Below are 72,089 nucleotides of genomic sequence, written 5' to 3'. Positions count from 1 at the left end.
ATGCAAAGCACTTAGCCTTCACTGCAGAGTGCACTACTGAAGACATCTAAAGGCTAAGGGCTGTGCAGAAGATCTGAGAGAAATACCTGCTATGCACTCTGAACTTTTAGACGATCCCAAAAAGCTTAGAGTCAGTTAACAAGACAAAGAAGGAACTCTCAAGGTGCAGAAACCTTCCTAGTTAATAACAAAGCATAAAGTGATTTCTCACTTCTGCCCCCAAAATATTTGAAGCTAATAGTGGAATAAAGTTAAGTGAAAGTTGCAACAAAACCTAAATACAGTTTAACTTCATATTACATTGATTCATCCTCTCCCTAAACTAACAACCAAACAAAAGAAGAGGTATTCCTTTTTTTCTGGGGGTAAATATTATTTACTTCATGGTCTACTATTCTTTTGTATGTGCAATGTCAAGCATACAATAAAAATTACAAGACATAAGAAAATGGTACCTATTTTCAAGAGAAGAAATTGCCAGTAGAAAAGGAACCAGAGATAAACCAGTTGCTGGAGTTATTGGACAGGGACTTTAAAAAACTGGTAAGTATATTAAAGGGCTATTACCAAAAGAAAATCCTGTTAAATTATTTCTTTGCATAATTATCTTGTTTGGTCTTATGTTCTAAGTTAAGTATAGGAGAATTTCTTATTAATCTATGTATCCACAGAATAAACTGATTATTTTGACCTTGGTAATATTCAACAGGTCTATTGAATAAATAAAATAAATAATTATAACAATCTATTTTCATGTCTTGGGAAAAAATATGTATGCATACTTAATATTCATGATGATGGAAAAATAAACTAAAAGATGTACACACAGTATGGCTATTCCCAAGTATTCCATAAATGAAATAAGCAGTTTGAACTTAGTCTCATCACTGTAATAATGCATGAATCTGCTTCAGTTATTAAACATCTCAGTTCAAGAAATCTGTGAAAAAAATACATTAATAGCACTGATTTAATTTTTTAGGCTGAAAGAATACAATTGCTTCAGGCATTTGAGGGTTGCACTGCAGTACTGGCAAAGTCACAATGAGAAGGCCACTTATCACCTGAGAAGAGCTATAGATCACACTGTTTTGCCAAAGGATTAAAGTTATACCTACAGGTAAACTCCCTTGCTGTGAGGTATTACCTATAACCAATACCAAGATCATTAAATGTTCTGTAGTGACATAAGGAGGATTGAATAAATACTTTTAGTTTCAATTATAATTTTTCCCTTTTAATGGATAGTGATGGCCTTACAGGTATCTATTTATTTACCACCCATCCATCTATTCCAATATTTTTCAAATAATTTTTAATATTTTGAAATTTCTATAGTCATACCCCTTCACCAGTCATGGAAGGAAGTAGGATATTACATAAGGATGTTAGGTTAAAAAGGAAAAGGGAAAAGAGAGCTGGCATTTTTCTCCCTCTTCCTCAATGAGAATAGGGGAGGATAAGAGAAATAAAGTAGGATAAAAGGGTAGGTTTCAGAGTTCCCGTTTTTCCCCACTGCTCGTGATAAGCTGCACATGGATCCAATTATGTATGGGGAGGGCCCAAAAACAGTTCACTCACTGTCAGCATATCTGGGGAGGCTGAAGGCCTCTAGAAGTTTAGCAACAAGCTCATTGTTATGTCAATTATGGTATATTAGTACAACCTTGGCAGAAAAAATGATCTGGAAAAAGAGCCTATGCAATACCCTGATTCTTCATGTCCTACACAGGACATATTAACTATTTAGAGGTTACCATGTACCCAGTAAGGGAACATGAAGGGTCTAGGAGGGGTCACAGCTTCTAGTATATGAGGGAAATGTGGACTGAAACACAAGTTTGGGTTATAGCAGCCACCCAACACACAAAAAGCCAGAGTCTACCACCAGCCCCCACAGTGGAGACAGGATTCAGGGAATACCACCTTTTCCCCTACCACCCTAAACCATATATCTTGCATAGAAGCAGATTGTTAGGGGAGAAAATATGAATAGCCAAGCATTTGACAAAAGGAGGTAAGTCATTCATAGGATACTATTTCAACCAGAAAAAACAGTGACACTGTTAATTGTCTTATTTAGAGGTCTGCTTCCAACTTAACAGTCCATGGGGTTGGAGGTAAGAGAGGATAATTAGGTCTGTTACAGAAGCAAAAATATATTCTCTTTGCACATTTGGTTTTTAATGAGTATACATTACCTCCTCACTACTGAGAGGAAAATAGTCAGAAAGATCAATGGATTGATAGAGAACAGCTAGGCAGATACAGACAAATACATCAGTTATATGATTCTGGAGTAAGACAATTCTGAAACTATGGCAGATTCTCTTCTAAAAACATATGCAAACACTTGAAATTAATGAGTTAAAGGGGGATAGACCAGACATTCTCTACATTAGACTATGAAAAGGATAATATGTTCACAAGTTGTGCTGCTTCATCTTGTATTTTCTTCTGCTCACTAAAGAATGGAGGAATGTGTAAAACCAGTAAATAACACAAAATGTTCTTTTCCTTAAAAAATAATATATAAAAATATTGATGTGACCTCTGCCTGATTCTACACTCAGAGCCAAGGATGAAGTGTCTAATGCCACTACACACTAATGGAGGAACTAAAAGGTATAAAAACTCAGTTCAACTAAGAAATAGAAATCCATTTAGAGAAAAAACAAAACATGCTTTTTTCTAAATTAGGGACAAGACAAAAAGTTTGATTTATTTTACTTATTAAAGCAAAAGTCTTCTTTTATCCTAAGACCCTTCTCTAATATTTCATTTAAAAATTTCCAAGAAACAGGATTATTTTATTTTCAGTTTTTCTTATTGTTATTTTCTCTTCTCTTTTCCAGATCCATGTGTCAAATGCAATTAATGGTATACTCTTTAATTTAAAAAAACACTGCTGTCATTTCTATTGCATTGACAAATACATTTAAAAATTCTGGTTTCTTTGCTTGTTACTGTCCCATGTCCTTTTGTTTGCTGTGGACAATATTTCTCAGACTCAACAGTCCAGGGAAATGTGGAAAGTCCCTGGTCCATGAGGGCCACCATCATCATTGCTCCATTTGAAAACAGGCAGCTCATCTCTCACTGTGACAAGATTGGCCCACTGCTCAGGCCGCTAAGATGTGCACACAGTCCCTGCCCACTGAGGTCTTGCTGCCCCAGAGGCTGCATATTTGAGGGACCTTGGGTTCCTGCATCTCCCATAGAACTGAAAACCCACAGCTTCATAGAGATTCCAGTATATACTGTTAAGTGAAGAGAAAATGCAGAAGGGTGAATATAATATGGTAGCTTTTGTAAAATAAAGGAGATGAAAGAAAGAAAGAAAAAAAAGAGAGAGAGAGAAGAGAGAAGAGAAAGAGAAAAAGAAAGAAAGAAAAGAAAGAAAGAGAAGAAACGAAGGAAGGGAAGGGAAGGGAAGGGAAGGGAGGGAAGGGAAGGGAAGGGAAGGGAAGGGAAGGGAAGGGAAGGGAAGGGAAGGGAAGGGAGGGAGGGAGGGAGGGAGGGAGGGAGGGAGGAAGGAAGGAAGGAAGGAAGGAAGGAAGGAAGGAAGGGAGGGAGGGAGGGAGGGAGGGAGGGAGGGAGGGAGGGAAAGAATTCTGGCTTCCTGAATGTCATAGTGGTTTAGAGCGATGCTACTCAAAGTAGAGTCGGTAGACCACTGCTGGTCTTTGAATTATTTATTGCTGATCTGCAAATAAATAACATGGAAATTGAGCTTATGTGTTCAGAAATTTTTATAGTAACGGTGAAATTTCATATCTGTTGAATCTAAAAATAAGACATACCAGGTTGCACTTAATTTCTCTAGTAATTCATTTATATTGTACTTTATAAGTTTTTGGTCTGCAATAGTTTGGGGGGAGACAAATGAATACCTTCCCATAGTTAACATTTTAGAAGCAGTGGTTAAGGATGAGCTCTGGCAATAAACAGAGATTGTTTCCAGTCCCAGCTCTGCTAAATTCTAACTGTATGATGTTGGAAAAATTAAGTTTCAATTTCCTCATTTGTAAAATGAATAACTATTGTATATACTTGTCGTGTGGCTCGTGATCAGCAACATCAGGATTACCCAGGTGCTTGTTAGAAATGTAGATTCTCAGACCTACCCCAGACCTACTAAATCAGAATCTGCTTTTTTAACAAGATCTTCAGGTGATACATGTACAGAAATACAGTGCTTGAAATGAAGAAAATAACCAGGAACTCTTAGCTGTTGCTGATTTTATTCATCATAATAATATGTAAATATTATCCCTTGAAATAGGGGGTGACATTTGGGATTATGTAAAAGCAGAGACAGAAAACCCAAACAATTATATTTCCAATATTTTACAGGTACCTAAATAGTACAAAATTTAATGCAAATGCTACGGATCTTAGTAACAAAGAACACGTGCTTCTTATCCCTGAGGATCCCATGTGATAAAATATAAGCCAAGTACATCTAATAGAAATAACTAAGTATTATGACTTGTTGGTATAGCCATAAAGAAATTATTTCCAGAGAAAAACGCATAAACTGATGCAATGGTACTTCAAGGCAGTACTCTTGCACAAAGAGTCAAAAAAGACAAAGGGGGAAAATCCACTCTGTGCCTCACCAATAACACTTCTGTATGCTCAATCTACATCAAAAATAACCTTGAATGCTCAAGGGTTGAAGTGCCAACTCCAGCCAAATTCCTCACCCTTTAAAGTCACCCTGCTGTGACAAGGCAATAGAGGTCACATGCCATTTCAGTTGCAATAGCAAAGCTCAGTGGGAAGTACAGAATGAAATCGCTTGCTGCTTATCTCTAGATCCCTGTCTAGATTCCTGAGAAACCATTCTAAGGTAGCAAATAAAACATAGTAATGATTTTGCAGAATCAATCCATGAAGATTAAGACAGGAAAGAAAGGGGCACACTGACCTTTGCCATTTTTACAAAATAAAAGTGCATCCCAAAAATTTACACAAGGACTGTGCATCAACCTAATACTGTCAGTGATGCTCCGGAGGCCACAGCAGATACCTAATAGGACTGGTTTAATACCAAATACACATCTGATTGTTCATTTCTGTTACAGACACTTACAAGGATTGCCCAGAACAGAGAGACAAACACTGGTAAGTCACCATTTCACTTCCTGTACTTTTACTTTTTTAACTCCATACAGCTGACTTTTGTAAAAGCTGAACTTTTACAAAATGGAAACTTAAGTGTATAGGCATAAGGTGTTGTTTCTCATAACTTAAAATTCTGTTTCTATATTGCAAGGGAGAAAATCATCTGAAATATCAGAAGACTTGTGAACCTGATATACTATCCTTAGTACTAGAAACCAAATAAGAGTGCATGGATACACTTAATTCAGTAATTCGTTTCATATGCCATTCTTACACTTGGTAATACAGTGTCACTTTTTAAATGGTTCCATAGTTCAAAATCACATGATTAGTTTCTAAAGACTGTATTATCACTATTTCAGCCCAAAAAAGAGGTTGTGGAAACTTTATATTAAATGTCATGGTACTATCTAATTTTCTTTGTAAGAATCTTCCTAAAGTACATGTGAATAATTGTGTTAAATTATTCATCATGAAAGTTAATTTGACAGTTAATTATAATAAAGGAGAGGGTTTTCTGAATGTAATCCAGGGCTTTAATGCCTAAAGGATAAATTACACTGAAAGAACTTGTCCTTGACTGTGGCCTTACTGCTATATATTAACCCCAAAATTAACATTTCTTACTTCAAAGAGCTAAAAAGAATGATTATGTTTTTAGACAGCACAGTGTAGGCTGATTTTTCCTTTGGGGAGGAGCATGAAAGAGTGAAAGCTCAACATGTTTTGGACTGAATTCCTAACTTCACCTTTCATCAGCAGTGTAATTAGAACAAACTGTTTAATTCTCTGAGTTGCATGATTTTTTTTCCCCAGCTGTAAAATGTTGATTGAAATACACAATTTTTGGCTCTGTTTGTCATTAAAAGCAATGAAGAGCAGCTACATCTGCTCCTGAAACACAGAAGGCACCAAATAATTGTGAGCTCCCTTCCTTTCTTCTTCTATCATACTGGAAGGAGGGGAATATTTGTAATTCCTCTCAGGGCTCTCAATAGAAGTTTTTAAATCATTATTTTATAACCTTTCACATGCATTAAGTCTTTTAATTTTTCCAATAACCTTGTGATGGGAACAAAGAAGATTTTTTATAAATAAAGAAACAGGTTCAGGAAAGTTACATAAATTAACCAAGTTCATATAATTAGATGACATACTAGGATATAAACCCATGTTTGTCTGATTTGAAAACTATTTCCTACCCTCTATGTCACTAGTTCCCAGACCCAGGCCTACATATCAGAACTTAGTAGTACAAAAATGTTCTCTTAAAGGTAAAAAAAAAAAAATTAGGAAAATTACTATAATCAGGGAGTTTTCTAAAAGCAGTATATCTTCATATACTTAAATTCAAAGATTCATGCTTTTCAGGATACTTTTTTTAAGTAGTATGGAGGTAGATGGTAGATGTTCTGCATGTCTTTTTTAGCTAAACTAAAACACTGTCAAGCCCACACATTTCTAATTTTCTAAAAAAAATTCACTACACATGAAATGCAGAAGTCTAGAAATCATACACTATCCGCATGCTGCTTTCCTATTCTCACTGATAATAAAAATAGGAGATTGCACTGAAACGGTGAGACTTCCAAATGAATCTGGCCCCACAGAATGTAATATGATGATAATAGATTGCCATGGTGGTAGTTTTAGCAGAACGGTGCAGTTTGGCAATGTCAAATCATTCACTAGTAACAGGCTATGTGTTGATAGGACAGAAGAAACTCTGGTGACCATGGCTGACAGTTAGTAGCTGAGGCAGGCCCCTGTGGAAGCACACCTTGCAAGGGGCAGCAGCGTTCACGGTGACTTTCTGCAATAAAGAGCCACAGGGACTTCCGAGTGAACAGACACATTAGGGTTATCAGTGCACTGACACTACACTGCTCTGGTTTCCAGGATTCTTTTCTGTAGGTCGTTTTATTTTCCACAGCATAAAATTCTCTCTCATTCACTCCTGACCACACCCTTGAAGTATCTGGCTGGGAAAAATAATGATTAAACAGACTGAGATTTAGTAACCTAGTATCAATGCCTTTTTATGTACCCTATCCTCCCTTCTTCCCCAGAAACAAGGCTGGATTGTCCCGACATAATGCTCCCTAAACACCCTGTGCGTACAGCTCTCATTGTATATCCACCCTATGCAATTCTTTTTTCATGTTCTATATTATATGTGCCTACATGAGACCTGGTACACAACTGTACTCAGAAATTGAATGAATGGAGAATTAATTAATTAATTAACTAAGCCTCTACTAGTACAAGTTCATCTGATGCAACTTTATAGGCTTCCTTCTAGAGAGGTGAGGTCTAGTGATAAATGCCTTGAGAGTCCCTGCAGAGGGCAACCACAAGACATTTCGACAAAACTTCAGAGCCACTGAAATACCATCTGGATTTGAAATTCATATTCCAAATTTGGTCTATATTCATAAAACTCAAGAGATCTTATACATAATGGCATGGGTTTTCTAATTATATAATCTTGCAATTAAAAAATGAGAAGAATAAAGAAATATCTCATTTTACATACACTTACCAATAATACTTCACTAGGTTTCCTTGAAAACATGAAGAACCACGATGATCAAGCTTTTATTAAAATAGCACTAAATACATTCACAGTGCAGGATAAAGTGAATGCTGTTATTTTTGACAAATTTAAAAGCAAATCTAGAGATATCAGAGTAGTTGAGAGCTCATATGGGTTTAGTATCTACTTTCAACAGATTTTCTTTTTCCAAGAGAGAATTATAAATAGCAAATCCAGAAATGGTTAAAAGCAGGGAGCTTTGAAATAAAGTGGAAAGTAAAATGATATATCAAAATCCAGGGTGTAAGTTAATTCAAAGGGAGTTAAATTATGTAACCTATGCTCTTATGATTGCATGTAGTAGAAGTCCTTGGAACAATGAAATCAGCTGCAATATACCAAAAAGCAGAATTTTAAACTCTGACAACACAAATACTTCGAAAGTATGAAAAAATGTTCAGTATCAATGTTTAGGACACTGAGGTTTTCCCTGACTAAAAAAGACATTAGAAACACTTTTTCAGTGAGGCAATAAGTGCAATATGTTTCATGAAATATATGTTCATGGGAGCCATTATCCCTACTAAGTAAAATACACAAATGCCTCAGTGCTCCAGGCCCTTTTAATCACAATAATTTGAAATCATTAAGGAATTGCAGATAGAAGTGGCTGTAAGTTATTATAAAATTCATTGAATGTCTGATACCCTCTCATGCAGTAAGAAAATTCAATATATTGAGGACTTCCTAAGAAAACAGAGAAGGAAGTACATAAGTCTGGCTGAAAGGGTATAATGGCACTGGTGTGATGCCAGGAGACAGGCACAGTTAGAGACGGAGTCACAGAAAACATGGCGCTTACACTAAGACCTAAAGAATTATTGACAATTTTCCATGTAGGCAATGAGAACAAGAACGTTCTAGGCAGAGAGAATAGCAGAAACAATAGTGTGGTATATTATTTAGTATTCTTTTGTCCATAGGAGAAAAGAAACACAACCCAAATTGGCTTAAGTAAAAAACTTTTAAAAAGAGGTGTTGGCTCACAGACCATTCAGGGTCCAGACATGAAAAGAGAAACCATGTTAGGCCTTTCATACCGAAAACATTTACTACAGGGAATTGGTAACTCTGATGTTGAAAGCAAACGGGGATATTGAGTTAACCCAGATATTAGTAACTTCATGACAACTGGATCATCCCTAAAGCTGACAGAACAAAAACAAACCTAGGATCTCGAAGGAGGTGCTCCACCAGAACTGAAGCCCAGTCCTCTGTGGTGGTGCAGGGCAGCGGGAGTGAGAAACAAACTGGAATGAATATTGGTTAACAATCCTGAAACCGCTTTCTACGTACACTGATAGGAGCCATCACCGTCGGAGTGGAAATTCACAGGTAACAGGGAGAAAGGCTAGAATGATCAACATGATAATGGATTCGAGTTGGAGACATCAGTAAGACCCCATCATTACCATAACATAAAAACAAATGGTTATATACAGAAATAACTATAGAATGCGTTTATACCCAGGTTAGTACACACATATAATTATTTCTGTTCTCTGTCACCTGAGAGGGTCTAGCAGTAAGGGTACCCCATTAGCTACAATCTCCCCTAGCGCCCAGATTTGTTTCTTTTATCACTCTGCAAGAAAAAGAGCCAAGATTCCATGGTGAAATGGATGATTTTAAGACTGGGGTAAGAAATACACAACATGAGCCTGAAGCATCCTGTAATGTCAGAAAGTAAGGAGGTGCTCAGCAAAAACAAACCTAATTGATGGGAGTATGTCAAAAGGACAGAGGAGTTAACTGAGAAGGCTCCCAGTGGCCAACACCAGGACAACTTGAGCAAAAAAATAAAGTACAGGCAAACCTCAGAGATGCTAAAGTACAGGCATACCTCAGAGATGCTAAAGTACAGGCAAACCTCAGAGATGCTAAAGTACAGGCATACCTCAAGAGATACTGCAGATTCAGTCCCAAAGCACAACTATAAAGTGAATACTGCAATACAGCAAGTCAAATGAATTCTTTTATTTCCCAGCCCATATAAAAGTTACATTTACACTATATTACAGTCTACTAAGTGTGCAATATTATCCTCTTAATTTAAAAACACCCAACACTTGATGGCTAAAAAATGCTAACCATTGCTGAACTTTCATCAAGTCCTAATCTTTTTGCTTATAAAAGGTCCCGCCTCAATGTTCATGGCTGCTAACTGATCAGGGTGGTGGTTGCTCAAGGTTGGGGCAGCTGTGGCAGTTTCTTAAAATAAGACAACAATGAAGTTTGTTTCACTGCTTGACTCTCCTTTCATGAACATTTTCTTTGTAGCATATGATGCTGTTTGTTAGCACTTTACCAACATAGAACTTCTTTCAAAATTGGAGTCAGTCCTCTGATGCCCTGCCACTGCTTTATCAATGATGTTTATGTAACAGTCTAAATCCTTTGTTGTTTTTTCAACAATCTTCACAGCATCTTCACCAGAAGATGATTCCATCTCAAAACACTACTTTCTTCGCTGATCCAGAAGAAGCAACTTCATCTGTTATAGTTTTATCATGAAATCGCAGCAATTGTTCACTTCCCCAGACTCTTCTTCTAATTCTAGTTCTCCTATTTCTACCACATCTGTAGTTATTCCCTCCACTGAAATCTTGAACCCCTCAAAATCACCCATAAAAGTTGCAATCAACTTCTTCCAAGTTCCTGTTAATGTAGATATTTTGGCCTCTTTTCATGAATGACGAATATTGTTAATGGCATCTAGAATGGTGAATCCTTTCCTGAAGGTTTTCAATTTATTTTGCTCAGCTTCTCCAAAGGAATCACTAGCTATGGCAGCTACAGCCTTATGAAGTGTATTTCTTCAGTAAGACTTGAAAGTCAAAATTAGTTCTTGGTCCATGGGTTGCAACATGGATGTTGTGTTAACAGACATGAAAACAACATTAATCTCACTGTACATCTCCATCAGAGCTCCCGGGTGACAAGGTGCACTGTCAATGAACAAGGAATCTCTTGAAAGGAATCTTTTTTTCTAAGCAGTAGATCTCAACAGTAGGCTTAAAATATTCAGTAAATCATGCTGTTAACATGTGTGCTGTCATTCAGACTTTGTTGATCCATTTACAGAGCACAGGCAGAGGAGAGTTAGCATAATTCTTAAGAGCCCTGGGGTTTTTAAACTGGTAAATGAGAGTTTGCTTCAACTTAAAGTCACCAGCTGCATTATCCCCTAACAAGACAGTCACTGTTTTTTGAAGCTTTGAAGCCAGGCATTGACTTCTCCTTGCTAGCTATGAAAGACTTAGATGGCACTTTCTTCATCAGAAGGCTATTTTCATCCACAATGAAAATCTGTTGTTTAGTGTAGCCACCTTCGTTCATTATCTCAGGGAGATCTTCTGGATTAAGTTGCTGCAGCTTCTCCACCAACACTTGCTACCTCACCCTGAAAGTTGATGTTATGCAGATGGCTTTTCTTAAACCTCATGAACCAACATGTTAGCTTCCAGCTTTTCTTCCACAGCTGCCTCACTTCTCTCACCCTTCATAGAACCAAAGACAGTTGCAGTCTTGCTCTGAATTAGGCTTTGGCTTAAAGAAACGAATGTTCTGGCTGGTACGATATCCAACCACTAAAACTTTATCCGTATCAACACTAAGCTGTTTCACTTTCTTTTCATATGTGTGTTCACTGGAGTAACACGTTTAATTTCCTTCAAGAGTTTTTTCTTTGCATTCACATCTTGGCTGCTTGGCACAAAATGCCTAGCTTTCAGCCTGTGCTGGCTTTCAATATGTCTTCCTCAGTAAGCTTAATCATTCTAGCTTTTGACTTAAAATGAGAGACTTGCAACTTTTCCTTCCACATCAATACTTAGACGCCATTGTGGGGTTATTAACTGGCCTAATGTCAATATTGTTGTGTCTCCAGAAATAAGGAGAGAGACCAGAAAACAGCCAATCAGTGGAGCAGTCAAAACACACACAATATTTGCCAATTTAGTTTGCATCTCATACAGGTGATTCATGGCACCCCAAAACAATCACAATAGTAGCAGCAATGATCACTGATCACAGTATTCACATAATATATAAAATAATAATGAAGTTTGAAATATTACAAGAATTACGAAAATGTGACACACAGACACAAAGTGACCAAATGCTGTTGGAAAAATGGCACCAATAAATTGTTCAACATAGAGTTTCCCAACCTTCAATTGGGAAAAAATACACAGTATCTGCAAAGCTCAATTTAAATTAGCAGCACAGAGGTTATGAGAACCATGTTTTGAGAATACAGGACTAGTATGACCCTCAGTTTTCTGGTTTGGGGAACTGACTCTTTGGTAGTTACATTAACCAAGATTAAATAAAGAGGGAAAGGAAGAATGTTTAAAAGATGTAGGGTGACAATCATTCTACGATGGCTGGGACAATACCGTATTAGTTCTGAAAGTCCTCCATCCTAGGAAATCCCTTGGTCCTGGGCAAGACCAGGTGGCTTGTCACCCATAATTTAGAAAAGAAAAATGTATTTAGATAAGTAAGAACTGCTTGCTGAAAGTCTACAGATGGATGTCTAATAGGCAATTATCAATCTGGAAACTAAGACAAGACATATAAGCTAGAAGTACACGTTTAGAAGTCACTACTACATAAGTAGAAATTGAAGTAATGGAACTAGATGACACAGGTCAGGATAAATTGCATAAAATAGCAGTAAGAGTAAAGAGGAGGAAAAGAGGAGCAGGAAGACGACTATGGCAATTTTAATGAACATCAGTATTTAAGGAAATGAACAAAAGGAGTCTGCAAAGGAGAAGGCAGTTTCAGTGAAGACACTGAGGAGAGTGACAGGGTCATCAGTGTAAGCGATCACACCTGGCAAAAGGGGTGATACAGAACCCCACCTGCCGCAGACAGGCAGCCGTTGGCTCTGGTATTTAGGAGACCGTAAGTGAATTTATTTACGTGGAGCTTTACTTACAGTTCAACTTATATAGTGCTGTATTGTAATATTTGAAGAATTAGTAAGAAGAGAGAAAGTGAGGACAATAAAGACTGCAAATTTCCTAAGACTGTACATTAGCCCAGACTAGCAAGTTATAGGCTGAATTCAGAAATCTCTTCACAGCCCTGCAAAGTGTTTGTTCTTCTTTCGTTTCATTCATCAGTAGCATTTAGCATTTGAGACAGTTTAGCTACAATCCAGATATCCAGCTTTTCTTGGAAAATGAGAAGCTCTGGCATCTGGATTCTGCTGATGAGCACAAACTGACAATTTTCCATTGTCTCCCTCAGGCTTCACATCTTACTTCCTCCAGCAGCAGCCTGGTCCCTAGACATCTGAGAGTGAGATCCAGGTAAGTGAGATCCCCTTCTGAAAGGAAGGGGGAAAATATCTCTATAGAGGATGATTGGGTCCAGGGAAAGCTTTGACTTTATTGTCCATTTTAAAGAAAAGATTAGTTAGAGCCTATCTATATGCTAAATGGGAGAAGCAAGAGGATAATTATTGAAGCAAGGTCAAAATGTGAGAGGGATGTGATATAGAACAATGATGGACAAATCAGCCTTGGATAAGCAGAAGGATTCCTCCAGAGAACCTAGCTATGTATGTAACGAATCTATAATTTAAGAATATGACATTGTAGCCCTATTCAGATCACAAGTCGGCAATTAAGAAGACAATAAAAGCCCTAAAATTTTCAGTTACATCAAGAAACTCGTATTCACTTTTCTAAGAGGCCCTGAGCATAGCTCATGTTTTTGTGGTTCTGAAGAATTACACCCAACAGTCCTTCGCTGCTACAGTGTGCTCTCATACAAAGGAATGGCTCCTTTTATAGTACTGAAGGAAAATATATATGTTGAAGGATATGACATGAAAGTGAGATGAGCAACTTTGCAATCTCCTACTCATTTTCAAGAAATTCTCTTCAGTCATATCGAAACGCAGGTCAACCTAACGTAATCTTAACTGGCAATCTGCAAATGAATGATCTTAAAATTTGTCCATTTCTCTTGTGCATATGCTTCTGAAGTTTACCTAAAAAGATTTAGTGAAATTTGGGGCACAGCACACATTTGTTCTTACTCTCTTTCAAACAGATTCACAAAAGAGAATGCTCAACAGTCTTCTATGACCCACAGGCACAGCAGGTCACAGGGTCTGAGGAGAAATTTGAGATGAAACGAAGCCCATTGCTCTTCTATGCACCTTTTAAATTTTTCTCAGTTCATTTTAATTTAAACAGAATTTTGCTCCTGTGTTCTTTTCTCAACACAATAACATTTCTTTACAAAAGCTTTGATTCTTCTACAAAGATGAGAAGGCAAATGAGAAAGTTATTGAAACTGAGGAAGAATTACAATCCTTCCAAGCCTAGATACATTTTATAATTCCCCAGTCAGAAATCCTAACTTCTAACCTCAAATGTCATAACTTTCTAACCTTCTCAGAATCGATGCCATCCATATATTCATCCATTTCAATCTCATTAAGACTGACACAAAAAAGAATCCACTACTATTTATCTATTTCCTTTCTTCCTGTTTAAATATGCATCTCTGTATTAGTTTTGTTTTGCTGCTGTAAGAAATTACTACGAACTTAACTGGCTAAAAGCAACACCAATTTATTATCTTATCATTCTGAGGTTGGTACCCTAATGCAAGATCTCCCTGGCTGAAATCAAGGTGTTCGGAGGAGTCCTTCTAAAAACCCTAAAAGAAAATGGGTTTCTGTGTCTATTTTCTAGAGCCCCATATTCCTCGACTCATGGACCCCTCTGACCATCTTTGAAGCCAGCAGGTCCTTCTCAGCTGGCATCATGCTGACCTTGCTTTCTCATCCTAGATCCATTTCTGACGCTGACTCCTCTGCATCTCGCTCTTCCATTTTTAAGGAACCGTGTGATAACTACTTGTGAAAAGGTACTGAGTAGGATCCAAAAAGCTCGCATGCAAATCCTGGCTATACCATTAATTAGATCAAGATATTTTAAAATTTGTGAACCTCGACTTCTTTGCTTTAAAAACAAAGACAATAAACAGTTCACAACTTGACTACCTCACAGAATATTATGATAACCAAACAGACTGGTGACTTGAAATAGCAGGTAAAAGAAAAGTGACATAAACTTTAGAGAATATCAGCCTGCGTTAAAATTCAAGCTCTGTCATGTGTCCCTGAGCCCGTTTTTTAAGTTCTCCAAATAAGTTTCGCCATATATAAAATAAAGCTAACTTCTCACGGGCATTAGCAGAAATAAATAAAACATGTAAAGGTGCTTAGAATCATGCTGAAAGTTCACTGTAAGCACTCATTGTTAATTTTGATAAAGTGATTGAAATAATTTGATTACTGAGATTTCCATAGTTTAAATTCTAAGGGAAGTGATAAATATCTTTTTTTGAACTCTAGACAGTATGTGGTTACCACAATTTATTTTTTAAAGATCATAAATCTTTTGTTTTTGTCCCTTTCCTATTAGTAAAAGCACTTGGATTTTTTTATAGACCACTTTTTCTTTTATTTTAGTATCATTAATATACAGTTCCATGAGCAACATTGTGGTTACTAGATTGTCCCCATCATCAAGACCGCACCACATACCCCATAACAGTCACTGTCCATCAGCATAGTAAGATGCTGCAGAGTCACTACTTGTCTTCTCTATGTTATACTGCCTTCCCTGTGCACCCCCTACATTATGTGTGCTAATGGTAATGCCCCTTATTCACCTTATCCCTCCCTCCCCACCCATCCTCCCCAGTCCCTTCCCCTTTGGTAACTGTTAGTCCATTCTTGGGTTCTATGAGTCTGCTGCTGTTTTGTTCCTTCAGTTTTTGCTTTGTTCTTATGCTCCACATATGAGTGAAATCATTTGGTACTTGTCTTTCTCCGACTGGCTTATTTCACTGAGAAAAATATCCTCAAACTCCATCCATGTTATTGCAAATAGGACTGTTTTCTTCTTATGGCTGAATAATATTCATTGTGTATATGTATCCATTCATCTACTGATGGACACTTAGATTGCCTCCATTTCTTGGCTATTGTAAATAGTGCTGCAATAAATGTAGGAGTGCATATGTCTTTTTCAAACTGGGCTGCTGCAGCCTTAGGGTAAATTCCCAGGAGTGGAATTCCTGGGTCAAATGGTATTTCTATTTTTGTTTTTGAGTAACCCCCATACCTCTTTCCACAGTGGTTGAACTAATTTACATTGCCACCAGCAGTGTAGGAGGGGTCCTCTTTCTCCACACCCTCACCAACATTTGTTGTTGTTTGTCTTTTGGATGTTGGCCATCCTAACTGGTGTGAGGTAATATCTCATTGTGGTTTTAATTTGCATTTCTCTGATGATTAGCAATGGGGAGGATCTTTGCATGTGCCTGGTGGCCCTCTGAATTCCTTCTTTGGAGAACAGTCTGTTCATATCTTCTACCCATTTTTTAATTGGATTATTTGCTTTTTGTTTGTTGAGGTGTGTGAGCTCTTTGTATATTTTGGATGTCTACCCCTTATCGGATATGTCATCTATAAATATATTCTCTCATACTGTAGGATGCCTTTTTGTTCTACTGATGGTATCCTTTGCTGTACAGAAGTTCTTTAGTTTGAAATAATCTCACGTGTTCATTTTTGCTTTTGTTTCTCTTGCCCAGGGAGATACATTAATGAAGAAGTTGTTCATGTTTACATTGAAAGAGAGATTTGCCTATGTTTTCTTCTAAGAGTTTTATGGTTTCATGACTTCTTTCAGGTCTTTGATCCATTTCTAGTTTACTTTTGTGTATGGACTTAGACAGGAATCCAGTTTCATTCTCTTACATGTAGCTGTCCAGTTTTGCCAATACCAGCTCTTAAGAGGCTGTCATTTCTCCATTATATATCCATGGTTCCTTTATCATGTATTAATTGACCATATATGCTTGGGTTAATATCTGGACTCTCTATTCTGTTCCACTGGTCTATGGGTCTGTTCTTGTGCCAGTACCAAATTGTCTTGATTACTGTGGCTTTGTAGTAGAGCTTGAAATTGGGAAGCGAGATCCCCCCAGCTTTATTCTGCCTTTTCAGGATTGCTTTGGTTATTTGGGGTTTTTGTGGTTCCATATGAATTTTAGAATTATTTGTTCCGGTTCACCGAAGAATGCTGTTGGTATTTTGATAGGGATTGCTTTCAATCTGTAGATTGCTTTAGATGGGATAGCCATTTTGACAATATTAATTCTTCCTAGCCAAGAGCATGGGATGAGTTTCCATTTCTTAGTGTCCTCTTTAATTTCTCTTAAGAGCATCTTACAGTTTTCAGGTTATAGGACTTTCAATTCCTTGGTTAGATTTATTCCTAGGTATTTTATTCTTTTTGATGCAATTGTGAATGGAATTGTTTCCCTGATTTCTCTTTCTGTTAGTGTGTCATTAGTATATAGGAATGCCACAGGTTTCTGTGTATTAATTTTGTATCCCGCAACTTTGCTGAATTCAGATATTAGATCTAGTCATTTTGGAGTGAATTCTTTAGGTTTTTTTAATGTACAGTATTATGCAAGCTACAAACAGTGACAGTTTGACTTCTTCCTTACCTGTCTAGATGGCTTTTAATTCTTTATGTTGTCTGATTGCCATGACTAGGACCTCCAGAACTATGTTGAATAAAAGTGGGAAAAGTGGGCACCCTTGTCTTACTCCTGATCTTAGAGGAAAAGCTTTCACCTTCTTGCTGTTAAGTATGATGTTGGCTATGAGTTTGTCATATATGGCCCTTATTATGTTGAGGTACTTGCCCTCTATACCCATTTGGTTGACAGTTTTTATAAGGAATGGATGTTGAATTTTGTTGAATACTTTTTCATCATCTATGGTCATGATCATGTGGTTTTTGTCCTTCTTTTTGTTGATGTGGTGGATGATGTTGATGGATTTTCTAATGTTGTACCATACTTGAATCTCTGGGATGAATCCCACTTGATCATAGTGTATGATTCTCTTGATGTATTTTTTAATTCGGTTTCTAGCATTTTGCTGAGTATTTTTGAATCTATGTTCATCAGGGATATTGGTCTGCAGTCTTCTTCTTTTTTGCCTGGTTTTGGTATTACAGTGATGCTGCCTTCATAGAATGAGTCTGAAAGTACTAACTCTTCTTCTATTTTTTTTGAAAACTTTAAGGAAAATGTGTATTATGTCTTCTCTAAATGTCTGATAAAATTCCGTGGTGAATCCATCTGGTTTGGGGATTTTATTCTTGGGTAGTTTTTTGATTACTGATTCAATTTCATTGCTGGTAATTAGTCTATTTAGATTTTCTGTTTCTTCCTTGGTTAGTCTTGGAAGGTTGTATTTTTCTAGAAAGTTGTTCATTTCTTCTAGGTTATCCAGCTTGTTATCATATAGATTTTCATAGTATTCTCTAATAATTCCTTTTTCTTCTGTGGCGTCTGTCATCATTTTTCCTTTCTCATTGCTGATTCAGTTGATGTGTGTGGATTCTCTTTTTTGCTTAATAATTCCGGCTAGGGGTTTATCTATTTTGCTTATTTTCTCAAAGAACAAGCTCTTGGTTTCATTAATTTTTTCTGTTGTTTTATTCTTCTCAATTTCATTTATTTCTTCTCTGATCTTTATTATGTCCCTCCTTCTGCTGACTTTGGGCCTCATTTGTTCTTCTTTTTCCAGTTTCAATAAATGTGAATTTAGAATATTCATTTGGGATTGTTCCTCCTTCTTTAAATAGGCATGTTTTGCTATATACTTTCCTCTTAGAACTGCCTTTGCTGCATCCCACAGACATTGGGCATTGTGTTGTTGCTTTCATTTGTCTCCATACATTTCTTATCTCTGTTTCAATTTGGTCATTGATCCACTGCTTGTTTAGGAGCATGATGTTAAGCCTCCATGTGTTAGAGGTCCTTTTCATTTTCATTGCGTAATTTATTTCTAGTTTAACACCTTTGTGATCTGAGAAGTTGGTTGGTAGAATTACAATCTGTTTGATTTTACTGAGGTTCTTTTTGTGGCCTAGTATGTAGTCTATTCTGATAAATGTTACACTTGAGAAGAATGTGGATCCTGCTGCTTCTGTGTGTAGAGTTCTGTACATGTCTGATAGGTCCATCTGTTCTAGTGTGTTGTTCAGTGCCTCTGTGTCCTTGCTTATTTTCTGTCTGGTGGATCTGTCCTTTGGAGTGAATGGTGTGTTGAAGTCTCCTAAAATCAATGCATTGCATTCTATTTTCTCCTTTTATTCTGTTAGTATTTGTTTCACGTATGTAGGTGCTCCTGTATTGGGTGCATAGATATTTATAATGGTTATATCCTCTTGTTTTACTGACCCCTTTATCATTATGTAATGTCCTTCTCTGTCTCTTGTTCCTTTCTTTGTTTTGAAGTTTATTTTGTGTGATACAAGTATTGCAACACCTGCTTTTTTCTCCCTATTGCTTGCATCAAATATCTTTTTCCATCCCTTCACTTACAGTCCATTTATGTCTTTGGTTTTGAAATGTGTTTCTAGGCAGCATAAATATGGGTCTTGCTTTTTTATCCATTCTATTACTCTGTGTATTTTGATTGGTGCATTCAGCCCATTTACATTTAGGGTGGTCATCAATACATATGTACTTATTGCCATTGCAAGCATTGAATTCGTGGTTACCACAGGTTCTAGGGAAGCTTCTTTACTGTCTAACCATCTAACTTAACTCACTTACTATGCTAGAATTCTTTTAACGTAGAATATTATTTACTAACCAAGATCTGAGGACTAGATGTTCTCATTGCCAGTGACTTCACACTGATTCTGTCCCAGTTCCATAGACAGAGGCAGGAAATACACGTATAATTACAGCCCACTAGGTTTTCCTTTTCCTGTGCATTTCATCTACCCTTTTTGCTATAATGAGAACCCTGATTCCCAACACCAATATGCTTACTCATTTATTTAATCCTTCAAGACACATAAAATAATTTCAGTACTATTAAGCCTATATCACTATCAGCAACAAAGCTATTAAATGAAGTACAGCAATTTTTCTGCATTTTTTACCCTAAGTCTATAACCCACTAAGTGTGTTCAGAGAACTATGCCCAAAAGTTCTTTGAAAAACTCCTTTCCTTATGGCTATTCATCAGTTTGATACAATTTCTGCCATAATTAATTTAAATTTTTTTCTTTTATCCTTATTTCAGTTGTTCAAAATCATTAACAATTCAAAAGCGAGGTCAAAATATATGAAATATGTATTACATATAAAATATGTAATTATATATAATATATAAAAATTATATCTAATAATTTGCATTTCTGTTAAACTTTTCAATCAGTTCCCACATGTTCACCATAGCTTTTTCTCCTTTCTGTGCTCAGAATGGCACTTTTAAAAATAAGCATGTATACACACACACACACACTTTTTTCCCCTTGTTGTATTAAAAAGACAATATGCTCTATTAACTATTTTACACCATTTTCTTAACTTAATAATTTATCCTACAAATGATTCCACATCTGTTTTAACATCAAATGTTGAAATACTACCTTACACCAGTGAGAATAGCCACTATCCAGAAGACAAGAAATAACAAGTGTTGGCAAAGATGTGGAGAAAGGGGAAATCTCTTACACTGTTAGTGGGAATGTAAATTAGTGCAGCCACTATGGAAAGCAGAATAGAGGTTTCAGAAAAACTAAAAATAGAAATGCTTTGTGACCTAGTAATTGTACTTCAAGGAATTTACCTGAAGAAAACAAAATCCCTGATTTAAAAAGATATATGCCCCCCTATGTTTATTGCCACATTATTTACAATTGTCAAATACTATATTACTTGCTATACATTCACTACTGTTCCAGTTTCACTGTGAATTTGTATTTACATTTAAGTAAATTACACTAATGTTAAAGGATTTTAACATTAAGTGCCCTTCTTTGTCATTATTTTGTAGTCTTTGACCTGATATCTACCTTTCCAATATCAGGATCAAAACCTTGTCCTCTCTTTGTTTGCATTTGCCTCATAAAACTTCACCTTTTTATTGTAATTATTCTCAGTCCCTCGTTTCAGACATTGCTTATATCAGGATACAGCTGGATTTCAAAATCAGCTAATTGGAAAATCTTTTTCTTTTAATACATAATTTAAGACCATTTATATTATTAAAAATTCCATAATATTATATCTATTGCATATTAAGTTACTTTATTATGCTTTTTGTCTCTATTCAGGGGTCAGTTTTGCTGTTCTTCTATATTTCCTTTGATGTATAGGAAGGTACATATTTTTACTCCTAGTGGTTATCTTAATACTTATATTTTTTAAATGCTCTTATTACTTTATTTACTTACTTAGGTTTCAATATTTTCGTTCATAGAGTGTAATAAAATCTCTTGATACCCCCTATTATTCATGGCTCAGTCAATGAGGTTACTCAATATTTTACTTTATTTCGCTATTCTCCCATTTTTGTTACATTCTTTACTTCATATATTCCTCTTCCATTCTTGTCCCCACCTTTATTTTAGTCGTGGATCTGCAAATAAATATATTCAATATTCCACATCATTCTTTGAACTAAGTTTGTAGAGTCAGCCTTGGCTAGATGAAACCATCCTGCTCTAGACTCCTCAGGAAGGGCTCATGAGCACAGAGTGCCAGAGGTGCTGCATGTTTAAGGTGACTCCTACACAAGCTGAATAACAGCTCCATATAAAACCCTTAATTTTCTTGAGTGCCTTAAAAATGTTTTAGGATACAAAATCAACACACAGAAATCTGTGGCTTTCCTCGACACTAACAATGAACCAACAGAAAGAGAAATCAGGAAAACAACTCCATTCACAATTGCATCAAAAAAAATAAAATACCTAGGAATAAACCTAACCAAAGAAGTGAAAGACCTATACCCTGAAAACTACAAGTCACTCTTAAGAGAAATTAAAGGGGACACTAACAGATGGAAATGCATCCCATGCTCGTGGCTAGGAAGAATTAATATCGTCAAAATGGCCATCCTGCCCAAAGCAATATACAGATTTGATGCAACCCCTATGAAACTACCAGCAACATTCTTCAATGAACTGGAACAAATAATTCAAAAATTCATATGGAACCACCAAAGACCCCGAATAGCCAAAGCAATCCTGAGAAAGAAGAATAAAGTAGGGGGGATCTCACTCCCCAACTTCAAGCTCTACTATAAAGCCATAGTAATCAAGACAATTTGATACTGGCACAAGAGCAGAGCCACAGACCAGTGGAACAGACTAGAGAATCCAGACATTAACCCAGACATATATGGTCAATTAATATTTGATAAAGGAGCCATGGACATACAATGGTGAAATGACAGTCTCTTCAACAGATGGTGCTGGCAAAACTGGACAGCTACATGTAGGAGAATGAAACTGAACCATTGTCTAACCCCATATACAAAAGTAAACTCAAAATGGATCAAAGACCTGAATGTAAGTCATGAAACCATTAAACTCTTGGAAGAAAACATAGGCAAAAACCTCTTAGACATAAACATGAGTGACCTCTTCTTGAACATATCTCCCCGGGCAAGGAAAACAACAGCAAAAATGAACAAGTGAGACTATATTAAGCTGAAAAGCTTCTGTACAGCAAAAGACACCATCAATAGAACAAAAAGGAATCATACAGTATGGGAGAATATATTTGAAAATGACACATCTGATAAATTTGACATCCAGAATACATAAAGAGCTCACACACCTCAACAAACAAAAAACAAATAACCCAATTAAAAAATGGGCAGAGGAACTGAACAGACGGTTTTCCAAAAAAGAAATACAGATGGCCAACAGACACATGAAAAGATGCTCCACATCGCGAATTATCAGAGAAATGCAAATTAAAACTACAACGAGGTATCTCCTCACACCAGTAAGGATGGCTGCCATCCAAAAGACAAACAACAACAAATGTTGGCGAGGCTGTGGAGAAAGGGGAACCCTCCTACACTGCTGGTGGTAATGTAAATTAGTTCAAACATTGTGGAAAGCAGTATGGAGGTACATCAAAATGCTCAAAACAGACTTACCATTTGACCCAGGAATTGCACTCCTAGGAATTTACCCTAAGAATGCAGCAATCAAGTATGAGAAAGAACAATGCACCCCTATGTTTATCACAGCACTATTTACAATAGCCAAGAATTGGAAGCAACCTAAATGTCCATCGATAGATGAATGGATAAAGAAGATGTGGTACATATACACAATGGAATACTACTCAGCCATAAGAAAAGGGCAAATCCAACCATTTGCAGCAACATGGATGGAGCTGGAGGGTATTATGCTCAGTGAAACAAGCCAAGCGGAGAAAGAGGAACACCAAATGATTACACTCATCTGTGGAGTATAAGAACAAAGGAAAAACTGAAGGAACAAAACAGCAGTAGAATCATAGAGCTCAAGAATGGACTAACAGGTACCAAAGGGAAAGGGACTGGGGAGGATGGGTGGGTAGGGAGGGATAAGGGGGAGGAGAAAAAGGGGGGTATTAAGATTAGCATTCATGGGGGGTGGGAGAAAGGGGAGGGCTGTACAACACAGAGAAGACAAGTAGTGATTCTACAACATTTTGCTACGCTGATGGACAGTGACTGTAAAGGAGTATATAGGGGGGACCTGGTATAGGGGAGAGCCTAGTAAACAAAATATTCATCATGTAAGTGTATATTAATGATAAAAAAAAAAGCAGTTCCTGTGTGGTGACCTCCAATGAGTTCTACACAATGATATAAAGGGCATATAAAAGTGTAGGCAAAGGGTCTGTTTGTGTTTATACAGAGGATCAAAGCCTAATTGGGCTACCCTGAAAATGAACTAAGATACAATATGGAAAAGAACTTCCAACATCAGCACTCTCTGGAAGACTCATGCCAGAAGATGATCATCAAAAATCCCCAACAAAGATCCACGCACTGCTACAGGTGTAGATGCACTCAACCCACCAGTTCCTGGACTTGCCATGGGAATGAAGAAGGAGATATCTAAGCTGGCCTGTGCATACAGTAAAACAACAAATTTGACTGGATTTATATTGTTGGAACTCAACCAAGAATTAGGAGAATTGCAAATTGTAGCTCTCCAAAATCTTACAACTACAGACTATTTACTGTTAAAAGAACATATAGGATGTGAACAGTCCCCAGGAATGGACTGTTTTAATTTGTCTGATTTCTCTCAGACTGTTCAAGTTCAGTTGGACAATATCCACCATATCATAGATAAGTTTTCACAAATGCCTAAGGTGCCTGACTGGTTTTCTTGGTTTCACTGGAGATGGCTGGTAATTACAGGTATGCGTTGGTTACGTAACTGTACTCCTATTATGTTAATGTGTGTGCGCAATTTAATTGGTAGTTTAAAACCTATACATGTTGAAGTTACTCTACAAGATATGTCAAGGAAATAATCAATCTTCCCATGTTTTCTTCCGCCTGCTACTTCTATAGCTTTTCTTCTTCCTTCCTAACTACAACCCTTAATTAGAATTTGTGCCTCATATCGAATTTACCGAGTATCATAATTCTTCCAAGTGGTAAAGACACCTCAAGACAATTCCTGGGCATAGAAGCCACAGGGCATAAATATGCAAAGAAGTAAAAAGCTAACCTTTTCAAACAATAAGGCTTCTCTCTCACTTACCAATTTAACATTTCCCTGTATGGCCCCAGAAGATGACTGGTTAGCCAGAGACGGGTAAGATTCCTCAAGGGAGGAACAACCTAAGACAGGCACAGTCGCAGGGGGGCCATCAGGTGAGAAATTGGGGATCAACAGAGGTGAGGCTTAGAACCTCATCCCCCCTGTTCTGAGAGAAATCTTCTGCATACGTGGATGTTTTATTGCCCTGGTCTAGCTTGGATTAACACATAGTCTACAGGCACTCACCTGATCATCTATATTTGCTCTCTTACAACACTAAACTATGTTTTCTACCTTTATCTTGTATCTACCTACCACTTCAGCATTTTATTAAAAATAATAATAATAAAGAGAGAAATGTGGTATCCACATATAAATCAAGTATAAAAATCAAATGAGTATTCATATTTGAACTGTTTATAGTTCATAATGCATAAGCAAAATTGAAAGCTTCTGTGATGACTGCCCTTGTAATGTTCACCATGTAACTTATTCACTATGTAAGAATTTGTTCTCCATGTAAGAACTTGTTCATTATGCTTCAGAAGATTGGAGACTGATGATAATTAGGCTTGGGGTGGATTAATGATTGTACATTGAGCATTGACACCCCTATACTGAATTTTATTGTTGTTAACAACCATTTGATCAATAAATATGAGAGATGCCCTCACAAAAATATATATATATATACACACTTCCAATTGTAAAATAAATAAGTAACCGGGATGTAATGTATAGCATAAGGAATATAGTCAAAATATTGTAACAACTTGGTATGGTGATAGCTGGTACCTAGAATTATCATGTATATAAATGTTGAATCATTGTGTTGTACACCTGAAACTAATGTAATACTGTATGTCAACTACCCTTCAATAAAAAATAATTATCTAAAAAAAAATGTTTTAACACTATTGTTTTAAATCTTGCCTCAAGTGGTTTGGTGCTAACTTTCTTTTCTTTCCTTCAAAAGTGACCTTTTGTTTTTTGTTTGGAGACCAGCAGGATATCTTTAAAGTATAATAGATTAATTAGAATATGTCTCCGAGGTGACCATTGTATCTTCATTATTCCAGGTGTGTAGTAGGCCTTTTTAATGTTAAAGTCAAGTCTTCTATTTCCAGAAAATTCTCCTTGATTATAGTGTTAAATATTAGGTCTGTTTCATTGTTTTCTTCTCTTTTTCAGGTGTCCTAATTATGTATATGTTCATTCTTCTTTGTCTATGCTCTATATGTCTTTCTGATCTTTTTAATTCTTTGTTTTTTTATTATCATTCTGGCTATTTTCATTTAACTCCTCATTAAGCCTTCTAAAATGTTCAGTCAATTTTTCCTTGAGCTTTCCATATTATCCTTGGATGATTTCTCTTTTATTATTATTCCTGAGATCATTTTGCCTTTTTCTTCCACTTCTTTCCTGAATCTGATTCTCATCTCATGTATTCCTGTTTTTATGTCTATTTCTAGTCCAAGATTTTGTATTTCTAATGTAAAGTGTTTGTTCATATCTCATTGGAGGGAGTGTTGTGTTTCTGACTCCTGCTTCACTGTTGGTTTTGAAGAAATACTATTCATTGGCTAAAAAAAATTTCCACTTACTGAGGACAAAATTGTGGTCCCCGAAAATTCATATGTTAATGCCCTGATCCCCAGTGTAACTATATTTAGAGATAGGGATTTTAGTGTTAAGGATAAATGAGATAGGACTGGTGCCCTAATTCAATAGGGCTGTGGCCTTATAAGAGAAAGAGAGAGAGAAATCTCTCTCATTTTCCAGAAACATAAACCAAGAAAAGGCCATGTAGGCACACAGCAAGGTGGCTGTCTGCAAGCCAGGAAGAACCCCACCAGAACACAACCATACTGGCACCCCAATCTCAGACTTACAGCCTCCAGAACTGTGAGGAACAAATTTATTGTTTAAGCCACCAGCCTATGGGATTTTGTTATAGCAGCGACAGCTGACTAATACATCATTTTTTATTTATTTTTATAGTATGGATGTTGGATGCAGTTTTGTATTCTGTTCAGTTCTGTTCATCTGATGTTTTCCTATACAAAAGTAACAGGTTTATCTGGACCAATGTTGGCAGTTTTTAGAATTTTTAGTTCAAGCTCATCCTCCCCCATTATTATAGAGAACTGCAGTTCCTTTAATTAACAGTGCCATTTTTATGGCAGGTACTGGGAGTCTGAATGATCCATATCTTTTTCTGTTTTTTGTAAGTTTTCTTATTTCTGTAGGATTTTTAACTTCCACTGCTTGTGCCCTTTCCTTTCACCAAGACTCCTAGGAGTGCTCCCTACTCCAAGTCCCCCTCTCTCCCCAAAAATGGTGCTTTCCCAATACATTCACCACTGGTTCTGTGCACTTCCCACATCTTTTCCTTTTCATCCCTCAGTAGCCAGAGCTTTGACCAAGGTCTCCACCCTGTTCTCAGTATTGCTCTAGGCAGGGTGTTGACTCTCTCCTACTGTGTGTGAATTTATCATTGTTTATCACTATTAGGTTCCTATCCACTTTTGTGCTCAGATGCTGACTGACTCCCTAAAGTCATGTGTTCTGACAATGAATCTGCTGAATTTGTATGTTTTTTCACTATCTACCCATAATTTGAAACTTGTAATAGTCTTAGTGTTCTAATTATGCCATAGATATCAATTTTGGGTAATTTGATTTGCTCTTTTTATTGACCTGCATGGTTTTTGAAGAAATGCTTAGAAATTCTGATTTAGGTAGCTTCCAATACCTATAGGAAGCCGGCAGTCACAATCATCATTTTTCATTCTTTGTAACATGATATGACAGATGTAACAGTATTCAGGAAAATAACTGATTCAGAAGTCTAGGGATCTGGTTCTTCCTCGAGAAAATACCTGTAACTATAACATGCATTATGATTCCCATCTGGTGTGCACTGGCTCAAAGGTATTCCATTACTGATTTCTTGACCCATTTCTTCAGCCCTTTAATTCCAAGTGCTCCTTTGGCATTTTCTCCTAAATATCTCTTTCCATTATGATCTTAATTTAGTTGGATTAGTTTCATTTGTCACTGAAGGTCTGTCACTCAATTTATCCATCATATTACTTGGGCAAGTCTACATACTCCTACAACTCTTCCTACCCCTCTGTACTGCTTGGAAGCTTAAAGAAATCACTTCACTTTATATAAGGGCTTTTAAAGGCACAGTGCTTTGTAAAGAGAAGAAAATATTTTATCATTAACCCAACTTTAGCTTAGAAGAAATAAGTTTAGGTGTTAATTGGTTATTTCAAGGTGAAACAGCATGTTTATATGAATTTCTAGTCCTTGGTTACTATTATTTTCATTGTATCTTACATGTGGACATCTTCATCTCAAGTATCTTAAGCTTCAGCTGTTTGTATTTTAGCTATTTGCATTCCTCAAACTCTAAGACAACCAACTTGCAAATACCTTGTCTGGATTTTTATGTCTAAAAAATCTGTGTATATTTCAACCTTCCCCATCAGTATTCATCATCACTCCATCCATTCTATACTCTTTGGATTCACTTCATTCTTGCATCCATTTATGTCTATTTTAATATCTGGATATTTTTCCCCACAATTTTCAGACAAGGATTTTCTTATGTTTTTCCTAACTCACTGCTTTTTTTTTTTTAACTTCCAGGTTCAATCAGATCTTTTTCATTTCCTGGAAAAACTCCTGGAAGCATATTTATAACTGAGGAAATTTCTTACTAATCCTTGTCTTTTGTGTTCCTACATGCCTTCCACACCCATATTGTCCCCTTGTTAATCTCACGATTTTTCCAAGCCTTCAGTATTCCAATGCACATTTTTAAAATAAAAGTAGTAGAAAGAAAAAAGAAAGTGAGAAAATAAGGGTTAATAAAAAGCTCCTAGACCAATAAGTTTCTATTCTTTAGTTCCCCCTATGTGCTGTGAATGTGTTCAAGAGTAAGAAAGGAAAATACAGGTTCAGCTCTGGAGGATCTGGGATGAATCTTAACAGCAGACTAATTTGCTACACATTGGTCTTTAGGCTAATAGTAAGACAGATAGGAGTTATAGAAAACAAGCAAATTAAAGATGAAGACATTAGAGGCACAATCCTACCTGGCACTTCTGACATTAAAAGACATGTAAAACCTGACAAATACTTATTCAGAAAAGGGCAGAAGCATGTTTACTTGCTCTGACTGTATGTTTGCATTGAAGCACGTGGTGTCGTTAAACATCCTGGGGGGCGAATGAGGAAGCCTGAGGAGTTTCCCAGTAGGTACTGGTGTGTGGAGACAATGGGTTTCCACCCAACTCAGACTAAGCAATTGAGGCCCTGCATAAAAAGATGGTAAATCAACATCCTTCCAACCTCTAACGGGAAGCAAACGCATTTAATAGAATCCCATTTTTTCCCCAATGTGATGTATATTTTGCAAAGCTGCTATAAAAATAATAGTCATTATAGACTTCCTGCTTCTGTGTTCACCAATTGCACTGAGTTAGAGATACATTAGTCCATTTCAGTTTTAATTATTCTGACTTCTCATTAGAGAAAGGATTAATAACTACAATTTTGCTAACAGCATATAAAGCTTTTTGTGATCTAGACTTAATTTAGCCTAATTCCCAGCACAGTAAGAGCTACTGTACAGTCCATGGAATAAGACAACCTAATTTTATCACTCCATGCAGTTAGCTACATAGAGGCAATGGCCATGAGCCATTTGCCATTCTTAGTCTGTAGACCTTAATTCACTCTCATTTATCAGTTTTGAAAATCAAGATCTGCCTGTTTATAGAATGAAGTGTGCAAATTACAAGAGGGAAAGTTTGACAAACAGTTCAAATATTTTTAAACAATTGATGGGATAAGTATAACTCTAGTTTCATGCACGTTTTTTATGTGTGTCAAGTTCTTCTATAAATATAATCATTTAAATCATGTGGCTATGCTCTACTACTTCTCATCTAAAACAGGTTTTTCAACGTATTCAAAGAAATACTTCTATAATGTCAGTGGATGCTATGCAAAACACAAAGAAACTGTTAGATCAAAATAAAGTTAAATATGATTCTTTTTCATAAAAATTTTCCTAACCTTTAATATGACTTGTGTCTGATGAATCATTAAGAGTACTGTGGAGTAAGTAGCATTTCTCAATTTAATTTGGCCTGGTATCCTCTTTATCATTAGTCTTCTCAAGAATCACCAAATCATGAGTTGGGAAATACTGATCCAATTAAAACTTCATTTTAAGTATATGAGAATAGGCAATATCCAGACAATAAACTTCCAGGTTCAGGAATTAATAAAATATACCAAGCAACATCTAAACTAAACTGAGGTCTTTATTCCAAAGGTATACAATGAAGTATTACCTTTTACATAAGAACTATGATGGGCCTGAAAATTGATGTAAAATGAGTGTTCTTTAAATGAGCTAATATGTGTTTCATATACATAAGACACAACCAATGCCAGAGAGAGAGGTTGAGGCAATATTTGGAAATGGTGACATTAGCTAGCTAATTTTCCAGTTGGGATTCATTTTTGATGAACACATTATAATTACATTGCCAGAGGACAAGATTATGAGACACAGAACTTCAGTCTGTTTCACTGGGAATGGAATGGTATCAAATGAACTGAAGAACAAGGGAAAGATGCTCAGCACAGACCACTGTATAAAGATGCTGAACCCACCATAACAGGGTCTACAAGTACAAGAGACCTCTTGAACCTTGGTTGCAGGGATATAGGAAGGGGTAACAAAACAGAAGAAATATTAAAGCAATCTGCTGACTCCCAGTTTTGCTTATGAATAGTATTAAGTAACAGACACGCAGACTTTGATTTCTTTTTTAAAGTTTTGAAAAGCTAGGACAACACTGAAACAAGATGTTGGTGTGAGAAATGAGGAAGAAACCTCCCCCAAAAACCACACATAACATGAAAATACAGAAAATACAACTCATCCTGAAAGAGTGACAGGAAAAAAGACTGAAAGAGATGGCATACATCTGGGGAAAAGAGAAGACTTCATGAAAAGGGGTAAAGCAGCAAAGCCACAATCCAGCAGAAACCGAGCCCTCCCCCCACTGAACCTCACAGTCAGAAGGAAGAGAAATGGAACAGGGAGGGAGTAGAAGCCCAGGACGGCTAAACACCCACATCTAGAGATATGCTCCGAGAGCATGAACCCACATTACATGTTGCTCTGGAGAATAGAGGGGTTGGAAAACAAGGACAGGTGGAATACTTGGGGAGACTGAGATCACAGCCACTTGTGGAGAACAGGTACCCACAACCGGCTGCTCCAGGACAAAAGAAAGGAAGACAGCCTGAGAGACTTCATAACAGCAAGAGGGCTGCCAAAGGGGCAAGGATTATACAGAGCCTGCTGCTCAGGAGAAAGGACAGGTGGACAAAAACGTCCCTGAGAATGAGGAAGGAGATATCTAAGCTGGCCTGTGCATACAGTAAAACAACAAAATTGGACTGGATCTATACTGTTGGAACTCAACCAAGAATTTGGAGAAGTGCAAATTGTAGCGCTCCAAAGTCTTACAACTACAAACTATTTATTGTTAAAAGAACATATGGCATGTGAACAGTCCCCAGGAATGGGTTGTTTTAATTTGTCTGATTTCTCTCAGACTGTTCAAGTTCATTTGGACAATATCCACCATATCATAGATAAGTTTTCACAAATGCCTAAGGTGCCTAACTGGTTTTCTTGGTTTCACTGCAGATGGCTGGTAATTACAGATATGCTTTGGTTATGTAACTATACTCCTATTATGTTAATGTGTGTGTGCAATTTAAGTAGTAGCTTAAAACCTATACATGCTGAAGTTACTCTACAAGAAGATATATCAAAGAAATAATCAATCTTCCCATGTTTTCTTCCGCCTGCTACTTCTATAGCTTTTCTTCTTCCTTCCTAATTACAACCCTTAAATAGAATTCGTGCCTCATATCAAATTTACCGAGTATCATAATTCTTCCAAGTGGTAAAGATACCTCAAGACAAATGCTGGGCATAGAAGCCACAGGGCATAAATATGCAAAGAAGTAAAAAGCTAACTTTTTCAAACAATAAGGCTTCTCTCTCACTTACCAACTTCACATTTCCCTGTATGGCCCCTGAAGATGACTGGTTAGCCAGAGACGGGTAAGATTCCTCAAGGGAGGAACAACCTAAGACAGGCACAGTCGCAGGGGGGCCATCAGGTGAGAAATTGGGGATCAACAGAGGTGAGGCTTAGAACCTCACCCCCCCGTTCTGAGAGAAATCTTCTGCATACGTGGATGTTTTATTGCCCTGGTCTAGCTTGGATTAACACATAGTCTACAGGCACACACCTGATCATCTACATGTGCTCTCTTACAACACTAAACTATGTTTTCTACCTTTATCTTGTATCTACCTACCACTTCAGCATTTTATTAAAAATAATAATAATAAAGAGAGAAATGTGGTATCCACATATAAATCAAGTATAAAAACCAAATGAGTATTCATATTTGAACTGACTGTTTATAGTTCATAATGCATGAGCAAAACCGAAAGTTTCTGTGATGACTGCCCTTGTACTGTTCACTATGTAACTTATTCATTATGTAAGAATTTGTTCTACATGTAAAAACTTGTTTGTTATGCCTCAGAAGATTGGAGACTGACAAAAATTAGGCTTGGGGTGGAATAATGATTGTGCATTGAGCATTGACTCCCCTATACAGAATTTTATTGTCGTTAACAACCATTTGATCAATAAATATGAGAGATGCCCTCACAAAAAAAAAAAAAAAAAAAAAAGGACAGACTTCCAATGGTAAAATGAATTAGTAACCGGGATGTAATGTATAGCATAAGGAATATAGTCAAGATATTGTAACAGCCTGGTAGGGTGATAGCTGGAACCTAGAATTATGTATATAAATGTTCTACCACTGTGTTGTACACTTGAAACTCATGTAATGTAATACTGTGTGTCAACTACCCTTCAATAAAAAATAATTATTAAAAAAAAAAAAAAAAAAAACAAAAAAAACGTCCCTGAACACTCAGCCCAGCAGGTTGGGAACTTTCAGGAGCTTCATGTGCTCCATCCCCCTGGCTGGCAACACAGAACCAAGGCCCCGCACTGTAATAAGCAGCCTGCCACTGCCACTCTTTCCTACCAGACAGCACGTGCTCACAAACCTGCTTCCTTGCCATTACAACAGGCAAGATGGAGGATGGCCCCACCTACAGTAACTAAAAGGGCATAGCAAACATACTCCTCCATGTGTGCTCAGCCCACTGGCCCTGGCAGTGGAGGCAGGCACTGCAGCTAGGAAGCAGGAAAAGAGCTCTTTCCTCCTGGTAGGTGCTGGTGCCAGGTGCATGCAACCCCCACCACTACAGGGGCTGGGCAGCTCCAGACAGTACAGCTTCTGGGCAGTAGATGGCGCTGCCTACACAAAGTTATAATTCCATAGTAATCATTAGATATATGAAACGGCAAAAGAATCTTATATAAACCAAAATACCTCAAACACCAGAAAGAGGGCTAAGTGAAACTGAGATCCACAGTGTCCTTCATAAAGATTTCAAAATAAAAATCACCAACATGCGCATGGAACTACAGAAAAATACTCAAGACCTCAGGGAAGACTTCAAGAAACTTTGAAAAATACAGTATCTGAAATGAACCATACAAGGAAGGGATTTAAAAGCAGATTAGATGAGGGAGAGAAGACACTAAATGAAATAAAATTAGATAACAGGAATACAAAGAAGCTGCGGCCCAGAGAGAAAAAAAGATCTCTAGGAATGAAGGAATATTAAGAGAACTGTGTGACCAATCAAAAGAAAACAATATTCACATTCTAGGGGTACCAGAAGAAGAATAGAGAGATATAGAGGGACAGGAAGTGCTTTGAGGAAATAATTGTGGAAAACGTCCCCAAACTGGGGAAGAAAAGAGTCTCATAGGCCATGGAAGTACACAAATCTCCCAAACAAGGGACCCAAGGAAGACAACACCAAGACATAATAATTAAAGTAGCAAAGATCAAGGATAAAGAGAGACTATTAAAAGCACCCAGAGAGATTAAAAAAAAAGATCACATACGAAGGAAAACCCATCGGTCTATCATCAGATTTCTCAACAGAAACCAGCTCACCAACAGGAGGAAGAGAAACAGAGCAGGGGGGAAGTGGAGGCCGGGAATGCTGAACACCTAACTCCAACTTACAGGTCAGAAAGGAATGGCATGATATGTTTAATGCAATGAAACACAAGGGCCTAGAACCAAGAAAACTCAATGCGGCAATATTATTATCTTTAAATTTGAAGGAGGGATTAAACAATTTCCAGCTAAGTAAAAGTTGAGGATATTTACCTTCCACAAATCATTAATGCAGTATATTTTAAAGGGACTGCTCTAGATGGAAGTGCTCCTAAGGCTAAATGGCTGTCACCAGAGAAAATAAAACCACAGTATAAAGAAAGTACAGTGAGGATTGAAGATGGCAATGTGAGAGGTGAGAGAGAGGCTTCCTCCTAAAACCACATATAAAATGAAAATGAAATTAATACAATTAATCCTGAGAGAGCAACAGGAAAGAGGACTGTGCCACACTGCATACACCTGGAGAAAAGAGCAGTCTTCACGGAACAGGGTAATGTACCAAAGCTGTGACCCAGGGGGACCCAAGCCCTTCCTCCACCCCAGCTCACCAGCAGGAGGAAGAGAAACATAGCAGGGAGGAAGTGGAGGCCTGGGACTGCTAAATACCTAACTCCAAAGATCTGCTCTGGGAGCACAAACCTACATTTCATGGTGGTTTCATGATACTCTCGTGATTACAGGGTTGGAAAGCCAAGACAGGCAGAATTTCTGGAGAGCCTGAGATTTCAGCTGCTTCTATATCCAGCTGCTCTGGGACAAAAGCTTATACCTGTGAGCTTAGCCCACTGGTTCACACAGTGGAGACAGGCATAGAGGCCGGGAAGCAGGAAATAGCTCTTTCCTCCCCCCAGACACCCATACCGCTCCCCTGTGACCACCAACATTGCTTCAGGGGCTGAGCAGCTCAAGAGAGAAGAGCTTCAGGACACAAGAGGGCGCCATATACAAATATGAAAAGCCAAAGGAACCTGGTTCACAGTAAAATTAATATAAACCCTGAGAAAGATGACATGGACATCATGACTATTCCTGAAAGGGAGTTCAAAATGAAAATCATTAACATGCTAATGGAGGTACAGAAAGATATTCAAGAACTCGGGAATGAATTCTGGTAAGATATCCAATCATTGAAGAGCACAATGGAGGGTATTAAAAGTAGATTGGAGACAGTGGAGGAGACGATAAATGAAATAGAAACCAGAGAAGAGGAATACAAAGAAGCTGAGGTATAGAGAGAAAAAAGGATCTCTAAAAATGAAAGAATATTGAGAGAACTGTGTGAACAATCCAAATAGAACATTATTCGCATTATAGGGATACCAGAAGAAGAAGAGAGAGAGAAAGGGATAGAAAGTGTCTTTGAGGAGGTAGTTGCTGAGAATTTCCACAGTCAGGGGAAGGAGATAATCTCTCAAGTCATGGAGCTGCACAGATCTCCCAACACAAGGGAACCAAGGAAGATAACATCAAGACATATAATAATTAAAATGGCAAAGATCAAGGATAAAGACAGACTTTTAAAGGCAGCCAGAAAGAGATAAAAGATCACATACAAAGGAAAACCCATCAGGCCAACCTCAGACTTCTCAGCAGAAACCTTCCAGGCCAGAAGGGAGTGGCATGATGTATTTAATGCAATGAAGCAGAAGGGCCTGGAACCAAGATTACTTTATCCAACAAGATTATCATTGAAATTTGAAGGAGGGATTAAACAATTTCCAGATAAGCAAAAGCTGAGAGAATTTACCTCAGATGTACCATCTTTACAGTCTATTTTAGAGGGAGTGCTATAGACGGAAGTGTTCCTAAAGTTTAATAGCTGTCACGAGAGGTAATAAAACCACAGTAAAGAAAGTAGAACAGCAAATTACTATGCAAATGCAAAACTAAATTAACTATCCCCAAAGTCAATCAAGGGATAGACAAAGAGCACAGAATATGATATCTAATACAGAAAGAATGGAGGAAGAAGAAAAAGGAGAAGAAAAAGAAAAGAACCATTAGATTGTGTTTGTAATAGCATATTAAGTGAGTTAAGTTAGACTCTTAGATAGTAAGAAAGTTAATCTTGAACCTTTGTTAACCAGAAATCTAAAGTCTGCAATGGCAATAAGTACATGCCTATCAATAATCACCCTAAATGTAAATGGACTGAATGCACCCACCAAAAGACACAGAGCACTGAATGGATAAAAAAATAAGACCCATCTATATGCTGCCTACAAGAGACTCATTTTAAACCCAAAGACATACACAGGCTAAAAGTGAAGGGATGGAAAAAGATATTTCAAGCAACTAATAGAGAGAAAAAAAGCAGGAGTTGCAGTAGTCATATCAGACAAAATAGACTTCAAAACAAAGAAAGTTACAAGAGACAAAGAAGGACATTACATAATGATAAAGGGGTCAATGCAACGAGAAGAAGTAACCATTATAAAAATCTATGCTCCCAACACAGGAGCACCTATATATGTGAAACAAATACTACATAAATTTAAAGGGGACATAGTGTGTAATGCATTCATTCTAGGAGACTTCAACATGCCACTCACTCTGAAGGACAGATCAACCACACAGAAAATAAGTAAGGACACAGAGGCACTGAACAACACATTAGAACAGATGGACCTAACAGACATCTACAGAACTCTGCACCCAAAAGCAGCAGAATGCACATTCTTCTCAAGTGCACAAGGAATATTGTCAAGAATACATCATATACTAGGTCACAAAAAGAGCCTCAGTAAGTTAAAAAAGACTGACATTGTACCAATCAGTTTCTCAGACCACAAAGGTATGCAACTAGAAATAAATTACACAAAGAAAATGAAAAATCCCACAAACACCTGGAGGATTCATAACATGCTCCTAAATAACCAATGGAACAATGACCAAATAAAAACAGAAATCAAGCAATATACGGACACAAATGACAACAGTAATTCAACACCACAAAATCTGTGGGACACAGCCAAGGCCGTGCTAAGAGGAAAGTATCTTGCAATACAGGCCTACCTCAGGAAAGAAGAACAATGCCATACGAGTGAGTAGTCTAAACTCACAATTAATGAAACTGGAAAAAGAAGAACAAATGAGGCCCAAAGTGAGTAGAAGGAGGGACATAATAAAGATTAGAGCAGAAATAAATAAAACCAAAAATAATAAAACTATAGAAAGAATCAATTAAAGCAAGAGCTGGTTCTTTGAGATAATAAACAAAATAGATAAACCCTGAGCCAGACTTTTCAAGAAAAAAAGAGTCTTCACACATAAACAATATCATAAATGAGAAAGAAAAATTGCTATGGACACTACAGAAATATGAAGAATTATTAGAGAATATTATGAAAAAATTTAGCTAACAAACTGGATAGTCAAGAAGAAAAGGACAACTTTCTAGAAAATTACAACCTTCCAAGGCTGACCAAGGAAGAAACAGAAAATCTGAACAGACCAATTACCAACAACGAAATTGAACTGGTAATCCAAAAACTACCTAAGAACAAAACACCTGGCAAAGATGACTTCACCACTGAATTTTATCAAACATTTAGTGAAGACCTAATACACATCCTCCTTAAAGTTTTCCAAAAAGTAGAAGAGGAGGGAATATGCCCAAACTCATTCTACTAGGCCAACATCATTCTAATACCAAAAAAAGGCAAAGACACCACAAAAAAAGAAAGTTACAGACCAATATCCCTGATGAACATAGATGCAAAAATACTCAACCAAACATTAGCAAGCCAAATTCAAAAATACATAAAAAAGATCAACCATCATGAGCAAGTTAGATTTATTCCAGGGATGCAAGGATGGTACATTAGAAAATCCATGAACATCATCCACCACATCAACAAAAAGAAGAACAAAAACCACATGATCATCTCCATAGATGCTGAAAAAACATTTGACAAAATTCCACTTCAAAACTACTAGATCTAATATCTGAATTCAGCAAAGTTGCAGGATACAAAATTAATACACAGAAATCTGTGGCATTCCTATACACTAACAATGAACTAGCAGAGAGAGAAATCAGGAAAACAATTCCATTCACAGTTGCATCAAAAATAATAAAATACCTAGGAATAAACCTAACCAAGGAAGTGAAAGACCTATACCCTGAAAACTGTAAGACACTCTTAAGAGAAATTAAAGATAACAATAAATGGAAACCCATCCCATGCTCATGGATAGGAATAATTAATATTGTCAAAATGGCCATCCTGCCTAAAGCAATCTATATATTCAATACAATTCCTATCAAAATACCAACAGCATTCTTCAAAGAACTAGAGAAAATCATTCTAAAAGTCATATAGAACCACAAAAGACCTCGAATATCCAAAGTAATTCTGAGAAGGAAGAATAAAGCTGGGGGCATTATGCTCCCCAACTTCAAACTCTACTACAAAGCCACAGTAATCAAGACAATTTGGTACTGGCACAAGAACAGACCCATAGACCAATGGAATGGACTAGAGAGCCCTGATATAGACCCAACCATAAATGGTCAATTAATACATGATAAAGGGGCCATGGATATACAGTGGGAAAATGACAGCCTCTTCAACAGCTGGTGTTGGCAAAACTGTACAGCTACATGTAAGAGAATGAAACTGGATTACTGTCTAACTCCATACACAAAAGTAAATTCAAAATGGATCAAAGACCTGAATGAAAGTCATGAAATCATAAAATTCTTAAAAGAAAACATGGGCAAAAATCTCTTGAATATAAACATGAACAATTTTTTCCTGAACACATCTCCTCGAGCAAGGGAAACAAAAGCAAAAATGAATAAATGGGACTAGATCAAACTAAAAAGCTTCTGTACAGCAAAGGACACCATCAGCAGAAAAAGGCATCCTACAGTATGGGTGAATATATTAGTAAACAACAAATCCAATAAGAGGTTAATATCCAAAATATATAAAGAACTCACATGCCTCAAAACCCAAAAAGCAAATAACTGCAATTAAAAATAGCAGAGGATCTGAACAGACACTTCTCCAAAGAAGAAATTCAGATGGCCAACAGGCACATAAAAACGTGTTCCACATCCCTAATAACCAGGGAAATACAAAATAAAACCACAATGAGGTATCACCTCACACCAGTTAGGATGGTCATCATCCAAAAGACAAGGAACAAGTAATGCTGGTGAGGATGCGGAGAAAGGGGAACCCTCCTACATTGCTGGGGTGAATGTAAGCTAATTCAACCATTGTGGAAAGCAATATGGAGGTTCCTCAAAAAACTAAAAATAGAAATGCCATTTGATCCAGGAATTCCACTTCTAGGAATTTACCCAAAGAAAACAAAATCCCATATTCAAAAAGACATATGTAACCCTATGTTTATCACAGCACTATTTGCAATAGCCAATACATGGAAACAATCTAAGTGTCCAACAGCAGATGAATGGATAAAGATGTGGTACATATACACAATAGAATATTATTCAGCCATAAGAAAACAAATCCTACCATTTGCAACAACATTGGTGTAGCTAGAGAGTATTATGCTCATTGAAATCAGCCAGGTGGAGAAAGACAAGTGACAAATGACTTCACTCATTTGTGGAGTATAAGAACAAAGCAACCTGAAGGAACAAAAGAGCAGCAGACTCACAGACTCCAAGAAGGGATAACTGGTTACCAAAGGGAAGGATATGGGGAGGCTGTGTGAGGAAGAAGGTAGATGGGTACTAAGGGGCATTATAATTAGCACACATAATGTGGGGGTGTGGCATGGGGAAAGCAGGATAGCACAGAGTAGTCAAGTACTGACACTGTAACATCTAACTCTGCTGATGGACAGTGACTGCAATGGGGTGTGGAGGGAGTACTTGATAATAGGTGGAAATGTAATACCCACAATGTTGCTAACGGGAAACCTTCATAAGATTGTATATCAATGATACCTTAATAAAAACAAAATTAACAGCATAAAAAAAAAGAAGCTAGAGCACCATTTTTGCTCACTCAGCATCCTACCTCATCTCGCTCTGGACACATGCAACTGTTTATCAAAGGTCTAGAATTCCAGAAAGATTTATAGAATATGATAATGACAGAGTATGGCTAATGGTACTCAGATGTCTATATAGTGGCAGAGGTTATAGATTACAGAAAATATCTAGAGATTTATATATCTATAATAACTATTACATTAAAGCTAGCACATATAAAATATATTACATGGCATGAATTATTATTCTAAAATACATATTAATTAATTCAACATTTAAGACTTTTCTATGAGGTTAAAAATGATCACTATTCCCATTAAAGATAAGGAAACTGAGGCACAAACAAATCAAGTATTGTCTAAAGTTAGAGATAGTACATGTATAAATAGAATTCAAACCCAATTGTCGAATTCCAGTTTCTTTGCTCTTAACAACTATAATCAGTCTAAAATATTTCCTGAAGTTTTAGTTTTAATTACTAGGAGTTGACATATCTAATAAAAGTAGTTAATTTTAAATTCCAAAACGAATCATTAATGTCTTTTGCATACAGTAAAGGCATTACTTCCTGGTTTTGAAAACCATTTCTAACTCAAAAGGCACTATCCACATGCTGTACGGGGATATGGGGATACCTGGGGATCTGTTTTAGAGCAGGGAAGCATTTTCCTTCAGTCAAGATGAAGCTGTAATGGAAAGACAGGAAGGGGGAAGTTTGACTTGGTTTCTGTTTATCCCAGGAGCTCTCTGACAGTCTGCTGACCTGCTGTTTTATACGATGAGACTGCAGACCCTGTCAAGGCAGCTTGCAGACAACTTACTTTTCATTTAGGAAATGTGTGCTTAATGGCTTCAGAGTCTGAGGTTTCCTTCGAGTCAAATTTTATAATATGCTGGATTTGGTTTCATTTCATTTGGAATTTGGCAGAAGAGGAGTTGTGAATGAAAATTCCTCATTTATGTACTTTTCTATGCACGCAGAAGAGAGACAAATTAAGACTTCATGTGAAACCAATACCTTGGTGACCGAAATTTTGATGTGCCTTAACATATTTTATTAAGATACTATATATTTTTATATATTTTTCCTGCTTTTCTCAATTTATAGAACTACTACAAATAATTTATATTGGTGTAGTTTAATATCTTTTAAAGGCGGTGATATAAGTTTATCTTAGGAGAAGGATATTTTGTAATTTTAGCATTGACAATACATAGTTTACAAAGGCAGTGTATTTCAGACTGTTTGAGTTTGTAAAAGATTAGTACATTTTTCTCACTACACATCTCCAGTATTTCTTAAGTGAATAATCATCACAGGATATCCGTATTAATCACCTACCCAGTGTCTGCTAATTAAATATGTACAGATATCCATGGTAATGCCAGTATTTGTATGATTATATTGAGGTATTAATGCCCTGGAGATATTAGTACATCCATCTCTTGTTTCTTCATCAAGACCATCAAATCTGCTTTGCTGGTTGTGCATTCTGAACTATCCAGCACTTTTCAGAAACATAACAATGGAGAAGAAACAATCTGGGATATTTGGTATTATTGATCACAGCTTGTCTTGATCATTGAATTATGTGGGTGAAATCTTGTCAGAGAATTTTTTCTTCTTGTAGTTGATGTGATTCTCTCGGTGTAGGTTCTCAAGTTTTGAATGTCTGATGTGAATGTTTGATTTCTTTTCAAAGATGGGAAAAATATTTAGCTTTGTGATACACGGATGTAAGCAGAAAATGGAATGATTTTAGGAAATGGGTAATTAAGTTCTATTATTACTTGACAATGAGCTGGCCATATATTTATTCTGTCACTAACTTAGGAATGTTTACTATTCTATTTTCCTGAATACACAGAAGGTGACACAAATGTAATAGAGCAAGTATAAAGATACACTTCACACTTTATTCAACTCTGACCTGAAAAGATAAACAAATCACACTCTCCCCAATTCACATCACATTGCTGACAATAAGAATTTTACATATTTTCTATAATGCATTCTTTTTTTTTGATATCATTAATGTATAATTACGTGAACATTATGGTTACTAGACTCCCCTATTATCAAGTCCTCCCCACCCATACCCCATTACAGTCACTGTCCATCAGCATAGTAAGATGCTATAGAATCATTACTTGTCTTCTCTGTATTTGCTGCCTTCCCCATCTCTCCATCCAACTACATTATGTGTGCTAATGGTAAAGTCCCGTTTTCCCCCTTATCCCTCCCTTCCCACCCATCCTCCCAAGTCTCTTTTCCTTTGGTAACTCTTAGTACATTTTTGGGTTCTGTGAATCTGCTGCTGTTTTGTTCCTTCAGTTTTTGCTTTGTTCTTATACTCCACAAATGAGTGAAATCATTTGATAATTGTCTTTCTCCGCCTGGCTTATTTCACTGAGCATAATACCCTCTAGCTCCATCCATGTTGTTGCAAATAGTAGGGTTTGTTTTCTTCTTGTGGCTGAATAATATTCCATTGTGTATATGTACCACATCTTCTTTATCCATTCATCTTCTGATGGACACTTAGGTTGCCTCCATTTCTTGGCTATTCTAAATAGTGCTGCGATAAACATAGGGGTGCATATGTCTTTTTAAAACTGGGCTACTGCATTCTTAGGGTAAATTCCTAAGAGTGAAATTCCTGGGTCAAATGGTATTTCTATTTTGAGTTTTCTGAGGAACTCCATACTGCTTTCCACAGTGGCTGAACTAGTTTACATTCCCACCAGCAGTGTACGAGGGTTCCTCTTTCTCCACACACTCACCAACATTTGTTGTTGTTTGTCTTTTGGATGTTGGCCATCCTAACTGCTGTGAGGTGATAGCTCATTGTGGTTTTAATTTGCATTTCCCTGATGACGATTAGTGATGTGGAGAATGTTTCATATGTCTGTTGGCCATCTGAATTTCTTCTCTGCAGAAGTGTCTGTTCAGATCCTATGCCCATTTTTTTATTGAATTATTTGCTTCTTGTTTGTTGAGGTGTGTGAGCTCTTTATATATTTTGAGTGTTAACTCTTTACCGGATCTGTCATTTATGAATATATTCTCCCATACTGTATGATGTTTTCTGTTCTACTGATGGTATCCTTTGTTGTCCAGAAGCTTTTTAGTTTGATATAGTCCCACTTGCTCATTTTTGCTTTTGTTTCCCTTGCACAGGGAGATATATATTCATGACGAAGTTGCTCATGTTTATTTCCAATAGATTTTTGCCTATATTTTTTCCTAAGAGTATTATGGTTTCATGACTTTCATTCAGGTCTTTGATCCATTTTGAGTTTACTTTTGTGTAGGGGGTGAGACAATAATCCAGTTTCATTCTCTTACATGTAGCTGTCCAGTTTTGCTGACACCAGCTGTTGAAGAGGCTATCATTTCCCCATTGTATATCCATGGCTCTTTTATCATATATTAATTGACCATATATGCTTGGGTTTATATCAGGACTCTCTATTCTGTTCCACTGGTCTATGGATCTGTTCTTGTGCCAGTATCAAATTGTCTTGATTACTGTGGCTTTGTAGTAGAGCTTGAAGTCAGGGAGTATAATTCCCCCTGCTTTATTCTTCCTTCTCAGGATTGCTTTGGCTACTCGGGGTCTTTTGTGGTTCCATTTGAATTTTAAAACTATTTGCTATAGTTCATTGAAGAATGCTGTAGGTATTTTGATAGGGATTACATTGAATCTGTAGATTGCTTTAGGCAGGATGGCCATTTTGACAATATTAATTCTTTGTAGCCAAGAGCATGGGATGAACTTCCATTTCTCAGTGTCCTCTTTAATTTCTTTTAAGAGTGTCTTGTAGTTTTCAGTGTATAGGTCTTTTACTTCCTTGGTTAGGTTTATTCCTAGGTATTTTATTCTTTTTGATGCAATTGTGAATGGAACTGTTTTCCTGATTTCTCTTTCTGCTAGTTCATCGTTAATGTATAGGAATGCAACAGATTTCTGTGTATTAATTTTGTATCCTGCAACTCTGCTGAATTCAGATATTAGATCTAGTAATTTTGGAGTGGATTCTTTAGGGTTTTTTATGCACACTGTCATGTCATCTGCAAACAGGGACAGCTTGACTTCTTTCTTGCCAATCTGGATGCCTTTTATTTCTTTATGTTGTCTGACTGCCGTGGCTAGGACATCCAGAATTATGTTGAATAAAAGTGGGGGAAGTGGACATCCTTGTCTTGTTCCTGATCTGGAAAGAAATGCTGTCAGCGTCTCGCTGTTTAGTATGAAGTTAGCTGTGGGTTTGTCATGTATGGCCTTTATTATGTTGAGGTACTTGCCCTCTATACCCATTTTGTTGAGAGTTTTTATCATGAATGGATATTGAATTTTGTCAAATGCTTTTTCAGCATCTATGGAGATGATCATGTCATTTTTGTCCTTCTTTTTGTTAATGTAGTGCATGATGTTGATGGATTTTCAAATGTTTTACCATCCTTGCATCCCTGGGATGAATCCCACTTGATCATGATGGATGTTCTTTTTGATGTATTTTTGAACTCAGTTTGCTAATATTTTCTTGAGTATTATTGCATCTACATTCAGCAGGGATACTGGTCTGTAATTTTCTTTTTTTGTGGTGTCTTTGCCTTGTTTTGGTATTAGAGTGATGCTGCCCTCATAGAATGAGTTTGGGAGTATTCCCTCCTCTTCTACTTTTTGGAAAACTTTAAGGAGGATGGGTATTAGGTCTTCACTAAATGTTTGATGAAATTCAGCAGTGAAACCATCTGGTCCAGGGGTTTTGTTCTTACATAGTTTTTTGATTACCAGTTCAATTTCTTTGCTGGTAATTGGTCTGTTCAGATTTTCTGTTTCTTCCTGGGTCAGCTTTGGAAGGTTGTATTTTTCTAGAAAGTTGTTCATTTCTTCTAGGTTATCCAATTTGTTACCATATAATTTTTCATAGTATTCTCTCATAATTCTTTGTATTTCTGTGGTATCCGTGGTGATTTTTCCTTTCTCATTTCAGATTCTGTTTATGTGTGTAGACTCTCTTTTTTTCTTGATTAGTCTGGCTAGTGGTTTATCTATTTTTTTTTATTTTGTCGAAGAACCAGTTCCTGCTTTCATTGATTCTTTCTATTGTTTTGTTCTTCTCAATTTTATTTGTTTGTGCTTAAGTCTTTATTATGTCCCTCCTTCTACTGACTTTGGGCTGCCTTTGTTCTTCCCTTTCTAATTTCAGTAATTTTGAGTTCAGACTGTTCATTTGGGATTGTTCTTTGTTCCTGAGGTACGCCTGTATTGCAATATATTTCCCTCTTAGCAAGGCCTTGGCTGCATCCCACCAATTTTCTGTTGTTGAATTATTTTTGTCATTTGTCTCCATATATGGCTTGATGCCTGTTTTTATTTGGTCATTGATCCATTGATTATTCAGGAGCATGTTATTAACCCTCCATGTGTTTGTGGGCTTTCTCATTTACCTCGTGTAATTTATTTCTAGTTTCATACCTTTATGATCTGAGAAGCTGGTTGGTACAATTTCAATCTTTTTGAATTTACTGAGGTTCTTTTTGTGGCCTAGTCTATGATCTATTCTTGAAAATGTTCCATGTGCCCTTTAGAAGAATGCATCGTTGCTTTTGGATGGAGTGTTCTGTAGACATCCGTTAGGTCCATCTGTTCTAGTATGTTGTTCAGTGCCTGTGTCTCTTTACTTATTTTCTGTCTGGTTGATCGGTACTTTGGAGTGAGTGGTGTGTTGAAGTCTCCTAAAATGAATGTATTGCATTCTATTTCCCCCTTTAATTCTGTTAATATTTGTTTCACATATGTAGGTGATCCTGTGTTGGTTGCATAGATATTTACAATAGCTATATCCTCTTGTTGGACTGACCCTTTGATCATTATGTACTGTCCTTCTTTGTCTCTTGTGACTTTCTTTGTTTTGAAGTCTATTTTGTCTGATACAAGTACTGCAACTCCTGCTTTTTTCTCCCTGTTAGTTGCATGAAATATCTTTCTCCATCCCTTTTCATGCAGTCTGTATATGTCTTTGGGTTTGAAGTGAGTCTCTTGTAGGCAGCATATAGATGGGTCTTGTTTTTTAATCCATTCAGTGACTCTATGTCTTTTGATTGGTGCATTCAGACCATTTACATTTAGGGTGGTTATCGACAGGTATGTACTTATTGCCATTGCAGGCTTTAGATTCTTGGTTACCAAAGGTTCAAGGGTAATTCCCCTACTATCTAAGAGTCTAATTTAACTCACTTCATGTGCTATTACAAACACAATCTAAAGGTTCTTCTTTTGTTTTATTTCCTCCTTTTTCTTCCCCCTCCATTCTTCGTATGTTATTAATCATATTCTGTGCTCTTTGCCTATCCCTTGAGTGACATCTACTTAGCCTTAGGAATACCTCCATCTATAGGAGTCCCTCCGAAATGCACTGTAGAGGTGGTTTGTGGGAGGTAAATTCTCTCAACCTTTTCTTATCTGAAAATTGTTTAATCCCTCCTTCAAATTTAAATGATAACCTTGCCGGGTATAGTATTCTTGGTTCAAGCCCCTTCTGCTTCATAGCTTTAGATACTTCATGCCACTCCCTTCTGGCTTGTAAGGTTTCTGCTGAGAAGTCTGATGTTAGCCTGATGGGCTTTCCTTTGTATGTAATCATATTTCTGTCTCTGGCTGCTTTTAACAGTCTGTCCTTATCCTTGATCTTTTCCATTTTAATTACTATGTGTCTTGGTGTTGTCTTCCTTGGGTCCCTTGTGTTGGGAGATCTGTGGATCTCCATGGCCTGAGAGACTATCTCCTTCCCCAGATTGGGGAAGTTTTCATCAATGACACTTTCTATCCCTTTTTCTCTCTTCTTCTTCTTCTGGTACTCCTATAATACAAATATCATTCCATTTGGATTGGTCACACAGTTCTGTCAATATTTTTTCATTTTTAGAAATTTTTTTTTCTCTTTGGGCCTCAGCTTCTTTGTATTCCTCTTCTCTAATTTCTATTCCATTTACTGTCTCTTCTACTACATCTAATCTGCTTTTAAATCCCTCCATTTTATGTTTCATTTCAGATGTGGAATTTCTTAATGATTGAAACCCACCTTAAATTCATTCCTGAGTTCTTGAACATTTTTCTGTACCTCCATAAGCATGTTTATGATTTTATTTTGAACTCTCTTTCAGGCAGATTGGTGAGTTCAGTATCATTAGGCCCTTTTTCTGGGCTTTGTGAGGTTTTGGTGTGAACCATGTTCTTTTGACATTTCATATTTCTGTGTGGTGCCCACTAGTGCCCAGAAGCTCCAGTCTCAGGAGATGCTCAGTCCCTACAGTGTGGCTGTGGGTCGTAGGGAAGCAGAGCTGGTGCCTGGGGGGAGGAGAGATCTGTTTCCTGATTCCCATCTGCGGTGCCTGTCTCGTGTCAGAGCCAGTGGGCCGAGCACACAGCTGTAAGCCTCTATGCTTTGTGTCTATAGCTGTTGTAGGCGGGGCCTCCCTGTGGCTGGGCTGATGCCAGTGCAGTGATTGCCAGTATGCAAACTGGTGCCGGCAGGCTAGGAGGAAGGCGCAGCAGGCTGTGTGTCACAATGGGGGGCCTCGGAGCTGAGTAGGAAGCCAGGGGGATGGGGCCCCTGAAGCTCCTCGAAGTCCTTACCAGCTGGGCAGAGCATGCTCAGACAACCTTGTCCAGCTCTCCCCTCCCCCGCACAGCAAGCTCCATGCAAACCCCACTCCTCCAGCAGCCCTCTCGCTGCTAGGAAGCCTCTCAGACCGCCTGCCTTTTCTCTGACACAGAGCGGTCAAAGCAAGATCCCCTCCTCCACAAACGGCCGGAATCTCAGTCTCTCAAGATCTCCACCTGTCTGAGCCACCCAACGTCCAGAGCATCACACAGGGTAGGTTTCTGCTCCCAAAGCCGACCTCCAGGGCTGGGTGTTCCGCAGTCCCAGGCTTCCACCCCATCCCCTGATCCGTTTCTCTTCCTCCCGACAGTGAGCTGGGGTTAGGGAAGGGCCTGGGTCCCGCTGGATTAAGGTTTTCGTACGTTACCCTGTGTTTGTGAGGTCTGCTCTGTTCATGAGGTCTGCATGCAGTCTGGTTCAGCCTTCCTTCTTGTTGCTGTTTTAGGGTTAGTTGTAGCAATTAACTATATTTTCATACTATTTGTGGTCTTGGGAGAAATTCTCCATCTCACCTCTCACGCTGCCATCTTGAATCTCATCTATAATGTATTCTTGAAATAAAACTATCACCATCTTTATTTTTAGCAATAACAGATGAAAATTCTCCCTAAGATTTAGAATTAGAATGTTCCACCAAGCTTACATTTATGTAAAAAGAAAAAAGAAATTAAAATCTAAATAACATATTTTCAGGTCTTTAAAAATCTGATGGAAAAGACTTCCTATGATAATTAGCCAGATGTAATTATAACACTTTATGTGAAACTCAACAAAAAACAAAAATAAAAACAGAGCATTTTCAATTAAATAAGAAAAGCAGCTACAAATTTAAAACACAAGCTAAAAAAAAATATTTCCCAAACACTGAGCATTTTGGAGCAAATGGGGGGAGGATGTAACTTCCACACACACTGGGGAAGAATTAGTCAAATAAATGGTGCAGCTCTTAAAGTCCCAGCATCATTTACTTAGACTGGTAAGACTTGTGGACATGGGCCAGGGACAGGAGGAATAAACAATGGGGATGCAGTTCCACATTTCAGAATAGCAGAGTGCCATTCAGAAAGTCTGTGCACTTGGAAAGAGAAACAAGAAATAAAAACAGAAAGAAGGAAAAGGCAAAATAGTTATTGTTTGCAGTAGATGCGACTTATGTTTAGAAAACACCAGAGAAATGAAACTAAAACAAACTATGTGAACAATGAAAAAAAGTGAATCAAGAGACTGACTACAAAATCAAAATATAAGAGTAACAAACAGCTTTTATCATATATAAACCAAGTAAGTTTGAAAATTTGATGGATAAATAGTTCTTATTTTCAGTAGGAATAGCAAAAGAAGATAAAACATTGAGGAAGAAACTCAGCAAGAATTACATAGGGCTTATACAAAGAAAACTTTAAAGCCCTACAGAGTCACATTAAAAAGCCTGGAATAAATGGATATACATAATGTGTCTGGGAAAACCAAAATTGCACACCATTATGATGCCAATTCTCTCTAATCTACTGAATCAATGTGACCTGAAATAAGTTGAAAGCAAAATTTTAACTTTGATCTGTTAAAATAAACAGGAAGAACTAGTGAAGAAAATTGGAGTGTTACAGAATATTAAAATATATTAGAGTTGCATAAATTAGAGTAGCTTGTTATGAGTGAAGTAATACACCCACAGCTCTCAAATCATGCAGAAAAATCACCTAGGATGCATATTAATTCTGAAATTTCCCAATGGGTAAAACACTGAAAATTCTGATTTTCTAGGTCAGGACTAGAGCATGGAGATATGCATTTTTTATAATAAGATTCCCAGATGATTGTAACACAAGTACAAATATCCGTCCCCTAACTAATCTCCCAGTTTAGGAATTCACTTTTCACTCTGAAATGTATCACCTGATGCCCTCTAAATACTGAAAACACAGCCAGTGGGCAACACTCTATTACATTCACTAAATCTGTTTTCACGGTTGAGTCAATTATTCTTTCTCAGAACTAAAACTAAAAACTCAGAATTGTTTATGCCTATTTACAGCAAATAATTACCTAATTTAATATTATGTAAACCCATGAAATGTGTTCTTAAAGAAAAAGGTTGTTGCTATGAAAATTAAGTTAAATGTTTTAGAAAACTACAATAAAATCTTTTGAACTAGTGTGGATAAGAAAACTCTTAACAGATTAGGTCACAAATAATAAAAAGGATTCTCAGATTGCTTATGTCTTTCTTTCAAGATCTTGCCCAAACTGCCCCAATATTGATGATACAAAAATTAACAGAACCATAGTCATAGAAAATGCCTGAGATCTAATTCAAGAGACTGGCAAATTGCATTTCTAAGTTTTATATTAAAACATTTAGGCTATTGTGGTCTTTTTTTTATGATTCTCTGCTTTAACCGGTTTTTTTGATTAACAGAAAACACTATTTCCAATCATGTTGGCTAAACAGACATCTTCTCTAATGAAAAAAAGCACAATTTGAAAAACAGTATACTAGACAAATAGATCAATGAAACAATAGTGTTCACAGATGAACCCGTTAAATAGGAAATTTGGGAAATAATATATTTCCAAATAGATGGGGGAAAGATAGAGAAATCAATAAAGGATGCTGAGAGAATCAACCAGTCACTTGGAAAAATATTATACAGCTGGATCAAATTTTTTGTATTCTAACCAAAAAATACATTGAAAAGAAAAACAATTAAGGTCAGAACTGTAGGGAAAAAAATCACAATTGTACAATTGAAAGGAGGCAGATGGTTTCAGCATGACATTAAATGTAAGCCATAACGGTTTTAAAAACAAGACAACAGGCCCAAAACGGAGTTCTTTATTCTAAACCCCATATCACCAAACAGAAACTTTATTACAGTTTTGGTTCTTCCAGAACTGCAATCTTAAACCAATTAGGAATCACCTGAGCAGTGCTAGTTAAGTAATCTGCCTGCCAGACCCCTGCCGTTCCCTAAAGGAACGTAACCTTACAATAACCAGCTCCCCCTCATCCCACCGTTTTCTGCTTATTCTATCTCCTTGATTCTCTGCCTTAAGCCTCTGAAAGTCTCTGAAAGTACAGCTCGTCTAGGCGCCTTGCAGTTGGATTAGACGCTGCCCGACTCAAAACCACTGTCGCTCAAATAAACTCTCAAAAATTTTAACATGCCTCAGTTTATGTTTTCATAGTAACCGTGGGGCAGGGAGACTTCAGAGGTGCCCCGACGACCCGCGGGAGCCACGAGCCAGCGGACGGAGTACCTGGTGGGCGCGGGACTCGCGGTTTCCCGCGCTCGCGGACGGCTTCCTCCCTCGCCGCCGGCAGGCGAGCCCAGGGCCCTCCGGGATCCTCCGCAGCTTCTGCAGTCGGGATTTCGGTAGGCAGGTCAGGGTTCATTCGGGCAAGGCTGTTTCCAGACTGGATGGGAAACGGACAGAGGCGTCCTGGGTCCGACGTACAGACCCGACCGCGTCCCGGCTGGGCTGGAATAGAAACCAGACCTCGTCTGGGCTCATTCTGGGTCCGACTTAAGCTGAACTGGGTGCAGTGAGAGGCCTCAGGTGGTTAAAATTCTGTTGCAAGGCGGCAGTAGCAGGTTAACCTTATCAAAGATGATCTTGAATTCGAGTGGCCGTGTTAGGAGGCGGCTAGGCAGACAGAGGCAGAAGGGGGCCAGGCCGTCACCGAGGAAGACGACCCCCTGGCCAGCCGCTAAGCCCTCCGTAGGTCCCAGTTCCAGGTCAAGGACACCTGACCTGGCTCGGGGGCTCCCGTGACTACAGGGCACGCGCAGGGTCCGAAGACCTAGCATCCCCACCTCATTAGACTAACATTAGCACTGCGGCTCTGGCCCACCTGTGGGCTTCGCTTGGGTACTTCCAGCTGAGGTGCCTGCGCGCTGAGAAAAAGTTGATACAACCCAGAGCTGTCAATCAACCTGTCGGTCAAAGGACGTAAGACGCAGGGCAGGACTTCCTGCCTCTTAAGAAAAAATAAAGACCAATCTAACCCTAATAGCCGGGTTTGTTCAGCTTACCCCACAAGCGTCTCTACGGTCTGGAGAGCGTATTTTTTGCCTCACCGCATTTTCTTGCTTTCTGGTCTCTTGACTGAATTATTTCCTTCAAGAAGACAAGAAGTCAAGAAACAACACATTTCACCGGTAAGAGCTGCAGTGGAGAACTTTTAACCTGGATGGGCGTATCAATATCCAAGGTGTCCTAGAGAAAGAGGGATCTCAGCCAAGTATCTGCATCTTTTTCTGTCCAAAAAATCACATTACATAGAGATTTTGGAAATTATTTAAATGACTTTGGGGAAGGACGTAAGACGCAGGGACTCGCTGGGACACTGCACCTGCTCCGGAGCCTACAGCCAGCATCCTGGGAAAACTGGCAGAAGTCGGCACAGGCTAAGAATTCTTACCAAAGTCAGCTCTCCTAGATTTCTCTGTGGTACCTGATCCAGAGAGGAAGGTACAATTTCACGTTGCTCTTCCTGTCCAAATTCAGATTGGCAGGCAAAAAACATTTGTTAACAATTAGATGTTTGAATTGTGACTCTCGAATTTGTTTTCTAGTAATCATGTGTTGTCAATCCTTTATCTCCTGGGAACAGCTATTGCCTGGTATTTGTCTCCTTTTGTGTCCTGAGAACTTTGCTTGGCAACCATCAGATTGGTGGCCCCCAAAACAGGCTGAACAGAAATGTGTGTTGTACTGCATTTGCAGCCGGGGTCCTACAAACATTCCCTCTCCGGGATCCTGCTAATGTGCATACAAGTAGAGGATTCTCTAATGCCTATTTATTCATGAACTCAGAATCACAGCAAGGCTGCTGCTTCCTTTTTTTGACTTTCCTGTATTCAGTTGTTCCTTGGAGTTAAAAGTTCTCCATTGGTGTTCTATTTATTAGAATTAGACAACATGTGTTAATATATTTATTGATGTTTATAAAACAGCACTAACACTGACAGACAAGACTGACCTCAAAAAGCTGAGTTTTAGGTTGACCTGCAGAAAATTTAAGGATTTTTAGAGGGGTCAAAAGTCAGGTGTCCTTTGGAAAAGATGATGAAAAGTCAGAAGGATGTCTAAAGATTCTGGGTTGGCCACTGAAAAATCGAATGACCTAAATGAAAGTATTGCATCCTTGTTCAGTATCAATTCACTAATCAAGACTTCATTGATCAAAAGCTTTTCTAAAGAATGTTTTGGAAAAAACGTAGTATTACATTTTTTATTTTCTACTGTTATTTAACTTTTGCAGCAACATGAGAAATAAACTGAAACACTTTTTGGTGATATCTAACTCAGAAATATTAATATTTGACAACTTAGAAGAAATTTAACATATATTAGTATAAAACTATGTAATTTGTAAATGGGAATTGTATCTTTTACTTAATATTATCAAGGCTAACATGAAAATCTTCATATACACTCCCAGAATGACTTTTAGGAAATTCCAAAATATGGTATATAGTAAATTGACCAATCAGCTGTTTAGGGAAGCTTGCTTGAATTTTTTTTTTTTAAGCAATTGGCAACTAGCTTTGACATATATTGGGAATCCCTGGTAGGCGAGGCTCTAGGAATGAAGATAGGCAATACTTCATTTGTACTGCCCAAAAAGGCTGAAAGTTCTAGAACTTTCCAACACTGGGCAGGGACTACAGATAATTATCTGGTGGAACCTGACAGGACTATTTAATAAGTTAAGATACAGGGGTATATCCCAAAGTCATTTAAATAATTTCCAAGATCTCTGTGAAATGTGACTTAATGGACAGAAAAAAAGATGCAAGTACATTGAAAAGTACCAGAAATTTCATTGAGTCTGGGAGTTCTCCTAAGAACAGTTTTTCTATCTTTGAGGAAATAAATTACCCCTTTTCTAAGGTCTCAATAAATTTCCCTTCTCCGAAAGTCTCAGAGGATGCATGAGGCAACGTCACTGAAAGCCTCTTGGGATTTTCCTAATGATGATTCACTCTGAGCAGAAACTCTGCATTCTTATTACATAATGTTTCTTATCATAGCATAGGTTTGCATTTGTCCAGTAACCAATGGGAACTGGTTTCTCTCTATGGTATGCCTTAGTGGTAACATATATAAGAATTACCTAGGGAAAAATTTAGTGCTACATCCAGCATGAGTGAATGCTTCTTCATACTAAAACAAAATATATATTACTCTCTGCATTTTTTGACAATCTAATAAACATTTACTTGGGGAAAAATACCCAACTATCATCACCAATAATATACACACATATATATATATACAAATGCTATTCCTCCCTTACACGCACGCACACACACTTACACACAAACAAGCAAAATACATTTTCAAGGCTTATCATGTGTCCAACATGACACTAGTCCCTGGAGGTACAGAACTGACAAGCGTAGACTACTCCACCGGGAGTCATTCTGAAGTCTGGGCCGGCCACAAAGTTCTAGTGCTGTGAGAAGAGAGGCCATTCTCAATACACAGTGATGATTGTCGGTTATATGGAGCTCCTGCCCTCCCCTTTATTTCATGGAGGGAAGAAGTTGAAGCCATAAGTAGACCACTAAAAAGTTTTATTTTCTAAAAAAAAAAAAACAAATCTGCTTAACGTTGGAGCCAAACCCTACTAAACCTTACTAAACTGTTGGCTCTAGTACATCAGGGGAAACATAACTTTAGGGGCTTAGAGAAATGTCTCCTCTCACCTGCCCAGAGTACGGAAGGATGTTCATGCATTATGATCATGTTCCAGAGAAATCGGCTCTGCTAGGGGGAGGGAGTAGGGTTTGTTGTGAGAATACAGTGTGGTGTGCAGTAACAACATCTAAGAGAAGCAATAGTCACAGATAACATGAAAGGGCTGCTGAGCTCAGGAAAGGAAGCAAGCTGTGGATACCAGTAGTAGACTAGGACGTGTCCTTGAGTAAACATGAGAATCCTCCCAGCATGCAGTGGGGGTTAAAAATGGCAATATATAGCTTGAAATCTATAAAGTGTGGTCCTATGCTGAAAAGTAAAGTTATATGTATGTATAATGCATCATAAATAGAGATGTGCATATACGTAGATGTACATAAATAGAGATGGTATATGTTAAGAGTGGTTAACATTGGATGATTAGGTATGTGCAATTTTAATATTCTTTCTATCATTTTGTTTTCCAGCTTCCCTATGATTGAGACATATGCTTTATAATATGCAGTGCTTTATAATATAAAAAGTTAATGTTAAGATGATCTTTATCTTTACTCTCATTTGTTAGAAAAATTGTGAAAAGCAATAGGTGCATTATCAAAATTCCCTGGAGAGAATCCAGAAATAACTTCAGAAATTCCAAAGTTACTAAATTTTCTTATTTGAATTATCACTTTATTGTGTAAGGTGCATTGTTATGTCCAGCGTTGCCTTAACGGCATAGAATAACAGCCCATAACAGCTTTTATCTTATTGTTGTTAGAGCACATAATTACCTACAATTCAACTTACTATTTTTGAAAAAAAACTGTTAATTCTTTCAAGAATGAAATTGTTAAAGTTTCATTTTAAATCAGACTATTGTATAAGATTATATATATAACTTCTTCTCTAGCTGAATTTTATCTTTTATTTACCATCCAGATGCAATGGAGAAAAAAACTTTTTTTAATAAAAATTCTAGGCTACATAAAAATATTGCTAACATAACATTTATTCTCCATTTAAATAGCAGTGCAGGCACACTGCAGAGGAAATATTTCCATATGGCCTACATAAACACCATGGTTATTGATCCCTTAAGGGTTTCTGTGCTGTATAATGTTTGAAGACTAGGAGAATATTTCTATAGCATTTTCTACATTATTAGTTTCCTATTATGATTTTTTTTTCATTTTCACTTTAAATGATGGGTCTCCACTACTACTTTTTGTGGCATATACTACTCTTAACTGCTGTCAGAGTTGCTGAATACCTTTGGTTAGTGTGTTTGATCTACGCTTTGAACCTAGAAAACTGATTTTTAATGAGAACCAAAGATAGATATATATGATACATATACATATATGCTCATGCATATATATGTACACATACACATATATCTATATACACAAACATACATACATACATATAGGCCATTATGGGATTTATGCTTGAAAAATAAAATAAATTATAGCAGACTGAATCCTGGGTATGAAAAGAGGTGACTGAGACAGAAAGGGGTTTGCCCAGGAGAATCAGTGTCAAATTCAGAAAAAACAAGGTTGTTTTTTATTCCCTATCTCCCCTCCATTTTTTTATACATCTCTGTTAATATAATATTTCCTACTGTGGTCCTCAGAAGCTTAATCCCTGGAAATACTAGCAAGAAGAAAAAAAAGAAAACATTATGGTCAAGAAATGTGGGGGAGCATGACCTAGTGTACTGCTTTCTACAAGAATCCCAGAGTACATCAGAATACTACAGGTTCCAAAGTCCTGTGATGAATAATCCTGTCCAATTTTTCCCAAACCTATATTGCAATAAAAGTGTGTTTAAGGTAATATTCAGCAGCACCCATAAAAACACATTATCCAGGTCCTGTCTTTCATTATCAGACTTACCTTTTAAACATTAAATAAAGAGTATTCTCATTTTCAGGATTGTGTGTTTCTGAGTTGTCTTCCCACTCATTTTTTAATTCTTTTCATCTTTCCCATATTTCTTATTCCTCCATTTGCTCACACCTTAACCTTTCTTTCATTTATTCATGTTTGTTTAAAACACCTACACTGTTTATTAAGTCTCTTTAACTTATTTCTCATTCCCCTTCATTCTTCTCTGTTATTAACGGCCTTTTATAAAACTGAGCACTTTCATATATTCTTCCTTCTGTTTCAGTTATTTTTCCCCAACTTCTGGAGTTTGCAAATTCCTACTTATCCCCCTCCCAACAAGCACACAGATAAACACAGGATGTGGTATATTCACTGTGTGCTATCTGAGGTCTGGCCTTGCATTAATCTCATACTCCACGCCCTGAGAGGTAGAAACCATGTCTGTCCTTCTCAATGGCACATCTTCAAATGTACCATAGGGCACGGAGTATTTACACACTGTTTAACTGTTGAGTGAATAAATGAATGAATGGTTTATGCCACTAACAGGACTGTATTCTTCAAAGATTCTTGAACATGTTTATACAAAGAGTATATAGGAAATATTTCATTGTTTGAATGCAGTTGCTGTTGTAAAGGCTTTCGTAGTTGAGCAGATCAGTATTTTCCATGAAGGAATAGTAATTTGAGACCTCTAATTCCATGGAGACAGGTAACAATACTCTGTAGTTTGGATTTGACAAACTCTTTATATATATTAATCTGAACCAATTAATTTTTGAGAATTGACTTTGTACTGCTTGGCATACCTACTCAGAACAGTGAAAACATCCAAACCTGTTTCTGTGTAAAAAAGAAATGTTTTGCTTGTTTATACAGAATATCAGGCCCTCAAAAATCCAAAACAGAGATAAATTTAAAACCATTTACATATGAATGAGAAATGTATGGTTATTAACTGTATTATATGCTTGATTTATTTAAAATAACAAACATGATATAAGGATCAAAATAAGCCTATTTACTAAAAGCAGATTGCATTTCATTACAATGCAGCATAAAAGAAATTTAAATACACAGAAGAATGATATAACAAAAAAAACTTCATAAAATGCATTACTTCATTCCAAGAAAATATTAAATATTTATTGTGGCCTGATAGGTTGATTCATTTGGGTAATCAATAATTAATCACTCTGAAAGCTTCAGATCCTTTATAAATATCAAAGACTCTTAATAATTGCTTTACAAATCCTAAGTAGCATAGAATGTACAGACTTTATATATCAAGGGGAATGAATGCAAGTTAGATGAGTGCTGTAAAATGAATAAACTAAATCCCAAATGTTCATATTTTGAAATGTTTACTCTTACAAAAGAGATCAGTATGATGACAGGGAGGTAAAAATACCATCCCTAGCCACAGATAAAACATATGTATGAACAAAAATGTCAACAGAGCAAACTCACTGCCAGTTCTTTTGAAATTAAATATGCATCCAACTCACAATTAGTCTGCATAGAGGAAGAAATAACTTACACAAGTGAGATTTACAGATTAGCACTTCAGCCGTTTGTATTAGCTCTATTCAACTACACCATATGAGAAATGTTAGAATTAGTCATTTGAGTTTCAACTCCTTTATATGCTCATCCTCCAGTTATAATAACCATAACTTTGAGGATTATGATGATTGATAATCAGCTTCACAATTATTGGGTGTGCACAATAACCTACACCAAGACTGTACCCGTGCAGTCTCATAATTCTCTTAATGATTTATTTACTGGTGGATGTTATAGCAAAACCTCACCATAGTGAAATGTGATGTATAAAAATTTCAGCTACACAATACAAGAAGTAATGTTATTGCAAGTACAATTAAATGACTAGGTTGACCCTGTACAAGACATGGGTGAGGGGTGAGAGGAAGAGGTGAGATGCAAGTTGCAGCCATCTGAACCTCAACTGTGCCTATATCACCTTGTGACATTTGTTAACTCTGGCTTCAAGAGCTCCATGTCTGACAATGATGGCTTAGACTCCTAGTCATAGGCAGTTCCAGGAATCTTTCCATGCCCATTTGGCCAAAGAGATATGGAATGATAGGGCTGAGAAAATTCTAGGGACTTGGAGACTCACTCACCTTCTCCCCTCTTCCTGGAATAGGCTAGCCTGTCACTTAGACTTTTGTTCCCATCCACATCTCATCATGGCTACCCTCTGCACATAGTATAATGAATAGAAGCTAGTCAGGGAAGAACCCAATGCTAATTGCATTATCTGAATGTGTATTATCATCAGGTGTTACAATTTTATCAAGCCTGCTATAAGGAAATATGAAACTGAAACGTAAAGAAGTTAAGGAACTTGACTTAACAATCTAATCCTAGGATTCTTTTCTTTGAAAGTAACAGTAATCAACACCAATTGACAACACACAAAAAGTTGGAAACTAGCTTGTTATAAATATTCAGGTATTGCCTCTTGACACTCAAAGTCAGAATATAATCAGGAATAAGCTGCACAAGGTGATGGAGTACCATAGGGGGCAAAGAAATGCCTCAGTCCCTGTTTTCTCTACATTCTCTCTGCATTATGTCATTGTTACAAACCAGCTAGCTTTGCTTCCATCCTTGTGGCAGATAGACATCATCAGCTTGCAAATATTATTTTGTCCATTTAAGATATCAGACAGAATAAAATTAAAATCTTCAAGAAAGAATTTATTAAGTATCTCTTGGATGCCATTTTTTTTCTGGTGCTAGTGACACAAAAATAAACAAGATACGATTCTTGCTATTGAGGAAGCTATACTTTAGAAGAAAATGAATATGTATAAGCAAATAATATTTACATGATACGAAAAATACTAAAACTAAAGTGCTTTGTAAGTGTTTCCTTTCTTCTTTCTTCCCCCTACAATCAGTATACTTCAGAGCAGCCTCACAGCTTACCAATCTGATCATGGAATTCCCCAGTTTAAACCATCCATAAACCTCACAAGCATTTCTAATAAAATTCAAACTCATGACCACAGACTAAACCTCCCACAGGAAATATCCCTGCTTATGTTTCCAATTTAATCTCCTACCAGTCTATCCCTTGCCTCTGCCACAAGCCAAGCCCATCCCTACAACAGAAGACATATGCCCCTATTAATACCTCTGCAAGGAAGATGCCGACCCTAGTTCTTGGTTAATTTCTTCCTATAATTCATTTCCTGTAAAATGTCCCCTCCTCTGATAAGCCTTTCAAAACTAAGATATAAGAAAGCACCCCCTCTTTAGTTACTTTTTATTACCATGACCTATTTTATTTTCTCCTGGCATTTATCACTTAAGTTTATATTTGTTTAATGTCCGTGACTCCCACAGAGTCAGTTCAGTAAAAGCAGGGATCTTATCTGTTCTTTTCACTACTTCGTGCCCCAGAGTGTAGAACAGCTCCTGGCATATCACAAGCAATTCATACAATTATTAGTCAAAAGAGTGAGTGAATTTACAGAGTATGGGGCAGGCACAGAGGAAGGGGCCTTGGACAAACAGATTCATAAGACTACTTAGGGCAATTACCTTAAGTCTTCCACAGTCAAATTTTCAGATGCATCCAATACTGTCTCTTGTGATACAGTTTCTAGACCTCACCAGCCTCAAAAGCCAAATGGTTGTCTATTTGACAAATTCCAGTTGCAAGCCTCTCTCTTAAATATGACTCAAAACTGACTGCAAAAATCCTAAAAGAGTCTGTGCAGCACAGAGAATAGTCAGATATGTACCTCTTATGATATGTTCCTTGCATTTCTATTGGTCTAAACTAAGAGGAGGCTAATTCTTTTTTTTTTCAATATTGAAAAATTAACTTTATTTCAATGCACTAGTAATGAAAAATTCAAAAATTCACATAAAACAATTCCATTTGTGAAAGCATCAAAATGAACAAAATGTTTAGGAATAAATTTAACAAAAGAGGTACAAGACTTGATCACAAAAAATACAAGACATTATCAAAAGAAATTAAACAAGACCTAAATAAATGGAAAAACCTTCTGTTTTCATGGATTAGAAGGTTTACTAATGTTAATTGGAAATAGTCTCAAATTGATCTATATGTTCAATACAATAGAAGACGCTAATTCTTAAGTAGCATATACCAACACAAAATATTATTGTTTCAAATTCAGGTTATAGTGGATTAAAACATGCAGTCCCCTTGCTGAAGCTAAGGCTCATTCTATATAGTGACAGATCATATCTATACCAAAATACCGGTATTTACTTCCCTCCTATTAAATTGCATCTTTGTTGTCTCAGCTTTGTATTCTAGGACTTTTGTATTCTAAACTATTGAGATCATTTTTCCCTTTTTATTGAGATATAATTGATATATAACTGTATCAGTTTTAGGTACACAACCTAATGATTTACAATATGTATATACTGCAACATGAATGATTTCCACAATAAGGTTAGTTAACATCCATCACTTCACATAGTTACAAATGTTTTTGTTTTTTTCTTCTGATGGGCACTTTTAAGATCTACTCTCAAAAACTTTCAAATACACAATACAGCTACAGTCTTGGTGCTATACATTACATCCCCAGGACGTAGAAGAACTGGAAATTGCCCTATTTGACCACCTTCATCTATTTCAATTGAGATCATTTTGAATGTTCATTTTAATACCTATCATATCAGTTATCTCAGCTAGCTTTTTGTCAGCAGTAAACTCTACTAGCATAGTTTTCTCTCTCACCATCTAAGTTAATTGATTAAAATGTGGATGGCTAATCAATATTTCTCTACTCCTAAACCTGCTAAACACGATCCAAATTGATATTTGATTAGACTACTATGTCTACTTTCTACAATGATAATGAAAGAGATATTATATTCCTCACATATCAGTAGTTTCAATTTTTGAATGAAGTTTTTTTCTCTGCTTTTCTTTTTAAGGTGAAGGTTTCATAATTGTTAGAAAATACAGAAACCAAGCAAAATTGAGGCAACTGTCTTAACAACATAAACAATAATAGATTTTAGTTCTTGAAAGTGTCTTTCCTATAATATACATTAAAAAAATAACTCATTTTTACCCAAGCATTTATTTTTAAATGTTAGCACTTCAAATGTAGATGCTAATTTTAAATCCTTTACATATTATGCTGTGCAAGTGAAAATAAAGATTTTTAAAATTTTAAACAAAATGCAGAAGAAATTATTTAAATCACAAGTGACTATACTACTTGTTATTAGTAAATATAAAAATCTGAAATAAGTTGATAACTTTCTGGCAAAATATCACTTACCAAAACTGACAATAAAAGTAGACAGCAGTATAAGGTAATATTCTACTTAAGCTATTGGTCAATGCATAGAGATAAAGGAAGAAAATTAAAGATATTAAAAAATTAAAATAGGAAAAGATGAAAATATAACTACTTGCAGCTGAAATTATTGTGTACTTGGAAACCAAAAAGAATTCACTATAAAAGTTCAACAAAAATAAGAGAATGTAGTTTAGTACCTGGGTATTCAGAAAGCAATTGCTTCTGTTATATATCAAATAACCATTAGGAAGCAAAGCTTTAAAGGAGGCAAAGATTGCCAGTAGAATAATAGTAAGATGATAAAATACCTAGAAATAAACTTAACAAAAATTACATAAGCCCTATGTGAGAAAAAGTCCACAAAAGTAGATTTAAACAAAACTAAGTTTTCCCATATTTGTAAATAGAAACACCTGACTTCATAATGACAATTTTTCCTTAAGTTTATAAATGTAATATGATCCCAGTAATAGCATCAGTACTATGACACTCTACAACTTAAAGTTTATATAGAAAAAAATAGAAGCGAGAATAAAAAGTCTGAAAAGAGGAGAGTAAAAGGTGAGAACAGTCCTACTGGGTATTAAAATATAAAGCCTCAAAACTTAAAATAGCATGGCAATAGAAAGTCCAGAAATAACCCCAAATGTACATAGGGATTTAAGATACTAATGAATTTTGTCAGGCAACTGAGTAGTCATCCTAAAAGAGATAAATTGGATCTGTATCTCACACTATAGTACAGATTAAACTCTAAATAGATCAAAGATTTAAGAATACAAATAAAACCATGAAATATCTAGAGAAAACTGGGCAAAAAAAAAAAGACTAAAACTTAACAAAATCTCCCTACATGGTTTCTGTATGGAGAAATAGTGACTTTCCACTTTGGCCTTAGAATTGTAACAGTTGGGGTGCCATTAAGGAAGGAGAACCTAGATAGCTAGACTTAATGCAAGGACTTGGTTCACAACTGTGGGGTCCAGGGGCTGCCTAGGCATGACCAGATGTGGGGGGAACAGTCCATCAGGAAGGGTGGGCTGGAAACCCTCAGGCAATGGCTTCACCTAATTAATTGTTTGCAGATGGAATTTCTTCTTCTGGGGGACTTCATTTCTGCTCTTACGGTCTTTCAACTGTTTTTCAAGACCACCCAGATTATTGCGGATAATCTCCTTTAGTTAAAGTCCACTGGTTATAGACTCTTATCACATCTACAAAAATGCCTTCACAGCAACACGTAGATCAATATATAATTGAATAACTGGGACTACAGTCTAACCAAACTTACACAAAAACCTGTACATTACATAGGAAGAAACAATGTTCTACTAGGAAGGCTGCTATCAGAATATTCATGAGGTATCAGAATTAGGTTATTCTTAAAAATTAAGAAATTCTCTTTTCATACCTTTTAATTTAATGTGTCCTGATTTTTTGGGGGGGAAGTATATAGGCTAGAAACCCAAACAACGGAGCAAAACAGATGATAATGAAATGTAAATGGTTTCCAACTCAAGACAACAGACTGAGTACACACATATGCTTCCTTTCCTCCAGACTGAATTAAAATCACAATAAAGGAATATTTAAATAACTCCAAGAATCCATCAGGAACATAAGCATAACTCTAGGTGTTTCAAGCATAATAGGAATTAATACAGAAAAATAGAAGTTAGGAAGGAATAATAATCAGAAGGGCTCTAACAACAGGAATAAATAGCTCCTAGTTCTTTAGATCACACAGCAGCAAACTGCAATCAAGGAAGTTTACAGTCAGTCAAGATAGTTCACAAGAGATGCCATTGCCCGCATCCCCCAGGCCAGTGACTAGCAGTGGCACATAAGTCCAGCCGCTGCTGCAGGAGCGCACACCGGCTAGAGCTTAATATAACCGCAAGGAGAAGAATGGCTTCTGCTTCTCTTTTTCTGTCCAAATCTTCCATGAGTGCATCTTATCAGAAGAACATCCTTAACTGGCAAAAACAATCTTGAACCAAGCTATTCTAGCAGAGCAGTTCCCAGTTTTTAAGCCTTTTGAGGTAGAGTAGAAAACAGGAAAGAGTGGAAATGAATAACTTAACCAGCAAACTGGGAGAAAGGTCATCATCAAGAAATTTCAACACATTTCTAGAAGATGTAAATCAGATGGAAGTGTTCTGATAAATGAAAGGGGACAAGGCAGCATTATAAAATATTCAAATAACTGGGCTGCAGTCAATGAGGTAGACTATTCTTGTGGTGTAATTATGGGCAGACATTAGCCCACGGTGGACAGGTACAGAAGATAAATAAAAGGTAAAGGTACAGAAAGAGACATTAACTGGAGATCTTCTTATTTAACAACTGGGCAAATTCCCCTCCCATCTATACCCTCATGCATAGAATCAATCAGAAATAGTTTAAATTGTACAATAATTAATTTATTATTTTGAAATCTACAGAACTACATGTGTGAAGGTAAAGTGGGAGAACTCTCATGAGTGTTAACACCCAGCACAGATCCTTCATTGGGTTATTATTTGGGAAGCAACCGATTTTTAGTACATTGAAAAAAATGACTATAATATTTTGCAACTCCTTTCACTGAGTAGTCTCTTTTCCCATCCCTTGAACCTGGACTGCTCCTCGTGCCTTATTTTGGCCAATAGAATGTGGCAAAAGTCACTGTGCAAGTTCTTGGAACTCCTGTCTCCATCCCCTCAGACTGTTTCTGTCGTGAGGTAAAGAATCCCAGCACGGACGACCCCAGGAAGCAAAGGGTTAGGCTTCCTTTCCCGACTCCCCAGCCCTGCCAGCTGAGCCTCAAAACCTCAGACCGTCCATCCCAGCTAAACTGACAACTGAATGAATCCACTTGAATGAGCCCAGGCCATACTCGTAAGAGTATGAGAAGCACTACGGGGTGGTGGTGGTTGTCAGTCATTGAGTCTGGGGTGTTTTGTATACAACAAAGGCCACTTAAAACTCACAGAAGTCTCAGTTTCCTGCACACTCAGAATAGAAGTTTGTCCATAGGCATGTCCTGTCCACAAACTCACCACTCCTTCCCTTACCCAAATAACCCTTATTCAATGAGGTCTTTTTTAACTACCCTGTTTTAAGTAATAAACATAATCAACACCATCTGCTTATACTTCCTCTCCATTCACAGAGACAAGAGATTTGTATTCGTTACATTCACTACTGTGCCTTCAACTGTACCTACCACACAGTAGGACTTCAATTTTTACGTGCTAAGTAAGTGAATAAATGAATTGATGGAGTGTAAGTAGTGAAATATTAATTCTAAGCACATTCACCTTTGAGTGAAACAGGGATCATTACTTTGGACCAAAGAAGATGGAATCGCAGTCTTACCATCCCCTGAGAAAGGATCCCTTAGCAGCGATCAAGAAGGAAGGAGGAAGATTCACCTTATGGATAAAGTGAATGCTACATACTGGTTTTTATATTTTTAAGTTGATCTGTATATAAATTGTAAAAGACAATTATAAAATGTGATGCTATTAACCTCAACAATGTAAAAGAAGCCTTACTAAATACTTGAAAAAGAAGTGGGGGAAGAAATAGGGCTATAATAACCTTATTATGCATAATAGGAAAAGAAAAAAGCAATGTCTAGAGCCAGTCGAAGAAGAATTGGGGTATTCAATATAGTATTCAATTGCAAAAGTGACTTCTGGGAAAAGGGAAAATAATGACTATCAAAACCTGAGAAGATAGCAGAGACCAGGTTGGAATAAAGGAGACAGATATCTGATTAAAGTTCCATTTTGTTCCAGAAAGAAGTTAGTAAGTTGCTAGTAAAATAGTATATACAGTGATTTGATTTTCAAATATAGCCACTAAAAAAAAAAAAAAAAATAGGTTACACCAAAATAAAAGAGTTGACCTCAGATATAGGCCTGGAAAGAGGTGGGGTACCTTTTGTTTTTCTTATAAACTCCATTGTAAAATTTAATTTTTTTAACCATATGCAATAATATCCTTATTTTTTAAAAACAGTCATAAATGAACGAAAGTTAAGTGTAAAACAAAACAATATAAAATGTTAATCCTGAGAAAAGTGAAATTTATTATTTCCTAGACATTCTTTATAGATCATGAATAAATCTTCATAGTTAAAGTAAAATCAAAGAGAAACTTATCTGTGAGCTATGAAAACTATGTGACACACAAGCAGATTTGGGAAAATAACAGAGACAGTGCCACTCAACATTTTGCAAATCTTTATTGTGATCACAGATGTCAAAAGACTAAAGAAATGCCATAGTCCAGTGTAATAGTTTCTGGTGCTGTTGGTGAACTTTTTTACTATGACCTCCCTCTAACTGTGATCTTATGTAGTTCTTAAGTTATTTCAATCTGACTTTCTACAAACAAAAACTCAATCTCTGTGAAGACTACGAAGTTGTACATTAAGCAGAAATCAGATCAATTTACTTTTAAGTTTGAAGTATAAAACAGCTTTCTGGAATTTTACAGAAAAGCTAATTTCTTCTACTGGGTCTGAGGATGTTCAATTGTTTTGTGAACTTCAGAAGAGTTGATTGTATTATCCATTCCTAAGGTTTTCTTTCTAACTTTGCATTTAAACCTACCTCTTGAGACTCAGCAGAACTGTAAATGTATTGAGTAGGCAGAGGTAAAGAATCTTTTAAAAATAACAGTAATTTTAATGAACTGAGTTGGAAACAGGAAATTAATAGAAGGAAGGAAAAATAGCACAGTCATGTTTTCTCTAGTCAAAACATACAATTTAAAATTAAGATAATCACAAAATTGATGTACCACTCTATGTAATGTAGTGTCCTGGCTTGAATCCTGGAACAGGAAAAGGACATGAGTGGAAAAAATGGTGAAATCCTAAAAAAATCAGAAGTTTAGTTAATAGTGATGTACCAATTGTCACCAACTTAATTTTGACAAATGAAACATGCTCATATAAAATGGTAACATCAGGGGAAACAGGGTGAAGGGTATACAGAATCTGTCTGTACTATTACTGTCAGTACCTGGGATTGGCAAAATGGGGCAGGAATTAAGTAGTAGTGGGACTTTGTAAAAGAAATATTTGACACAAGGGCAAAATGATTAACCTGTCAGATCCAATAGAGGCAAGGAATGCAAAATACCTTGACGTGGCCAGGTATTTACATATGTCCAGGGATATGTTCGTTCTAAGATACTGTCCAGTTGAATTGCTACAACAGAATATGACAGACTGGGTGACTGACAGACTGCAGATACTTACTTCTCACAGATTTGGGGGCTGAGAGGTCCAGAGCAAGGCACCTACAGATTCAGAGTCTGGTGCGAACCCACCGGTTTACAGGTGGCCGAGTCCTCACGTGGCAAATGGGTGAGGGAGCTCTGGGGACTCTTTCACAAGAGCACTGATCCCATTAATGAGGACTCCACCCTCATGACCTAATCGCCTCCCAGAGGCTCTGACTCTAAATACCATGACACTGGGGGTTAGGTTTCAATATGTGAATTTGGAGAGTGGGGGGGACATTCAGTCCATAGCACCCATTTAACATACACAATAAAAACTCAGAAAAACAAAAGTTTCTGCATAGAGATTTCATTTATTTTCTCATAGATGGTAAGCTTCTGAAAGCTCTAGGTCTTGTTTGTAGCTGTATCCCTGATATTGGGAACATAATAGACACCAGTTAATATCTGATAAGTAAAAAATAGTTTCTCATTAAATATCGTGGCATATTAAAGCTCTAACATGTCACAATTACTCAGACTGAACTGACTAAATGGAACTAGACTAGTTCTGATTCATAGCATGGAGACAGAGCTAGTTGTTGTATAATTATTAGTGAATGCACATCTAGATCGGGTGATATTATTAGGATTGTTACTGACCTCAATAGGACTGTTTGCAGAGAAGTATTTTTCTACAGTTCTTCAGTTGCTGCTTCTTCCACGAAAAGAGATTATATAGCTTTAAAAAAAAACTCTCCCCAACATAGTTAAGAAATATGAATACTTTAAAATATGAAAAGATTTAGCTGTGTACTATACTAATGATTTATTACTTTAGTCCGAATATTAACACATCTCTGAAAACTAACTTTATTATTACCAAAGATAATATATCTATAATTTGATAACCTTTATTAACAAAGCTGGCTCTGGATTCAGGAAAATCCTTTCTCTATCAGGGTTAGAAATTCATACATTTAAAACTACAATATTTAATACCTCCATCTGGGAAAATAGTAGAAAATATCTAACTTTGTAACCATTAAAAGAGTTTAATTATTCAGAAGATTTTTAACAGTGGAATTCATTTCACTGACAAGGAGATTATTAAATGTTCTAATGGAATCATTCATTTGAAACAGACTTTCATCTTACAATTAATTTTCCAGTTATCAAAGTGTTAATTTAAATGAAATGTTCATATATTTTTCATGTAATTAATAATATAACTGAAATTCACAAAGTTCAATATCTAGTGTATGTGTCATTTTATGGCTTACTTTGTGATTGGACCAAGAATATACAGTTTTATATATATCTTAAGGAATATACTCCTCAAAGGAAAACCCATCAGGCTATCATCAGACTTCTCAACAGAAACCTTACAGGCCAGAAGGGAGTGGCATGATATATTTAATACAATGAAGCACATGGGCCTTGAACCAAGAATACTATACCTGGCAAGGTTATCATTTAAATTTGAAGGAGGGATTAAACAATTTTCAGATATGAAAAAGTTAAGAGAATTTACCTCCCACAAACCACCTCTACAGTGCATTTTGGAGGGACTCCTATAGATGGAAGTATTCCTAAGGCTAAATAGATGTCACGAAGAGCACAGAATATGATTCACAACATACAAAGAATGGAGGAGGAAGAAAAAGGAGGAAAAAAAAGAGAGAACCTTTAGGTTGTGTTTGTAATAGCACACGAAGTGAGTTAAATTAGACTGTTAGATAGTAAGGGAATTACCCTTGAACCTTCAGTAACCACGAATCTAAAGCCTGCAATGGCAATAAGTACATACCTGTCGATAACCACCCTAAATATAAATGGTTTGAATGCACCAATCAAAAGACATAGAATCACTGAATGGATAAAAGACAAGACCCATCTATATGCTGCCTACAAGAGACTCAGTTCAAACCCAAAGACATACACAGACTGAAAGTAAAGGGATGGAAAAAGATATTTCATGCAACTAACAGGGAGAAAAAAGCAGGAGTTGCAGTACTTGTATCAGACAAAATAGACTTCAAAACAAAGAAAGTCACAAGAGACAAAGAAGGACATTACATAATGATAAAGGGAGCAGTCCAACAAGAGGATAAAACCATTATAAATATCTATGCACTGAACACAGGAGCACCTATGTATGTGAAACAAATATTAACAGAATTAAAGGGGGAAATAGAATGCAATGCATTCATTTTAGGAGACGTCAACACACCACTCACTCCAAAGGACAGATCAACCAGACAGAAAACAAGTAAATAGACAGAGGCCCTGAACAACACATTAGAACAGATAGACCTAATGGACATCTACAGAACTCTACACCCAAAAGCAACAGGATACACATTCTTCTCAAGTGCACATGGAACATTTTCAAGAATTTTCAAGAATATTCATATAGAAGGCCACAAAAAGAGCCTCAGTAAATTCAAAAAGATTGAAATTGTACCACCAGCTTCTCAGATCACAAAGGTATGAAACTAGAAATAATTTACACAAAGAAAACAAGCCCACAAACATATGGAGGCTTAATAACATGCTCCTAAATAATCAATGGATTAATGACCAAAGAAAAATAGAGATCAAGCAATATATGGAGACAAATGACAAGAATAATTCAACAACACAAAATCTGTGGGATGCAGCCAAGGCCGTGCTAAGAGGGAAGTATATTGCAACACAGGCATACCTCAGGAAAGAAGAACAATCCTAAATGAACAGTCTAAACTCACAATTAATGAAACTAGAAGACGAAGAACAAATGAGGCCCAATGTCAGTAGAAGGAGGGACATAAAGATTAAAGCAGAAATAAATAAAATTCAGAGGAATAAAACAATAGAATCAATGAAAGCAGGAGCTGGTTCTTTGAGAAAATAAACAAAATAGATAAACTCCAAGCCAGACTAATTAAGAAAACAAAAGTCTGCACACATAAACAGAATCAGAAATGAGAAAGGAAAAGTCACCAAGGACACCACAGAAATACAAGGAATTATTGGAGAATACTATGAACAATTATATGGTAAAAAACTGGATAACATAGAAGAAATGGACAACTTTCTAGAAAAATACAACCTTTCAAAGCTGACCCAGGAAAAAACAGAAAATCTGAATAGACCAAATACCAGCAAAGAAATTGAAGTAGTAATCAAAAAACTACCCAAGAACAAAACTCCAGGGCCAGATGGCTTCACTGCTAAATTTTATCAAACATTTACTGAAGACATAATACCCATCCTCCTTAAAGTTTTCCAAAAAGTAGAAGAGGAGGGAATACTCCCAAACTCATTCTACAAGGCCAACATCATTCTAATACCAAAACAAGGCAAAGACACCACAAAAAAAGAAAATTACAGTCCAATATCCCTGATGAACATAGATGCAAAAATACTCAAGAAAATATTAGTAAACCGAATTCAAAAATACTTCAAAAAGATCATCCATCATGATCCAGTGGGATTCATCCCAGGGATGCAAGGATGGTACAACACTCGAAAATCTATCAACATCATCCACTATATCAACAAAAAGGACAAAAACACGACCGTCTCCAGAGATGCTGAAGAAGCATTCGACAAAATTCAACATCCATTCATGATAAAAAACTCTCAACAAAATGAATATACAGGGCAAGTAGCTCAACATAATAAAGGCCATATATGACAAAACCACAGGCAACATTATACTTAACAGCTAGAAGCTGACAGCTTTTCCTTTAAAGATCGGGAAAAAGACAAGGATGCCCACTCTCCCCACTTTTATTCAACAAAGTACTGGAGGTCCTAGCCATGGCAATCAGACAACACCAAGAAATAAAAGGCATCCAGATTGGCAAGGAAGAAGTCAAACTCTCCCTGCTTGCAGATGACATGATATTGTACATAAAAAACCATAAAGAATCCACTCCAAAACTACTAGATCTAATATCTGAATTCAGCAAAGTTGCAGTATACAAAATTAATACACAGAAATCTGTTGCATTCCTATACACACTAATAATAAACTAGCAGAAAGTGAAATCAGGAAAACAATTCCACTCACAGTTGCATCAAAAAAAATAAAATACCGAGGAATAAACCTAACCAAGGGAGTGAAAGACCTATACCTTGAAAACTATGGGACACTCTTAAAAAAATTAAAGCGGACACTAATAAATGGAAATTCATCCCATGCTCTTGGCTATGAAGATTTAATATTGTCAAAATGGCCATCCTGCCTAACACAATCTATAAATTCAATGCAATCCTTATCGAAATACCTACAGCATTCTTCAATGAACTACAGCAAATACTTCTAAAATTCATATGAAACCACCAAAGACCTTCAATAGCCAAAGCAATCCTGAGAAGGAAGAATAAAGCAGGGGATATCTCGCTTCCCAACTTCAAGCTCTACCACAAAGCCAAAGTAATCAAGACAATTTGGTACTAGCACAAGAACAGACCCATTGACCAGTGGAACAGAATAGAGAGTCCAGATATAAACTGAAGCATATATGGTCAATTAATATATGATAAAGGAGCCATGGATATACAGTGGGGAAATGACAGCCTCTTCAACAGCTGGTGTCAGCAAAACTGGACAGCTACATGTAAGAGAATGAAACTGGATTATTGTCTCACCCCCTACACAAAAGTAAATTCAAAATGGATCAAACACCTGAATGTAAGTCAGGAAACCATAGAACTCTTAGAAAAAAATATAGGCAAAAATCTCTTGGACATAAACATGAGCAACTTCTTCATGAACATATCTCCCTGGGCAAGGGAAATACAAGCAAAAATGAACAAGTGGGACTATATCAAACTAAAAAGCTTCTGTACAGCAAAGGATATCATCGGTAGAACAAAAGACATCCCACAGTATGGGAGAATATGTTAATAAATGACAGATCCGATAAAGGGTTGACATCCAAAGTATATAAAGAGTTTACACACCTCAACAAACAAGAAGCAAATAATCCAATTTAAAAAATGGGCACAGTATCTGAACAGACACTTCTCCAAAGAAGAAATTCAGATGGCCAACAGACACATGAAAAGATGCTCCACATCACTAATCATCAGGGAAATGCAAATTAAAGCTGCAGTGAGATATCACCTCACATCAGTTAGAATGGCCAACATCCAAAAGACAAGCAACAACAAATGTTGGAGAGGATACGGAGAAAGGGGAATCCTCCTACACTGCTGGTGGGAATGTAAACTAGTTCAACCACTGCAGAAAGCAGTATGGAACTTCCTCAAAAAACTCAAAGTAGAAATACCATTTGACCCAGGAATTCCACTCTTAGGAATTTACCCTATGAATGCAGCAGCCCAGTTTGAAAAAGACAGTTGCACTCCTATGTTTATCGCAGCACTATTTACAATAGCCAAGAATTGTAAGCAACCTAAGTGTCCATCAGTAGATGAATGGATAAAGATGTGGTACATATACACAATGGAATATTATTCAGCCATAAGAAAACAAATCCTACCATTTGCAACAACATGGATGGAGCTAGGGGGTATTATGCTCAGTGAAATAAGCCAGGCAGAGGAAGACAAGTACAAAATGATTTCACTCATCTGTGGAGTATAAGAACAAAGAAAAAAATGAAGAAACAAAACAGCAGCAGATTCACAGAACCCAAGAAAGGAATTGGAGAGGATGGGTGAGAAGGGAGGGATAAGGGGGAAAATGGGGAAATACAATTAGCACACATAATGTAGGGGGGTGGGGACAT

The 72,089-nt window shown here is 36.8% G+C and overlaps 1 long non-coding RNA gene across 1 annotated transcript; it reads right to left on the bottom strand.

Annotated features, from left to right (window-relative positions):
- Window positions 1-28,189: 28,189 nt before the first annotated feature.
- Window positions 28,190-51,378, bottom strand: LOC130685063 (uncharacterized). Its single transcript, XR_008999498.1, has 3 exons — window positions 50,705-51,378; window positions 50,465-50,563; window positions 28,190-28,704 (listed from the first exon to the last, which is right to left on the bottom strand). It is a non-coding gene; the product is annotated as an uncharacterized LOC130685063 (long non-coding RNA).
- Window positions 51,379-72,089: the final 20,711 nt, after the last annotated feature.

This window comes from Manis pentadactyla, chromosome 10 (assembly GCF_030020395.1).
Source record: "Manis pentadactyla isolate mManPen7 chromosome 10, mManPen7.hap1, whole genome shotgun sequence".
Lineage (NCBI taxonomy): Eukaryota > Metazoa > Chordata > Mammalia > Pholidota > Manidae > Manis > Manis pentadactyla.
This window is presented reverse-complemented; position numbering and strand designations above follow the sequence as displayed.